Source organism: Danio rerio, chromosome 5 (assembly GCF_052040795.2).
Source record: "Danio rerio strain M-AB ecotype USA chromosome 5, GRCz13ab, whole genome shotgun sequence".
Classification (NCBI taxonomy): Eukaryota; Metazoa; Chordata; class Actinopteri; order Cypriniformes; family Danionidae; genus Danio; species Danio rerio.
In genome coordinates this window covers 61,407,807-61,479,895 of record NC_141025.1, presented here as the reverse complement: position 1 = coordinate 61,479,895, position 72,089 = coordinate 61,407,807, and the positions used below count along the sequence as shown (strand labels likewise).

General features: G+C 36.1%; 2 protein-coding genes across 30 annotated transcripts in view; one reads left to right on the top strand and one right to left on the bottom strand.

Annotated features, from left to right (window-relative positions):
- The first annotated feature begins 12,862 nt into the window (after positions 1-12,862).
- srek1 (splicing regulatory glutamine/lysine-rich protein 1) lies at positions 12,863-55,041 on the top strand. Of its 17 annotated transcripts, none has more exons than XM_087251700.1 (15): positions 12,863-13,128; positions 17,942-18,075; positions 18,215-18,356; positions 35,541-35,960; positions 38,498-38,628; positions 38,969-39,084; positions 41,001-41,165; positions 41,811-41,989; positions 42,635-42,765; positions 42,855-42,960; positions 45,777-45,887; positions 45,976-46,107; positions 48,908-48,961; positions 49,063-49,177; positions 53,611-55,041. In XM_087251700.1, exons 5-15 carry the CDS (start codon positions 38,598-38,600, stop codon positions 53,764-53,766), a joined length of 1,296 nt encoding a protein of 431 aa, XP_087107826.1. In that variant the 5' UTR covers positions 12,863-13,128; positions 17,942-18,075; positions 18,215-18,356; positions 35,541-35,960; positions 38,498-38,597; the 3' UTR covers positions 53,767-55,041. The 17 variants fall into 17 exon arrangements, with proteins under 17 accessions (XP_087107826.1, XP_087107820.1, XP_087107827.1 ...); XM_087251694.1 differs by having other exon boundaries at positions 48,908-48,982; XM_087251701.1 differs by having other exon boundaries at positions 35,541-35,990.
- A 6,317-nt stretch (positions 55,042-61,358) lies between these two features.
- LOC100535993 (uncharacterized) overlaps positions 61,359-72,089 on the bottom strand; it is a 56,126-nt gene continuing 45,395 nt past the window's right edge. For 8 of the 13 annotated variants that reach the window (XM_087254244.1, XM_087254243.1, XM_087254242.1 and 5 more), the window contains 4 exons: positions 68,301-68,444; positions 67,558-67,654; positions 67,388-67,469; positions 61,359-62,079 (listed from right to left, as the gene is read on the bottom strand). In XM_087254244.1, the coding sequence (XP_087110370.1) occupies positions 61,552-62,079; positions 67,388-67,469; positions 67,558-67,654; positions 68,301-68,444 (851 nt within the window). In that variant the 3' untranslated portion in view covers positions 61,359-61,551. The remainder of the gene's footprint in view (positions 62,080-67,387; positions 67,470-67,557; positions 67,655-68,300; positions 68,445-72,089) is intronic. The other 5 variants (XM_087254246.1, XM_087254247.1, XM_087254241.1 and 2 more) reach the window with 1 other exon arrangement.

The following is a 72,089-nucleotide window of genomic DNA, read 5'->3' as shown; positions in this document are numbered from 1 at the left end:
TGAAACCATACAGGTACTGACAAACAAAGACTCCGCATTGACTGGTGTGTGCAATGTGTATAAATAATCCAAACAATTGATGATGATATTTAGCTGTGTGTGATAAATGGTGACTGGTTTGTGCAAAGGCATGCTGGGATGTGTAGTACCTGAATGACATGTGTAGTATGCCAGCGATCTTTTAGGAACAGATTGTTGGTTATGTGACAGTAACAAGCCGGATCCCGGATCACATATATACATATATATCTAACTATAGTGCTGCCACCATCCCAGTTCTATCTCCAACAGGAGTGTTTCTTGAGCAAACCAACTCCGCTGCAGTCAATACCCCTCCCTTCCTTCTGCCCCCCTCCACCCTCCTCATCCAGCCGGAGTCCTCACCCCTCTTACCCTTCTTCCCCGACTCCAGCAGATTTTCACCGGCCCTATGGCTCCGACTCCCACATGAGTTATACCCCGAGCTTCAACTCCCACAGGAGTCTTCATTGCTCCTCCCTGACTCCCTCACACTCATATCAATCCAGATCAGTCTCCCACAGAAATCTGTGTCACCTTTTGCATCTCTTCTCTTTTCTTCCTTTCTCAACTACTATACACGGCAGCCAGATATAGCACCTCTTTATAGCCTTTTGGGGAAGTTCTTCAAGTTTTGGGTAGCTCTCGAGAACTACCTGATCTCGTATACTCTTACATGCTTATTGAGCAGGTGGGAGCCTTGGGCTCATCTATCTCCAAGCCTAGGGATCTCTCCCAGCCCACCATACCAAACCTGCTAACCCCATCAAGCACTAAGAGCAAACTCTAACTAAGAGCAAACTCTTCACAAACTAATTTCAAGAGGATCATGTGATGTGATTGATTGCAGCTGGATCCCTATCAACAATCTTGAGCTACCCACTCAGATTATTCCAAACTTAACAGAAATATCCAGCCTAACTTCACTTCCTATCTTTGTTTTGAAAAAAACAACATCCACCCTTTCTCCCTCCTCCTCTTTTGTAGTTTATTGAAAAAATAAATAAAAATAAAAACAATTCAGTGAATGGTAAACACTTTTTCACTCTGCTGTAAATAAAATAAATAATAAAATTTTTTACATGAATTCATCTTTTTTCTATAATGCTTTAACAATGTAGTTCCCCTTCGGATGGGGAACTCCAATGCTATGTGGAAAACCTTCCACTATGGGGTTTTCGTCAGAAACCAATCATTTGAAAGAGTATAAAATCGGGCCAATGAAATGCCAAATGAATTGATGGAGTCAGCTTGCACAGCTGGTGTCAATGACAATCAGTCAAGTATATAAGATGCGGCTAGTGCAATGCTTGACATCCTTTTCCCTTTCAGAGCCTTTTACGAGCTTCTGAGAGAGTCTTTGAGGGTTCTCCAACCTGTGTCTACAGAGAGAGATTGAGAAGCAGCTTCTCCCAGTCCAGAGCACGTATACGCAGTGGCTTACGAGCTGGGTTTTTCTCCCTTGCCTGGCATTCTTTGGGTCCGGTCCTCTAAGAGCGGTTTATATATAGAAAGAAGCTTTCCTAAAAGAGCATTTTTCAAGACGTCGCTTTGACCGCGTTTCTGAATGCGGTGGTTTCCTATCCCCAGATGATGGGCACGAGGACTGCGTTTCATGTCTGGGGGTCCAGCATGTTAATGCGATGCTCGGGGGCAGTGCATGCCGTCTCTTTGATGTCATGTCTGTTGTGCAGTTAAGATCGTGGCTAAAGAGCGACCCACCCCAGTTGTCCCCCGCACTGCGGTTGACACTCGGGCAGATCTGAGGATTACAGTGGGAGTAAATCCGCCGCCTTCAGGCTGCAGACCTCTTGCTCCTCCACGTGCTCCATCAAAGCTTCAGGTGAAGAGAATCGCTCCCTCTTCGGATGGTTGCTCTCTCACTTGATGACACAGAGGATCAGATGTTCATCGCTGCATCGAAGGATGGGCTGTCATTGTCTCATGAGGATGCGAACCCGCTTGCTCTCGCTCCCTCCCTCCGGGGTGGAGAGCACGGCGTTGGCATCTAAAAAGCAGACATGATGGCCGTGCTTTCCTGTGCTGCTTCGGCTGTGGGCCTGGTGATGGTTTATCCCCCAGCCCCGCGACCGGACCGACTAGATGTATGTTATGTGGAGGATTCAAAGCCTTCCATTCCCTTCTTCCCGGAAGTGCACAGTAAGCTCACGCAGTTTTGAGGGCATTTTTTTTCTGCCCGATCTGCATGCGCTTCCATCCTCTCCATCCTTGGAGGGTGGGCTGTCAATGTCTGATGAGGATTCGAGCCCGCTCCTCCCTCCGGGTTGATGAGCGCGGTTACAAATCTAGAAGCAGACTTTGTAGCTGTGCTTTCCCAGGCTGCTTCAGCCCGTGGCTCTGGAGATGGTTTATCCCCCAGCCTCGCAGCCGGACTGACTAGAGGGGTGTGAAAACCCTTCTTCCTGGATGCGCATAGAGGCTTTACGCAGTATGCTGCGTGTGCCTCCACCCTCACCTTGCATGCTACGGCCACCTACCAGCGCTACCAAGCGCAGGCGCTGACCCAGCTGTGTGAGGATGGTTCCGACCTAGGACTGGGCATGAGCTCCGAACCCTGGGAAGGACGATGGCCACATTAGTGGCCAGGAAAGACCTCAGGCTAAATCTGGTGATGTGCATGATGTTGACAAAGTTCGCTTTCTTAACTCACCCATATCCCAGGCTGGCCTGTTCGGCGACATCATCAATGAACTCGCCCAGAAGTTCACGCTGGTGATGGAGCAGTTGGAGGCGATGGGTTATAATCTATCGGCGGGAATCGTAAGACCGCTCCCTCCCACCGAGCCATCCACATCCACTGCTTTTCGCAGAGGGCGCTTGCCTGTAGCTTTTTGCTCCCCCGCCCCACCTGTGCCTCCGGCCAAGCGACTGCGCTGAGCATCTCGCAGGCAACCAGCGCCCCCCGCCCCAGGGTGCCGCTAAGTTCAGTAAATTCGGTTCTTCATTTAATGGCGTAAAAAAAAATAAATAAACGCCATCAAATCTTCAAAGAGCTTTTTTCCCCTTCCCTGGATGTGACAGCCCAAACACTGCCAGTTTGGTACGCTATGCTCTTTCCATTGATGTCCTCCTGGCGAAGGATGCAATCAAGCCAGCCCCTCCAGCCGAGTTTTATAGCCCGTACTTCATCATGCCCAAAAAGAGCGATGAGTTACGGCCAGTCCTAGATCTGCGCATTTTAAACCGCTGCCGTCACAGGCTGCACTTCGAAATGCTTATGACTGTGCCACTGTGTCGCGTACAATCTAATTAATTTTCATCAAATTAAGCTAATCAAAAGATAATATTTGGTTTATTGAACATTAGATCACTCTCCTCCAAAACTATAAAGATAGATTCACTCAACAGAAACCTGGCTAAAACCAGATAATTTGATGACCTTAAAAAATCTTTACCTGAAGAATATCATTATAAACACAAGCCTTATCTTAAAGGGAAAGGTGGAGGCATTGGCATAATATGTTGCAATATTTCAGTGTCACTTAGCCATCTGGTTTCAAATAAAATTACTTTAAAGTAATAGTCTTGTATATTTCAGTGTTCATTGTAAACAAAAAATCTCAATCTAAGTTTATATTGGTAACTGTATATGGGCCTCCAGGGCACCATATGGAAGAATTTGCTGATTTCTTATCTGAAATAGTTTTAACCACAGACAAAGTTTAATTGTTGTTGATTTTAAAATTCATATGGAAAATGAAAAATATTTTCCCAGTGTTGAGTTGAGGCTGGAATGCCATCTGCTACGTAAAACATGTGCTGGATAAGTTGGCAGTTCATTCCGCTGTGGCGACCCCTGATTAATAAAGGCACTAAGCCGAAAAGTAAACGAATGAATGAATGAATGAATGAATGAATGAAAAATTTGCATTAAGTCTGGCCTTCCTAGACATACTTACCTTTGGTGGAGAGGTTTTTTGTTTTGTCATGGATAGTATACTTAACTTTAAAAAAATGGTCTGCCATATCTGGTTATTTTATTAGAAGAAAACAAACACAATCCTTACAATTCACAACTCATTCACACACATTTTCTACGGGCAATTTTAGCTTACCAAATTCACCTGTACCGTATTTCTTTGGACTTGTGTTGCAAACACACGGAGGAAACCCACACAAACCTGGGGAGAACATGCATACTCCACACAGAAATGCCAAATGAGCCAGCCGAGGCTTGAACCAGCGACCTTCTTGCTGTGAGGCGACAGCACTACCTACAGCGCCACCGCGTTGCCCTCCTATATTTGTATGAATTCACAAACATTAACATTAACAAACTGTATAGCTGGTAGAACCAAGCTTGCAAGCAGAAGCACAGATAAAGAAACCTGGAGTCCTGGTGAAGTATGCAGCATGGAAAATCAGAGCAGAGAACCAGTAAGGAGCTGACCTCGATGGAGCAGACTACACAAATCATACCATAGTCTGAGCCTGAGTTCTGTGGTGCTAAAAACTACCACAGTGCAGCTAAAGACAACTTTTGTGATGCTGAGTACCATCAAGGTGAATTAATTAAATTGGCTCTGGAGTGGAGACATGCATTGGAAAAAGTACTGCATTGGAGTTACAGACTGGAACAAGATCTGGAAGGGAGTTATATATTAGCCGAGGAGACGAATGTCAGACTGGACCTGGCTCTGCAGTGTGATTAGCGTGCAGTGAGCAGCCTTGACGAACAGGAGGGTGATGGTGCCCATGATAACCTGAAAAAATTTAGAGAGACTATGGAATGGTGGTCATCTTGGGTGTTGACACTGGACTTCGAGCAATCTTGAGAGAAGGCTCTGGTTTGGGGGCCATGTTGGAAAGAGGCTCTGAGTTGGCAACCATCTTTGGAAAAGGAATCTGGGTTAGTGGCCATTTTGGGAAGAGAATTTTGACTGGCGACATTCTTGGGAGAAGGCTTTGAACTGAGTGCCGACTCTAAACTGGTGACTATCTTGGGTACTGGCACTGGGTTGCTGGGCATATTGGGGGCTGACACTGGGCTGCTGGGCATATTGTGAGCTGACTCTGGGCTGATGGGCATACTTGGAGCTGACACTGAGCTGCTGCGCATATTGGGAGCTGACACTGGGCTTCTGGGCATATTGGGAGCTGACACTGGGCAAGACTGAGAGAAGCAGTTGGCAGGAATACAGGAGAGGTAATCAGAGTATGTTGTGTTGTGGCTGCACTGCTCTCAGTATCCAATAAATATTTAGGGGTTCTTTCTCTACTTTTCTACTCTATGTATACTCAAAAAAGTCAACAAGCTACTTACTTGATTTGCAAAATATAAATATGTCTTAAAGAAAAGAATGAAATGAGTTCAGTTCTGCTAAATGATTCATTTTAGTTGTTTCAAACTAAATGAAGAAATAATCAAATTAATTAAATGAAAACTTGTTGATTGAATGCGATTTAAGCTCTTCATATGAACAGATCTCTATGGTGAGTTACTGTGTGCCTCCATAACAGTAGGTGGCAGTATACATTTAAAAGCTGGTTCGCACACCTACCAATAAAACTGCATCATAGATATATACACTAGATATCGCATAGGGACCCTAAGCATGCGTCAACAGCGCCGCCACATTTGTACAGTGCTCCCAGGAGAAGTGTCATTCAACCGCACTAGTCAAGACAGTGTTTCTACGTGAAGATGCTGGACTTTAGCGCTGTCTACAGGTGTAGTAATGAGCAAACTAAGAAAGCAAAGCACCAAATCAGGACATTTCATAGGTAACATTTAGTTTTTTACGTTTTTGTATGTTAGGAACTTTTGTGCTAAAAGTGCTGCATTTTTGATAATAACACAGTCGCTTACTGCATTCACCATAAGGCAAAGTAGCACCAACTCGCACTAAATACTCTGCTTATGCTAGTTTTGTTGAATAAAATCAGCAAACAATGCTAAAAGAAATATGACAACGAGATGCTGCGCTGCCACCCTAGTAGCAAAGAATTCTGGCCCAGATTTGGCAAAAAGCTGGCACAGCAGGCATTCATTCGGCACTGGCATACAGCATGTGGGCCAAACATGGCCCGGGTTTGGCAGAGGTGGCACCGTTTTTAAGGCGGCACACAAGATTTGGGCCAGATGAAAAACGTAGTATTTGGCCCAGATTTAAAAATTTGATAAGTGGGCCATGTGAGTTTGGCCAGTCTTGACCCGCATTTAAAATACACTAAAATCATTTTTGAGTAAAGAAAAAAAATTCTACCAATCAGGTCACTTTGAGAAAAAGCGTGCCCATAGTGTGCCTAAAGCGCATCACTCCATGGGTTTATCAATTTCATTGCAATCGTGACACACCAACCTATCTGGCCCAGTTCAGGCCCAGTTATGAGTTATTAACTTGGCTGAGACTTGGCCTAGATATGGTCTGTGTTTGGCCCTTGTCTGGAAGACAGATTTGGTCCAGTCATGTACCGTAATTCACTTTGGCATGTCGGCCAAGCAAAAACCTGATTGTGTGGGCCAGAGCTGGGCCAGAGAAATTTTGCTATGTGGGCAGAAACTTGTATTATTGACAGTGAAGGAGTCGTTCATAACGGAGATTCATTCACAAACGAATCGCTTCCTCCGTCAGAATGAGAAGGGAAAGCAGGAGAGCGGCTGTATTTCAGGACACGGATTAGGTCAAATTTAACAGGAAGAGAGGATAGTACATTTTCATTCACACAAACACTAGCTTTTTGTCAGTAATGCCTGTGCGATAAACGTAAAAAAGTTATGTAAAGTTATAAGTTTCGTATTTAAAAAAAAATGTGCATACTGACCACCGGGAAAACTCCCGATCATAGATATGTGTGTATACAGTATGTGTGTATATCTTTGGCTCTAGATGGCTACCCTGCTGGAAAATCCAGCTTAAACCAGCCTAGGCTGGTTGGCTGGTTTTAGCTGGTCAACCAGGCTGGTTTTAGAGGGGTTTTGGCCACTTCCAGGCTGGTTTCCAGCCATTTCCAGCCTGGTCTTAGCTGGTTAGGCTGGGAGATGACCAGCTAAATCCAGCTTGACCAGCCTAGCAGGCTGGTCAAGCTGGTTTTAGCTGGATTTAGCTGGTCATTTTCCAGCCAGGCCAGCTAAGATCAGGCTGGAAATGGCTGGAAACCAGCCTGGAAGTGGCCAAAACCCCTCTAAAACCAGCCTGGTCAACCAGCTAAAACCAGCCAACCAGCCTAGGCTGGTTTAAGCTGGATTTTTTAGCAGGGTACAGTCCTCCACTGCAGCTTGGTCCCGCATTCATTTTAATGGAGCGCTACCCTGTTCTAAAATGGCAGCTCTATTGATGCATTCCTTCTAATAGACAATAACAGGGTAGGAGACATCTAATGTATATATCTATGAAACTGCATAAGAAGTCACTATGCATGCTTACTAGACTGAACTTTTGGATTTCTGCAGTTGCGGTGTTCCACATACTGTATATATGGACAACTGATTCTTGGAACAAGTAACTTGGAGACAAAAACAAAAATGCACTTGGAGTTCCTTTTGCATGCTGATGATTTACTTTTTGCCCTGTTTCCATCAAACAAGCTACTGGGGCATGAACACTGGTCCATGAGCTTGAACAAGACTTATGTAGTGATTGAATGAAGAAGATACACATTTGTAGCTAGACAGAAGCTCTCCTAGACAGCAGTTATGACAATCTTCTGTTAGTGAGCTGCTGAATCGGCAGGTTAGCGCAGAAGCTCCATTGAATAAACTGGGGTAATATGCTCATATCATAAAGACATGGTGGGGAAAATGTTATTTAATGCAGTGCGTCTTGTACAATCTGAGACCCACTTTATATCGGATATCATTTAGCTAGTGTTGATTGCTGATTTTTCAAGAAAACAGCCCCTCAAACACGCCGGTTTTTGCATTGGCATAGAGTTCGCCGGAAACGCTTAACCCAGGTTAATGGCAAATTAAAAGTCCTATTAGCATGCTTTGGCATATACCCTATAGAGCTAAATTTGCTATTTTTGTAATTTGGTGAAATCACAGAAATTGGCTGCAAGTTATTTGAAGTAATAATTATAAAAAAAAATCATTTTTAGAAAGACCAAAATGGCAAATGACTGATTATACATGTTATTTTTCTGGTTGTCAGGCCAAGGTTTGTTGTTAAGACATGATAAAAGTCTTGGTTGCTTGGTTATCAGGTTTCTTAAGAGCCAAGCGTATCTTGGCAAGATGTTTTACACATTGCTACTTTATTGGAGACCCCAAAGTGAAGAATACAGCTAGAACTTTATGTTAATGTCTAAAAAAATATATAAATATTAAATTGTTTGCATGTTTTTTGTACTTTTTGTAGATTACTGAGCTTCAGTGCTACCAACAAATCTAATTGAAGCAATAAACTAGATTTTAATAGTCATACACGAACAAGACAGAAATTTGTTGATGTAACAAAGAAAAATCTTGTTGAGTTGAAGTGCTTTACTGACATTGAGTAGAAGAATAATTTTAATCAGATAAACACAACACAAACATTTTAATTTAATTAGCAGCCAATACGTTACATAGACCTATTAAAACCATGTTAAATATGCAAGTTTATATTGCGTCTATATAACACATTCAAAGTAGTTCAAGTTTACTTAATTTGTTTAGATGCACTATGGGTGCTACAATTAAATCGTGTGGATTCAACAAATTATTTTTAAATGTCCTTTTTAGAAATGATTGGACTTTAGTGCTGCCAATTAAAATGAAGTAACACAATTAATGGTAATATCCATACATAGACTACACAGAAAAGTGCTTATGTGACAAAGGAATAATCTTGAGTGTTCAGGGTCGGTCCAGGTCACCTTTATTAGGCTTGAGTTTCCACTGGCAAAAGTGTACCAATGGTGATTTTGGTGGGCATGGCATACGACAGAAGGTTCTGTCAACAATATGCGGAAATATGTTAAAACTGGGCTCACAGTTTATAAATCACTGTTTGATCAGCATCAAACTGATTATCACAATGGTGTTACAGCAGCTAAGAAGGAATTCTACTCAAGAGCTATTAGTAGTAATAGTTCTATTTCCAAAGTTTTATTCCAAACAGTTAACAGTTTGATCAGACCCTCTCATAACTCCCTCCCTCCCACTATAGAGTGATGTAATGAGTTTCTCAATTTTTTCACTGAAGAAATTCTGTGTTTCCTACATCTGAGTTCTCAACATTCCCCACCACTATTTTGAAGCAGTCTGTATCTGTCTTTGAACCCCACATCACTGCCATTGTTAGTGCATCCGTCAGTAATGGGATTGTTCCACTAGCATTGAAGATGGCTACTATAACACCTGTTCTTAAAATGCCTGGCAGCGACACTACACTGTTGTCAAACTATCGACCCATCTCAAATTTACCATTTGTGGCTAAAGTCCTGGAACGTGTGGTGGTGAGCCAACTCCATAATCATCTTCATGCAAACACTCAGTTTGAGAAATTTCAGTCTTGTTTCAAAGCTGGTCACAGTACTGAAACTGGCCTAGTTAGGGCCGTAAACAACCTTCTTCTAAGTGCAGATAGTGGGGCCTGTAACATTCTTGTCTTATTAGATCTCACGGCTGCTTTTGACACCATATGTTACAGTATACTGCTGGACAGGCTCAGGAAGTGGATTGGTTTGTCTGGTACAGTAATTAGCTGGTTTGACTCTTATCTCGCTGACTGTTCTCAGTTTGTCTGTTTGGGTGCTCATAGATCCCGCACTGTTCCATTGCATCAGGGTGTTCCTCAGGGGTCTGTCCTTGGTCCACTGCTGTTTAGTATGTATATGTTGCCTCTTGGCCAGATTATGAGTAAATATGGCTTGAGGTACCACTGCAACGCTGATGACACTCAAATCTATGTTAGTGCTCGCCCCGATCTTAACACTGCTACGTCAGTTTTATCTGCCCTTCTTTTAGAAATTAAATCTTGGATGAGTCAAAACTTCCTTAAATTAAACAGTTCCAAAATGAGGTCTTATTAATTGGCACCCCTACTAAGGTTAGCCAGCATAAGGATTTTACACTTTCAGTTGATAATGTTCAATTGTCTCCTTCTACCCAGGTGTGTAATCTTGGGGTGCTCTTTGATGCACAGCTCAGTTTTAATTCCCACTTTAAACACTTAACAAAAACTGCCTTCTTTCATCTCCGGAATATTGCACCGATCAGACCATTTCTCTCACGACCTGATGCAGAGAGGCTTATCCATGGCTTTATCACATTACCTCTTGATTTTTGTAATTTACTTTTTGGGGGTTTACCTGCAAGTTCTCTCAGAAGACTACAATATATACAAAATTCCGCTGCACGGGTTTTAACACACACATCATCACGCCACCATATTACTCCTGTGCTACAACACTGGCTTCCTGTTAAATCACGGATTGATTTTAAGACCTTGATTTTAACTTTTAAAGCAGTGCATGGTTTAGCACCCAGTTACATCTGCGACCTGGTGACCCTCGCCACCCCAGCCCACAGTCTTTGTTCTGCATCGGGACTTACATTGCATCAGCCACAGTGTAAACTCAAGACCATGGGTGGGAGGGCTTTTTCACACAGTGCGCCTAAGCTTTGAAATGAACTCCCCATCAGCATTAGGAATGCTGCCTCTCTTGACTGTTTTAAGAAACTTCTTAAGACTTACCTTTTTAGCATTGCTTTTAATTTAGGGTGATCATTTTGTTTAACTTTTTATTCCTATCTTATGGTTCATATTTTTATTGTTTTATTGCATCCTTTATTGTTGTGCTGTTTTGCTTGCATTGTGTTTTAGTGCTTTGCCTGTAGCGCTTTGAGTATAAGAAAAGTGCATTACAAATAAAATGTATTATTATTATTATTAATATAATTACAGAAAACCCACACATCATACATTTATAATTACAAAAAACCTACACACAGCATACATATTTGACTTAAAAAAAAAAAAAATGCAACAAATACCGTAGCCTACAGTCAGTGCAAACCACTTATCTGTATCTTTTATCTTTCACACCTGTGAATCGATTCATTTGTTCCGAAACAGGGATTAAAATTGTTACAATGTTGCTTTTTGTTCTTTGTGCAGTTCGCTTTCACACGGCAAAGTTTAAATGGACCAAAATAGCTAAAACAAGTCACATTCTAGTAAACTGTCCTCACATTGGTCAGAGTTTCAGGATTTAATTAGCATTAGCTCAGCTGTCATGCGTCCTTATTTTAAATTATGAGGATGAGGGATAAAGACATCATTAACTAAAAGCTACACTTTCGTTTTGAATGGTGACACTCATAGACATCGTCACCGAGTATAAATCAGAGGTACACTGAAAAAAATTATTCAAAGATGATTTCTTGAATTGCTAAAATATTTTAAGTTAAGTGGTTGTAAACAATTTGTTTGGGCTGGATTTAAACAAATTAAGTTAAACATTACTAAATGTAATTTGTTTGCTTAAATTCAACACAAATAAATTGTTTGCAACAATGTTGCAGACAATTTTTTTTCAGTGTAAGACTTCCTCATACATAGCAGTTGGCTTATGCATTATAGGCTTTTACATTTTACATTTACCGATAGGAATGACCTCGCGCCCTACTCATAATTCTCTCTTCATATAGCCATATATATGCCTATGACATATCCATGATACACTGTGATATAGCCGGGCTCGGATCGTATCGCTTTCTTACTACAGTCGATACAATTCCAAGTTTGTTTCTATCGAGCCGAGACCGCCTCATTCATGCATTCTCGGACCTGTTGATTTGGAGCAGATTCGAGCGCGATTGCTGGATTTACATATGCCACATAAACCGCACTAACATGGCAAACGAGACAGGTTCCGAAACAAAAGTCTAGGTGTGAAAGCACCCTTACTCTTCATCAGCACATGTAACTATTGTTAGAAAGTTCATAATAGTTGAAAAGGTGATGTTGATAACAGTTAAACATGGCAGTTTTAGGTTGCTGAAATAATCATTTGCTCCTTTGTTGTTTTCCGGCTTCTTTTTATTTTTTTCACGCTTCACTCACGCATTTGTCTGTTTGTGAAATTGATGTCACGAAGCACTTTAATAATCATGCGTGCATTAAGATCACCAGCTTAAGAAGTTTGTTTTTTAAAATATAGATTTGCAGCAGGTTCTCTGGAGAAATTGAAACCGCTCGCGTAAAACAAAAACAGGGCACTGCAGATTTTGTCCTTGGCTTTGTGGCTGTTCATCAAAAAGACGTTTTTTGTTTGCTTTTGAAAGGGTACCCAAAAAGTGGTATGGTACAGTACGGTTCGCTTTTTGGTACCTTTTGACAGCGGAAATGGTCATAAAAGCATACTGAACCATACCCAACCACTCAGTGGAAACAGGCTATTACTGACATTAAGTATATGAACAAAATCAATCAGATAAACACAACACAAACTTTTTAATTCAATTACAGTAGCTGCAAGAAGTTACAAAAACCTATTAAACCATGTTGAAATTACAAGTTTATATTGTGTTCAATATAAAGCAGTTCAAGTTTATTTGATTCGTTTAAATGCATAATGGGTGCTACGATTAAATCATGTTGATTCAACAAATTATTTTTTGAATATCTGAAATTAATGGCAAAGTAGAATTTTGCTCTCCATATCCATTTTTAATCTATAAAATATAGGCTACTTGTATTCTCATGGTGTCGATTTGTCCTTTAAACATTTTACAAATAGGTGGGCTACACATAGGTCAATGGCTACTTTCCAGCTTTTTTTTCAAAATACTTTCTTTAAGAGAAGAAAAAACCTATTAATGTTTAAAATAAGCAATAGGTGATTAAATGAATGTTGCACGTCTACATTATGTACCTCCAGACCCGCTGGTGGCGCTGTTCAGTAAGCAGAGCTCATTCCATGCTGTTTGCAGCTCTCCTTGCTATCGAGTATTTTCTGCAGGTCAGTGCCGAATGTTGGCCATTTGATGCATTATTGCATTTTACAGTATTGAACCTCAGTTTAGTGTGAAATGAGCGGTATGCCCGGAACCAACGTGATCCAAATAACTAATTTGTCGGCGGCGGTAAGCAGCGATCAGATGAGAACTCTATTCGGCTTCCTTGGGGACATCGATGAGCTGCGACTCTACCCGCCTGAGTGAGTCACAACAACAACACTAAACACACATCACACATACGTATTAAACCAAAACAGACATACACCCACGCCCGCCTGAGAGAGATACAACGTATCATACGCTCATCATGCATATCGGATACACACACACACATCCCAAACAGACACTTTATAATGATGACAACACACCATCAGCACCACACTGTCACAAACATACTAACTTGACGTTACATACATAAACATTACATCATTTGGAACACACGACATCTGCACACGTTAACACACATGCCCTACAAATAACATCAAAATGGTATGAAACAGCCAAATGCACACGGACAAACACATCCCAAACAAACCCATTACGTTATAGTGATGACAACAAACCATCACACAAATACTACAACATACATAATCATCAGATAGGTACACACGAGATCCATACAAATGTAAACACACCTGCCTGACCATAACATCAAACACTATAAACAGCCAATAACACACAAAGGGTTGGCATTGATGTCATGACCTGAGTGAACCTTCATTTCTATTTCAGTTTTGCAATTTCATGCTCTATGTATCATTTAATGGAATTTATTTTGATGCCATGTGACATTGCAGTTTCTCCGCTACTCTTGCAAAAATTTTAATATTTCACGAGACTAAGATTTTAAATATGTAGTCATACCGGTCTATTTTGTTTTAATACAATTCAACATATAGTCTCCATATAACAGTTAGTGGAACTGATTTAATAATAATAATAATAATATTAACAATAATTCCTTACATTTATATAGCGCTCAAAGCACTTTACACATTTTTAGGGGGAATCTCCTCATCCACCTGGATGACAAGACAACAGCCATATTGCGCCAAACTATTATTATTTGTTTTATTGAAATCAACATTTTAAATAATTGTTGTTCAGCAGCGGAATGTCTTTCTGTCTGTCTATCTATATATATACAAAATATATTGACAATAATATGTAAATATATATATATATATATATATATATATATATATATATATATATATATATATATATATATATATATATATATATATATATATATATATATATATATATATATATATATATATATATATATATATATATATATATATATATATACATATATATATATATATATATATCAGAGGTCGCGTTAGACTTTCTTAATGTCCGTCATTTTGACGGAAAGGGTTTTAAATATTCCGTCATAACCTTTTATTGACTGTCATTTAATTTGCATATTTTCTTATCGCTTTTTTCATTTAGATTTTAATAATGAACTTGCACAACGAGCATATAGGCTAAATTATTAATTTATATATTTAACAAATGAACAAAAGCTCTCATCTGCCTTAACTCATATCTTCCTCCTGCGTCAACTTGAACTATTAAGTGTATCAAATGAGACTGATGCAGATGCAGATGCAATTGTCATTAAATTCTGTGTCTTTGCCTCGGAAAGTCGACTTCTCCTAACAGTTTTAATTTTGTACTGGCGGCAAGCCGCGTTCTGCTGCCACACTGGAGACCGGATGTACCAGAGAGCCACCTCAGCCAGCATTTATAGTTAGGAAACATTTCTCCTAAGAAAGTGATCAGAAGTTGGCTGGATTATCTGAATGTGGGATTTACCGATCCTGCAAGCACTCGTTTCACCGTGAAAAAATACTGCAGCACGCGCTCCTTTACTTGCGTTCGGTAGTGCTCACTGCTGAGCTCACAACGCACTCCAAAGCACATGACCTTCTTGCTGCCACTTGGTTGGCCGGTAACAGCTGTCGGCGAATGAGGATTTCTGTCTGTTTGTTCTTCATCGTCCACTGCATCACTTTCTTTTTTTCACCTTTATTATTAATATAACAACTATTTGGCCATATAAAGAAACTTCTCACACTCAGCTGCTGTGACATTTTTGCAATTACGCAACAGTGAAAAGATGAGACAAAACAAAAACAATCACCATCAGCTGGACAGGAGTAAGAATTATAGTTAGCTACAAATTACAATAGATCACCCTCAGCATAATCCGTCAAAATGAAAGATATTCAGTTATATATTCGATTAACGCAACCTCTGATTGATATATATATATATATATATATATATATATATATATATATATATATATATACATACATATATATATATATATATATATATATATATATATATATATATATATATATACATATACATACATACATACATACACACACACACACACACACACACACACACACACACACACACACACACACACACACACACACACAGAAGTCAGAATTATTAGCCCCCCTTTAATTTTTTTCCTTTTTTAAATATTTCCCAAATGATGCTTAACAGAGCAAGAAAATTTTCACAGTATGACAGATAATATTTTTTACTCTGGAGAAAGTCTTATTTGTGTTTGTTTTTTTTCAGCTAAAATAAAAGCTGTTTTTAATTTTTAAACACCATTTCAAGATCAAAATTATTAGCCCCTTTAATCTATATATTTTTTGATAGTCTACAGTAGTGGTTCTCAACTGGTTTGGCTATGGGACCTACATTTTTACATGGTCATAATGCTGCGACACAAATTTTTAGGAAATATAATATAATTTTAGGAATTATAATTCATTTGTATTTATTTGTTAATAGACACAAATAGTGACCTATAAATCTAAATGGATCAAATTATAGTAATATTACAGAGTAATAACATCAAAAACTGTGAACAGTGGTTTGGGTAAGGAAAAGTTCAGTTACCAGTAACTAAACTGAACTGTTCATAAAACATTAACACATGATCCTGTTGAACAGAACAAACCAGCGAATTAAAGTAAAATGATTAAAATAATCATAACCATCTTTATAATAATCACCAGTTATTTGCTCATCTGCTATTGTGTGTGCTAAATTGGCCTTTGCTAAATGGTGAGCTACAAAGTGCGATGCGTGGAGTTCCTGTACTTGTTTTGAACATAAAGATGTTAAGCACTTTTTTGATGCCCTCAGCTTTTGGAGTCGTCTTTGAAAATAGTCCACAGGTTTGTCCTTGCAACTGGGATGTTTGGTTTGTAAATGTCGTTTTTATTCAGAAGGTTTCATGCTCTCTTGTGAGAGCACCTCACTAAATATGATACACTGAGGTTTTAAACCTTTTTTGTCGTCAATATATGTAAATCCATACTTTACATATTCGAGGTCATACTTGCGCTTTGACATATTTGTTGCTATAATTAAAGGAAATTTCACATGTCAAACTGTACGGTTGTCGCACGTGCATTTCAAAATAAAATACCGATATAAGAAGAATGAGTTAAAAATTTAACTTTTGTTGTTGTTGTTTTTTTATCACACACTCCACGACCCACTGAAAATGTTTCGCGACCCACCAGTTGAGAAACACTGGTCTACAGAACAAACCATAATTTTACAATGACTTGCCTAATTACCCTAACTTGTTTAATTAACCTAATTAACTGAATTATGCTTTTAAATGCCACTTTAAGCTGTATAGAAGTGTCTTGAAAAATATATAGTAAAATATTATTTTCTGTCATTATGGCAAAGATAAAATAAATCGAATAATAAAATAAATAGTTATTAGAGATGAGTTATTAAAACTATTATGTTTAGAAATGTGTTAAAAAAAATGTTCTATCTTTGAAAATGGGGAAAAATAAACATAGTAATCCTAATTATTCAGGCTAATAATTCAGGGGGGCTAATAATTCTGACTTCAACTGTATGTGTAAGTGTGTGTGTGTGTGTGTGTGTGTGTGTGTGTATATATATATATATATATATATATATATATATAAACTTCAGCATGTTGGTTTAATTTATGATTTGGTTGAATGGTTGAAGCATTTAAGCAATGGCTTAAAAGACCCATATGAAGGAGAAAAAATGTAAACGAAGAGTTTCTATAACTCTAATTTATAGAAGTTTCTTTAAGTTTCTGTACTTAAGCAGTGAATGTTGTAGTTACAATTAGGAGTGTCCAAGTCTTTTCCTGTGGCACCACTGCCAGTTAAAAATATAATTAAGGAAATGAATAAAAGTTGTTTAAGGGAATAACTGGGTGGTTCAAATGTTTAATCTCTCACTATTATTCTTAATATATAAGAATATATTAATATATATATATATATATATATATATATATATATATATATATATATATATATATATATATATATATATATATATATATATATAAGGGATATTTCACCAACAATAAAAAATATGTTACTATTTACTCCAAAACTTCCACTTCTGCAAAGAGTTTCTTTATTCTATTGAACAAAAAAATGATATATTTTGAAGAAGGAAGGAAGCCTTTAACGATTGATTTGCACAGTGGGAAAAACTAATAGTATGGAAGCCAATAGTTACAGGTTTCCAACTTTCTTTAAAACATTTTGTTTTTGTTTAGCAGAAAAAAAAAAAAACTGGTTTGAATAATGGAGGAGGAGTAAATGATAACTGAATTTTCATTTTTGTGTGAACTATTTTTTAAAAGCCCCCCTCTCCTGTTAGGATAGCTTCAAATAGGAATAAGCAGTGTCCTAGTGAGCACACACACAAAAAAAATCTTTGAGGTTTATTAGGTTTTTTTGTCAGCATCTGTACCACTTTTATAAAGCAAAACATATTACTCCACTATTTTGAAAATGATTGCAATATCACCAAAGATTCACCTTACATGCACAAAACGGGTTTTAAAAATCTTATTTATGACTTTAAAATGTGTATCTTTTAAGAAAAGAAGCAATTACATGTAACATATTACATCAAAAAGCATAATAAATTGTTTCTCTTCTCTTTCAGCAATGCACCCCTTTCCTTCTCATCAAAAGTTTGTTACATAAAGTATCGGGAGCCTTCGAGTGTTGGTGTGGCACAACATTTAACCAACACTGTTTTTATTGACAGAGCTTTGATTGTTGTGCCCTGCGCTGAAGGTTAGTACATTTGCATGTGTGTTGCATTTGTGTGCCTGTTTAAAGAAAGACGCTAGTTATCTTCCTGCAAATCAAATTTTTTAGAAGAGCAAACCATAATAGGCTTCCTGACATTATTTTGTGTGTTTTTGTGTCCCAGATGTGTATGATAACCATGAGTCTGTGTGCTGAGCTATCACTGCTATCAGCTTTGTTTTATTTTGTGAGTTCAGTGAAGGCGGGTGGAGTGACACCAGCTCTCTTGTTTATCAGTTGAGCTGGAGGATGTGGAAATGATGGAGGTGATTAAGGTCATACTTTTGTTTTATGTAAGCGCGCCAGGACTGTGTGAACATGCTTTCAGTGTTTTGATAAACTCAAGGGATTTTTGCTAGCTACACAGTCCTTAATTTGTATTCATAAATGCTTTTTTGCCTTTTGATTATGGGTTTAACAATGAGATGATGCATTTCTAGAAAATGAAAAAAGCAGGGTGAATGAATGCCTACACATAATTACTGATAATTATTAATTGTTTATAGGACCTTGAGTGATACATAAAAAACAATAATACATGTTTTCCTAAAAAAAATATATTTGTCAGTTTACAAATAAGGGATTAAAGGGAAAATATGAAGCAAAGTCAAGTTTACAATATTTTGTAAATTCATTTCCACTTTAATGGAAATATATTAAACATTCATTCATTCATTTTCTTGTTGGCTTAGACCCTTTATTAATCTGGGGTCGCCACAGCGGAACGAACCGCAAACTTATCCAGCGTGTTTTTACGCAGCGGATATATATTAAACAAACTCGATTAATGCATTTAGCAGAAAACAGCATGTTTTACTATAGTTTTTAGAGCTGGGGTGCTGCCATCTTGGAATGTCACTGTGATTGACGTCACAGGGTTGGTTCTGTTCCTTCAGCTGAACAGGTGCAGTGGAAGTAATGGGCCGAACACGGAGACTGCAAAGCCAATGCGTGAAGTTGTGGGTGTAGAGCTGGCGCAAATACAAGAAGCAGATGTGTATCTAATATACAGGGTTCATACATTCATGGAAAACTTTGAAAAGTCATTGAATTTTGACGTGGCATTTTCCAAGCCTGGAAAAGTTTTGAAAAAACAGGAAAACCCACAAAGTTTTGGAAAAGTCATGAAAATTAGTTTAACAAATATCTGTATACTTGAATTTGGGCTGCACGATATTGGAAAAAATCATTACTATATTTTGTATTTCTGTGATATCTATTGCGATGTAAATACAATATCACCAGATGATTTAAGGTTTATTTGGATTGATTAGGGGGATTTAGTAGGGGACTGAATTTCAAATAATATATAATAATAAAATTACAAGCATAGATAAATAAAATATAGTTTATACAAAAGTGAATTATAGTTTTCAGGTATTTACTATTCTGGTACCGATATTGAATAATCAACACTGCATAGTCTGCACTGTATTTTATTTAATTTTTATTAAAGTTATAAAAAATTACTTGTGGCCGGATGTTTTAAAATCTGAAATATTGAAATGCTCACACAGTCACAGGCCTTAACGGGACAGTTCACTCAAAGATTAAAATGTACTCACTAGGCTTGGGCGGTATCGAAATTTTGATACCGTCAAAACGCCTCCATATTTTACCCCCGGTATCCGGTATTACCGGCGTAATAAAAAAAAATCTGACGTAAGGCTCAGACAGCGTCACCAAACTGTTGGCTTGAGCCTAAACCATTCAGAAACTGAATAACTTCTATGCGACCTTAGGCTCGCAGTCAGAAAGGGAGAGAGAGAGAGAGAGAGAGAGCGCCAAGCGACGCACAGCTCTCTCTCTCTCTCTCTCGCTCTCTCTCTTACACAAACACACACACACACACCTCTCCCGCGATTTATTCAGTAATTTACTCCCATACCGTAAGAAATCTGGCCGGCTCTCGCGGAACAGCAGCGGGAATGCAGAGAGCTGTATTTGGGCCATAAAAATTAGGCACGATAGGTCCCGAGTCCGACAAGTACATTTTGATTGACAGCTTTGTAAAGCCCTAACCCGTTTACAGCCCGACATTATTCAAATGCTCTCACAGCTCTAATGCATTTTTTAAAGAATGAGTCATTTATATGTTTTAAAGAGCCCATATTATACATGAAATAGGGTCATATCTTGGTTGTAAGGGTCTCCAACAACAGTTTAATATGTATGCAAGGTCAAAAAACACTTTCGTGGTCTTATAATCTGCATTTATTTTTACCTAATTATCCCAGCGACTCTTGTATGAATCGTCCAGTGATTCATTTGTTCCTAAACCCCTCCTTAGCGCGAAGCTAATCTGCGCTGGTTGGACCAATGACAGTCTGTTGCGATTGGTCGACTGCCTTCAGTCAGAGAGTGAAATGCCAAACAGCTAATCAGCAATATAAAAGTAATCACAGTTCATACACGCTCGATAGTGTAGGCGTGGATTTTAGCTGCCAGTGGGTCAATGTAAATACAGACTATGGACTTGAAAATTCAGACGACTAACTATTTTATTGGGCAAAAACTCCAAAAACAGTTGAGGAGATCTCCTAGCTTCTCACTCTGCTCTTTTCACAGACACATACACACACGCACTTAACCCTGCTCCGGACGACAACGCGCGCACGCACACACACACACACACACACACACACACACACACACACACACACACACACACACACACACACACACACACACACACACACACACCTCCGGACGACAGCGTGCACACACAGACACACACACTACTCCTCGTCCACGGAGCTCCGTTTACAAAGCAGCTGTGTGTGTGTGTCTGTGTGTGTGTCTGGGTTTCTGCGTCAGAGGGCGGGGCCTCAGGTTTGAAAACTCCCGGGTTTGCGCGTGCACGTGAATAACTTGGTTTCGTTCGTACGTCATGGCGAAACACCTAATGAATCGGTATCAAGGCGACTCGTTTGAAGCACTATGAGTCGACTCTTTTATAGATGAATCAACAGTTTTAAACACTGTACACTAACAGATTTAAGCCTTAGCTGGATACTTCACTTCACTTAGAGCTGTGTTACACACTACATGGAGGGGAATTTTCAAAAACCCATAATATGGGCTCTTTAACATCATTTATTCGTAGCAAACGTAGACTATAGGCCACTTGGAAGTTGGAACAAAGAAATAAAATAAGTCCTCTGTAACATCGTAACATCTCAGCGCTCTGGTCTAGGTACATGCACCTTTAAATTGGCCAACACACAAATGAAAAGAAATCTTGCTTAACAAATCAAATTAAAATAAACTCTAAATGATGACGGGTATTTTGGCAATAAAGGAATTAAGATAAAGGCTCTGCAATATTTATTTCTCCACTTCTCTTCAAAATCTGGCATTAGGGCGTCGGTGAAGCTGAATATTAAAATAATAATGCCACCATTAGTCTGTATACTCTGTCTACATTATGATTATATGGTTTAATTAATATTTATTTATAATTTAAAAACCCTTTACTCACCAAGATTAGGCTACGTGTGTTTGTGGAGGAACATTATTAAATCCACTGGCTTTAGCGCAGTCTTGCACTCATGGTGCATCCAGCAGCTGAACACCCTTTCCTGCGGCTACAGGTCGAGATGCAGAGTTCTGATCTGGCAGATTTTGCAAGTTTTGGGTAGGATTGTTTGTTCATCTTCTACCAGTCAGAAACATCCATTTAATTTTCCATGACAGTAGTTTCATTGTAGCAAGAGGCCTCGTCATTTTACCTGTCAGCTTGCGGTTTAGGGCTCTACCGTAATACGCAGTGTATGAGCGACCGCCGAAATACCTGGCTGGAATAACCGCTCCTTCTGAGCTATTGACTGGCTTGACTGCCGTCAAAATTAGCTCTTTTTACTACTTCGTCATAGTTTGTTTCACCTTTGCAAGGATGGATTTTATTGCAGGGATTTGGATTTTTTTGGGTCTCGCCGGGTTCGGGCAAAGATCTACAGCTCTAATGCAGACCTCTCGTTCATATTAACCACGTCTCCCTTCTGTTCAGTCGAAACTGCCAAACTGCAGGACTATGGCGCTCCTCCAAGCTCTTTAACCTGACGCTGCAACGTGCACTCGTCTCACCGAACGTCTCACTGAACGTCTCACTGACGTCTTAAAAAATATTTTTTTTTGCTATTAAATCCATGCAATTTAAGACGCAGACGTGACGTAGACGTGACGTTGACGTCACGTAGACGTCACGTAAATCACGTGTGGCAGTGAAGTGTCAAGCCAGACGTTACGCGTGATTCACGTGTAGCAGTGAAGTTATTAGGTGCTATGATATATGAAGCTAAGCTGCAGCCGGTGATCAACGAGATTAGCCGAGCGCAGGCGGGGCGGAGTTGAAAACGGAGCCATCAAGACGGACAGCTGGACACTTCGGGACTCAAAGTTGCTGCAGTCATGATGACCGATCACATGGCGTCATCATATTTTTGTGTTATTTTTATTTATAACTATAAAACATTTACAAATAAAACAGAATACAGTCTCTTCAAACTGTTTGCTTTTTAAACAATATAAGAGAATTATGAGTAAAATATATAACAAATGCATGAGAGAAATAAGAGGAAATGAGAGGTTAATATAAACATAAAAACAAACAGGTGTATTAAATACAAAGTAATAAGCATAAATTCTAGGAGTTAAACATCACTCTTTTAGGCTAATACTTCTTGTTTAAATCTGCTAAAAAAGGGTGTACATATGTGTACATTTATAGATATAAAAATTTCCAATGTAAAAAGCAAAACAAGGTGTTTTGATTAGGTCTTAATAAATGACATTATTTTGGATAATGAATGAATTTTCAAAAAAGCATTTTAATCCAAAAAGATCGTGTTGAAAACAGGTAAAATAAGTGAGCTATGTAGAAGTTTCCCAGAAAGAGCAGGTAGCCTTTAAACTGCTAGACAGGAAATAAAATATATATTTATATTATAATAATAAAACCATTTTATAATTAGCTATTTATTAAAATAGTTCTTTAACTTATTTGTTAAGAGAGCTTTAGGGTGGCAGGATCAATGATGATGATTATTTTATTTCAAGTCTGTAAGACTTATTTGAGTTCATATTTAGGTTATTCACTAAAATATACACTAAAATATATCATTTAAATCGTTCATGGAGATGAATGCAGTAAATAGTCTGTATAAAAAAGTTGAAAATAAACCTGTGCAAATAACCTTCATAACCAGATTATTTAACAAAAGATGATTACTGCAGTAAAATATTTGTAGTCTTTTAATAAGCAAGATGTGTGCAGGATAGAGAGGGTGTGAAAAGTGAATTGTTTGTTTCGAAACTTTGGATTTGGAATTTGTCCAATTATAAACCCGAAATACACGTGTTTGTTGTCATGTGGTGAACTCGGCCAGTCGTGTAATATCGGTGTCGTCATCAAAGCTCCTGCAGTCGCTCTTCAGAAGCTGCACGGTCTGAGTCTGCCGTCTGATCTCGGAGCGCTGTCGCGGTACTTTGATGCCACTTGTGACAGTCACGTGGTATCGGCGCAGCATCAATCCGGACAAGATTTCTAACCAGAATGCACCGCTTTAAGACAGATTTCGATCGATCTGCACAGCGCTGCATGAAGTCGAACGCACCTATTTATTTATTTTTTTGCTAACACGTATCATAACACGCTGCTCACACGGCTCAGTGCAGTGTGTGAGGCAGTGTACAATTTTCTTGCCCTTCATACATTCCTCTCAATGGACGTGACATCAACGTCTGACTTGTTACATGACGTCTGCGTCTACCTTTTTTTTTTAAATAGATATATTTGAGCAGTTTTTAGTGCGTCTGTCTGCTTTTTGCCGGCTAACTTATACAATTTACAATAATTATGTGCAAATTACATATAAATATGTTAATATATAATGATATTTGTTTTCAAGATAGCATTAAAACGTATAAAAAATGTATAACAAAAATAACAAATGTTTCCGGAGGTAAAGTTTAGGTTGTTTATTAATATATTCATGTCGTTTAGTTTTGTAAAATCCTTTTTTAATTTGTTTTACATTTGAGTCTTATTGTGTTTTTATTTTTTTACATGTTTAATGTAGCCTACGGCATATCAGTGATGACCAACTCATCGATCACTATCGCCTGTTAGATATATACTTTTGCTGTAAAATATTAGAAAAATAGAAAATTACATTAACCATTATTGTGTTGTTTTTAAAGCACCTTTCTTCTTTATTTTACGTTTAAAACATAATATTAGGATTCTTTGACAAATAAAAAAAGCATAACATATTTTATTTTTCATTTGTTTCCTTTCTTTTTTTAAAGAAAAATGTATATTTTTATTCAGCAATAATGTTACATTAATATTACATTTATATTTTGAATAATAATTTGCCAGGATTCAATCAATCAATCCTGTAAAAATATCACAGAAAAACATTTAACAGCACAATTTGACAATACACTGAAGGATCATGCGACATAATAGTGTAAAAATTTTTTTACTTTGCATCACATAAATAAATAAGTATATTAAAATTGAAAAGCATTATTTTAAATTGTAATATTATTTCCTAATATTACCCAAACCCTGAACCACTCATAATAATAACCAAAACAGTGATGTTTAATCCTAAAACGTTGAATAGCATAATGTTATTTGAAATTAATAAAAATAATTAAAATTGGTTTAAATGTTACATCTAAACTAAAAACTAAAATCGCCAGTAGGTGGCAGATTGTCACTATTACAGTTTTTCCCAATTGTTTACACACAATTACTTGTACTTCAGACACAATGACTACAACATGTAACTGATGCACCAATACCCTGAACCAATGCAGCTAAACTACAAGCACAATTCCTGCTTTACTCTCAAATTGCAGGTTTAAAACACACTTTTTTCAAAACACTACACACAATTCTCTGCATTTTGCATGCAGAAAATCTCTTGTTTTAACAAGGAACACACTGTCATTCACAATTGTAAAGTCAGTTGTCCTACTTTGCATACTAACTCATCACATAAGTAAACACCTTTCACACAGAATTGCAATTTAGAAATCAGAGCTCATCTGGTTTATAACTGGTAAACTGTCCACCCATGTTTTTTAGTTTTTTATCTCCTTCCATATTCTCCATTCCTTAATCATATTGAAGATTTTTTTCCTGCTTGGGGATGGAAAATGTATGCCGAAATCCACACTTTATTTTTCGTTTTTTACTAACAGTATTCTGTAAATCCTTCTGTTAATGGCCAATGAAGACCACATTATGTGCACCTTTGTGTTGGTTGGGATGAACACTCTGTAAACTGAAAATACAGTAAAATATATTTGGTATTTGTGTGTTTTGTATAAAAACAATATTCTGAAGTATTTTACAATGCACTTCTGTAGGCCTATGTACTGTCTGTAGTAACTGTAACACTAAACGAAAAAGGCTGACAGTAAGTCATTATGATGAATGGAGAAGAAGTGGTCATAGTGTTTTACATTCAGCACATCAGTGTTCAACTGCTTATAAATGTTGATGTGATGGTTTGTGTGTGTCATTTGAAAACAAAATACCATGTTGAGAAGAAATTACATTGTGTTGATTGTGTTTCATTTTGCAGGAGAATTGAAGGGTTTCACCCTAGAGTTCTGACAATATGAGGCATAGTGGCATACTTTCAGAAAATGTGTGTAAACAGTTGGGAAAACTGTAAATTGTGTGGATTTCAGTCATACACACTTTCCATCCCCAAGCAGAAAAAAAAAATCTTTAATAGGATTAAGCAATGAATGGAGATAAACAACTAAAAAACATGTGTGGGCAGTGAACCAGTTATGAACCAGATGAGCTCTGATTTCTAAATTGCAATTCTGTGTGAAAGGTGTTTACTTATGTGATGAGTTAGTATGCTAAGTAGGACAACTGACTTTACAATTGTGAATGACAGTGTGTTCCTTGTTAGAACAAGAGATTTTCTGCATGAAAATTGTGCCAAATGCAGAGAATTGTGTGTAGTGTTTTGAAAAAAGTGTGTTTTACACCTGCAATTTGAGAGTAAAGCAGGAATTGTGCTTGTAGTTTAGCTGCATTGGTTCAGGGGGTTGGTGCATCAGTTACATGTTGCAGTCATTGTGTCTGAAGTACAAGTAATTGTGTGTAAAAAACTAAGTGAGTCATTGTTCATTTACAGTTTTTTTTTTTTTTTTTGATTGCTCAAGCACAATTTTGAAATGAGGGCTCATTTTGTCAAAACACTACACACAATTTCCACATCCACACACACAAACAGCAGAACACATCAGAACTTTTGCAAAATGAAACACTTCATCCAAAACTTTACAACACTATAACAAAACACAATTTTAACACCGTACAGAACACACATGCCTCATTCAAGATAAATCTGTTTGCTTCATTTACACACTGCTGATCTCAATCTTAAACACTCATATAATTTCTACCTGACTAATACTGATATAATCTGGGTTTGATTTGTTGTTTCAGAGGTATTGCTATAAAGTACATGAACATACTGTATTCACCAAACAGTGATAGACTGAAAGCTAAATATTGCCCTATCCTAATAAAAACCATACAAAAATTGTAAAGTGTTTTATTCAGCTTTCTGGTGATGTGTACATTTCAATATATAAAAAAAATCCCATGCCCTGTCTCCTGTTTACCAATCTTCCTCCCTTCTTTACTTCCTCGTCCATACTGCAACATTGCCTTCCATATTTATTGAAGATTATTTATTTATAGCTCCTGTTTAACATATTTATTGAAGACTTATATTTACAGCTATACTACTGTTAACATATGTATTGTAGATAAATATAATAGTTTTTATCTAATACCCTGTTACAGTTTTTCATGATTGCTAACACACTAAAATTAAATTTTTCTCTACAATTAGCAAAACCGTACACTCATAGAGCAAAACACAAGGCTAGATCTGCACAACTGTAAGCACATTGTCAGCTTCACACTTTTTGCAAAACATTACACACAGTCATTTGCAAATCACTAAACACACTTGGATGCGTTTGACACAGAAATTTTTTCATAATGGAATTTCCTTGCAATTTCAAAGCAAAGGCTTTCATATGAGCACACACATGAACTATAGGTCAAACACAGCCATCAGGTGTGCACACACACTGCTGCAAACTGTAGACACACACACCAATCAGCTGTAACCACAATAAAAGAAGCAATATAGGAATAACCATATATGGCATACCAAAATGTTTATATCATTTGTATAAATAATACCGTTTGGAATAAAAAGCTATAAATAAGAAAGGTAAAAAGCACTTATTTGCAAATGAAACATAACTGTGGATAAGTGAAAACACTGATAGAGAATGAATAGGTATAATAAAGCAGAAATAAGAGCAATGTGCTGCAAACCCTTGAAGCAGACGCAGACGTGACGCAGACGTCACGTTAAAGCAGCGGAACAGTAATGTGGCAGACGCAGACGACACGTTCGGCAGACGCAGACGTCACGTTCGGCAGACGAAGACGTCACGTTCGGCAGACGCAGACGTCACGTTCAGTGAGACGAGTGCACGTTGCAGCTTCATCTTATTGACCCATTCCGGACGCCATACACGACTGTCTCCTTCGTTCGGTTATCCGTGGCACGATCCACTCGCCATAGAGAAGTGGCACGATCCACTCGCCATACCATTCCGGACACCATACAGGACACTTTGAAGCGCGACTCGTCACGTCACCTCTCCCTCTCTCCCCCTCCCTCTCCCTCTCTCCTCCACACTGTCCCGTGATGACAATCACACATACGTTTTTGTAGGCATTAAATAAAGGATATTTAATATTTTATGACGGTATAACGGTATTGAAACTGACACCGTTGCTATTTTTAGATCCCGCGGTATACCATATTACCGTATTACCGCCCAAGCCTAGTACTCACTTATTTACTCACACTTCGCTTGTTTCAATACTATAAGAGTTATTAAATTGTCTACTTTTTATGTTTTATTTTTAAAAAAGAATGTTTGAAACAAGTGAAGGGTGTAATGAAAATGGTAATTTTGGCGTGATCTCTTTAAAAATGCATGCAGATGATAAACTTTTCCTCCATTATAAATAAACTCTATAATAATCTATAACCCCATATTAGCTTTGCATATTCTGCGACGTGACTATTACGGATGCACACATTGCAGTATCGATGCTGAAATGATATATTGTGCAGTCCTAACTTAAATATAGGTTAGTTGTCTTAACTTCTATTCTGTCCGTGGCCACAAACATGCTTTCACATTTTTAGTGCTGTTTAAGCATCATCAAAATCAATTTTACATAGGTATAAAAAGTAATTTAAACAAAATAGATTGTTGTGTGTTTTATGATATGCGGTAATAAATTTGAACGTCCATTGTTTTTTTATTAGTATACATAGACATTACATGAATCAGTAGGTCATGAAAATTGGAAAAGTCATGGAATATAAAAATGTGCTTGAACCCTGAATATATATAAAAATGTTACATTTTACATATACATATATATATATATAATTTTTTTTTTTTTTTTTTTTTTTTTTCCCACTCCCTGTGTTATGCTGCCTGTCTGGGCTTCAACAAGATCCGGTGCTGACGTAAAAGGGGCGGGTACTTTTTACTACTACAGCCCTCATCTCATTTCGTGTTCAACACTAACTAAGATTGGCGTGGTTTTTCACATGTCAGGTTTTTATGTCCTTCATACATGTTGAGAGATCGAGTTGATCAACTTGATAAGGATATATGTCTTGATATAATCCACAAAGACGTGATATAGTAAAGCAGGAAGTCTTGTGCTTTAATCGTTGCATTAGTCAATGTAAATCCCCTCGTCAGGCAGGAATAGAATAGAATAATAGAATAAGAAAAATAGAATAAATATATATTTTTATATTAGACACACATCTGATGCTTGAGATAGATTAGGTTTTGCAGTCTCCATGTTCAGACCTTTACTTTAAAACTGTATCTTTTTAGCGGAGGGAACAGAACCAACCCCGTGATGTCAGACACAGTGACATTCCAAGATGTCAGTGCCCCAGCTCTAAAAACTTTTGTAAAACATGCAGTTTTCTGCTAAATGGTTACATTATTTGAGTTTGTTTAATATATTTTCATTAAAGTGGAATCCAGTGTAGAAAATAATGTAAACTTGACTGAGTGTTTTATTTCCCTATTAAGCGTAATCAAGTGTTTGGTTTTGATTATGCTTTACTGACCAAGGTTGCATTTATTGCATTTATATATACTAAAAAACAGTAATATTGTGCAACGTTGCTAACAGTTAAATAACTGTTTAATACTTTTTAAAATGTCATTTAAAATATCCATTTTACATAAAACAAAACAATAAAAAGTCACTTAAATTTAATTGGAAAGATGTTTCATTGCTACCATGAAACAAACAAACAAACAAACTAAACAAAACAAAACTTATGAAACATTCACCATGAACAACAAAAAAACCCCAAAAACAAACAAAAAACAAATCACTCAAGCTTTGGCCGAATTACGGTTACCCATAAAGCATTTAAAAAGATTTATTATTTTTTTTATATAATTTTTTTCTTTTTTTTTATTACGTTATGGCCCATTTTACATCTGGTATTGGGATGCATTTTGGTTGATCAGTTCACAAATAGGCAAGGGTGACACACTTCCATTTAAATTGTTAGATTGCATCTTTTTTTGTACACTTCACTTTTCTGATGATGGAAGATGAGAACTGTAAATGCGCACTTTCAATCCACACTGTTTTCATTTGTTGTGATTCACAAGTCATTTACAGCTGTGAATTGTATTGTGGGACATCGATCTCTGCTCTGTTAACTTTTGGATAAAAAGTTAATGAAAATCACTTTAAGGTTAAAAGTCATTGCAAGAAAGATTAAGGTCCCAAAATGCAATTTAAAAGCAGAAATAAGCTGCAGTCATACTGTTGATTAAGAAAAGCTTTAATTACTATGCACTACTTTTATACAATAAAAAAATACTAAATCAACCAAACAATTTCAAACACCTTATAGATTGAGTAATATAAATTAAAAATAGAATGTTTATTTAATTTACTGCTGACAATTACTGTTATCAGCAGCAAAGTCTTCCTTAACAGCTGTTTAAACTAATTCAACCACTTGCACGTCTACAATTTAACTACAGTGCAATCAAATGCATTTTAAACCAAGTAGGGCTGGGTGATGTCAACATATTTATCACTAATTGCCTTAAAAATATCTTGATATCCAATTATAACATCTCTGCCCCCACATCTGTTGTGAGATTGCGCCCATTTAACCCATCACTGCTGGCCTGTGTACACGCATTTACGTATGTGTTAAATGTGAAAGAACAAGCAAGCACGATTGCTGAAGAAACCTATTTAGAAAAGAAAAAAAACAATGGTTTTTAGTCAGGGAAAATAGTGAGGGAGATGAACCTCATCCTCCAAAAAGAACACTTTCATTTGCCCCTAAAATTGCACACAAGTAAGTTTCCTAAATATTATAGAGGCAATATTGATACTGTATAGTCTTCGTGGAAAAAAGATAATTGTGTTTGCTGACCCTGCATCTCATGATTTCTATTTATCTTTCACTCATTCATTTTCAAACCACATATCAGGATAAAAAGTTATGTCAATGTCATAGGCACACAACCTTTTGTTTAGATGACTGAATTTTTTTTTTTTTATGGCAGATAAAATAAGGCAAATTTAGTTTAGAATTACATTGGTGATTTCTTATTAATATGTACAAATAATTTTAAACTACTTCTACAATTTAATAATACCTGAAATCACACTTCATCTTGCCGTCTTGACTAATTAAATATTAATTTGCCTATAGTTGCACGTACACCATGTTATCATATTTATGTTTCCCCAATGATGTTGATTATTGCCAGATAATTCAATGTCATTTTTGACATCACCATACTCGTTGACATTGTTGATATATATCATCTTATCAACCAGCCTGACTTCTGAGCTTGCTAATAGACACGGTCAACATTTCTCTACCCATTTTTGCCTGTATTTAGTGTTGTCAACTTGTGACTGAATTGACCAAGATGCATAATAATATCAATTATAAATAGAACCTAAATTGTATTCCTAGTTTTTCAGTGATTAGTACAATTTTTCATTGCAAAATGCTAAAAAACGGTTTTACTGTTTTTATTGTAAAATTCTCAACAAACAAAAGTAGTTTTGAAGATCTGCTGAAAATCGAATTATTTGGAGTGGAATAATGCTATGCACTTGTAGTTGTTTGTTGCTATTGCTTATCGTGGCTGGTTTATATAGCTTTGAATTTTGACTTTCAGTTGCTGGCTGTATTGTGAATTGCGAGAGGTTTTGTTTACTAAAACATTAGATGCTTCTGCTTTCAGGAAATACAAGAATAGCCTGCAGTTCACAGTAACTGCAAACAGAGTAGCAGTAACAGCTTGCCACGCTGGTATTTTTAATTCATTTAACAGATTGGTGATTTATGACTTTTACAAATGCATAATGAAACAAATTCTACATTCTTCTGAATGAGCTTTATTACATATTAGGGATGTTATGATACACTCTGAACTGATTTAAATTTATGAAAGTATGTAATGATTCTAGATGGTTGAGGCGTTAAAGGCATAGTCATACAGAGTATAAACTGCAGGTGGAGCTTAAGCTATATTAAGTTTCACTTGTATTGAGTTTCACACAATTCCTTCATGTTGTCACTACACAAATCGATTAAAGGTGCTGTATGTAAGTTCTTGACTCTTTTAAAGCATAAAAAATATCATAATATGTTTGCAGATATTTAAGAAACATGCTAAGTGAACACACTTGTTTATCTGAAAAACAATGCTGAAGTCAGATATTCTGCTTTGAAAATGTGCATTACGTGCCGGAACGTCTGTCTTAGTTTTGATCCCTTTAACCAGCCAAATACCAGTTTAGCCAATTGTATTTCAGCCCTTCGGTTTGCCTTTGTGGAAAACAGCATATTTCGTTTATTCAGACAGGAAGGCTCTCAAAGTGCGTTCGTGACCGAAATGCAACCTCCAGTGGACAGTAGCAAACTTTCAAATGAGATGCAAATTCAGAGTTCCACGAGGTGGTTATTAATTACCGAAAAATTTAAATTTTACAAACAGAAGCACAGAATAGTGCACTTACTGCATTCCAATCAAATGGTAAGGTTTATAATATAATTAATACATATTAAATCTCTTTAAGATTATTAAATGTAGATGCTAAATTACTGATACGTGCTGGCTTGCACTGAGTTACAGTTGTAAAGTTCAATTTCTAATGGTTTATTTTATTTTCAAGATGTAAGAGGTAAACTATCTGCTGCTGCTTTCAGTAATGTCAATATACATCTTGTAAATTGACATTTAAACTTACAGTAAAAGCATTTGACACTAAATAAAGCATGAGGTGTACCTGAAGTGATTATTGTCAGTTTATCCTGTTATTCAGCTACAAAAAAATATAAACCGTTTTTAAAATATACATTTCAGACGTTGGTTAGAACAACAACTTCTTTAAGAATGGAAAATATTGTCTCTATTGTGTGCCGTTGCTTTTATTTAGAGCACGATTTAAATCAGCCTCTAGGCTTTACAGTCAGGTACACTGCTGTTGGTGTTGTCAATCTGGCAACCTGCAATTGCGTAGAGTCAACAGAGGAGGGGCCGAGTTAAAATGTGTTTTAAACTAGGAGGAACGCGGTGTCAAGCTTACATACTGCACCTTTAAAGTAATCTTAATCATTTTTAACTACAAGTGAATTTACCATAAAACAACCATGCCCCCCCCCCCCCCCCCACACACACACATAAAAAAAATGAATTAAATAAGTAGTTAAACATAAATTAAATAAGTAATTTTTCACGTAGTGCCTAGTTTGAGCAATACAACAGTACAGTATACTATTGGCCTGTTTCCATAAGTTCTACGGTTTGGTATAGTTACGTTTGGTACGCTTTTATGGCCGTTTCTACTGTCAAAAGGCATACTGAACCGAACCGTACCGTACCACTTTTTCAGCACCCTTTCAAAAGGGTACCAAACACGAGAAAGGAAACCAAAAGGCAGAGCTAGACGTGTAGCTGAACGCTATTGGTTTACAGAGATACGTCATTCGCTTACGCAACAAGCCAGAATGAAAACAAAAAAACTGCCTTGTTTGAAATACACAGCGAAAGATTACAGCGGAATTATACATATAATAATGAGCCATGGTCGATCCGGGCTCAAACAAACCTTGTCGTCATCTTGATGGACAACCATAAAGCCATGGAGTAGAGCAGAATCTACCCTGTGCCTCGTAGTTTTTTACGAGCCAGTCTGAAGCGCGAGCAGTTTCGCTTTCTTCCTTGCGCACGCCGCATGTCTATATCTGACATACACAAACGTCTTAAGCTGATGATAATAATGTGTGCTTGATTATTGACGTACTTTTAAAACGCGATCCTGTCAGACACTGAAAAACGCGAGAGTGAAGAGCGAAAAAAGGAGAAGCCGGGAAAAAAAGGGCACGTTATTTCTTCAGCAAACATGAACAAACTGCCTTTTTTTAATTTGTATCGTCACCTTTTGGACTAATATAAACTCGGAATAATGGAATGACTCTCTAACAGAGGCTGCACGTGCTGCTGAAAATTACAGTTACAGTTAAGAGGTTTTCATTTTTTTTTAAATTTGTGTTGTTTTGAACCTAAATAAGAACAAAATGTATGCTGTGTGTAGTTTTTCTTTAGTTGGTAACATATCGGAGACTAAGGGGCTGTATGTGTTTATATATGTTCATTTATTTATTTATTTTATATAATTACAGACGTTACAGTAGGCTATTTCGCGAAAGAAAGCTGTATATGGGCTGTTCACATATCTTCATTCCCCTGGCTTGTCGCAGACACAAATGATGATTCTTTGTAAACCAATAGTGTCTAGCAGCGAGTCTAGCTCTATCATTTTGTTATGATGTGCACATTTATGAAAGGGTCCCAAAAAAGAGGTACACTATGGTTCCAAATTTTGGTACTCCTGACTGTGGAAACGAACTGTAGTGCTCAGTGAAAACAAGCTATTAGTTGGTCTGTTAAACAGTAGCAAACCTATCTGCAACACATTTATTAAAAAATGATGTGGATATGAGTAATATAGCAATATATGGATATATTAGAAAATGCACATGACGTTTATGCTGTGTATAATATGCAAAAAAGGAAGTCGCTATCAATATGAAAAGTAGAAATCACTTTTGAATACGCTCTGCTTTTGCTTTCGATTCGTAGTCACATGAACTTATAATGCTTGTCAATGAAGGTCAGGGTCTGTTGCAGATCAAAATTATATGTTGTTCACAAATCCAGTGAAAATTTCACAAATTCAGTGAAAGCAGCCTTCTGTAAAGGACAAAGTAGACACTTTCAGTTTATAAACTTAATAATACTAAACTTTTATATAAAAAATGACTTTAGTGATTAAAACACTATAATACTGCAATAAGTATGAAAGTGAACGATCTCAGCATTTTCTGAAGTGGTGAATTTTCTGAACAAAAAGCATAGGCAATGCTTTACATTCAGAGGTGCCCAAACTTGGTCCTGGAGGACTGGTGTTCTGCAGAGTTTGATTCCAGTTTGCTTCAAGTATACCTATTAATGGCTTAATTACCCTGTTTGGATGTGTTTAATTAGGGTTAAAGCTAAACACTGCATCAAACCGGCCCTCCAGGACCAAGTTTGGGCACCTTGGTTTATATGAAGAGATCTATATTTTTGTCCTTTGTTTGATTTGCCACTCTTTTTGTAATTTTTAATGTAATTTTGTTATTTGTTATGTAACAAATTTCAGTTTCTCAAGTGAATCACTACATCCCTAAAGAATGTAATGTAATGTGTATTTATATAGCGCTTTTATGTGTGGATGGCCATACACCCAACATGCTTTACAATCACTAGGGGTGGGGTGTCTTAACACATTAATGTCTGTACACAAAATAACACCAATCAAAACTTAAAACTGCAATCAGACATCTGCCACAAGCATATATAAAACTGTCAGGAAAATGATCAATAAACATCATATGACTTTATTTTATAAGTAATGGCAAGCAATATTTTAATACCCAAGATTTTTATGCAAATTTAAGAAAACGAAACTGGCCGTCTTAAGCAGGCTATGAGGTGAAAGGGTGAGGTCTTCGCAAGTCTAGAGAGCAACTACTGGCTAACCACTTGTTTCTTTTACAGTAAACATCCATATTCATTTAAAAAACAACACCAACAACAACAAAAAAACATATCAAATAGAGTAGAGCCTCCCTCTTGCCTGAAATGCTTGTCCTCGTGACTTGGTTCTGGATGGCTTACTACGTTGATTAATTTGGTTTCTGTATGTTTTTTCTGTGTTGATTATGTGTGCATATCAGATGACTAGAGTGACCCAGGCTACACTACTACACTAGCCTGACTCAAGGCTTTGTTTTCCAAGCCACTATACCCGCCGGGGCCCACGCTGCCTTCAAAGGGGGAATGTGACCAGGAGCATAGCCGCTGAACCTTCCGAGATGGACACCTTGTCTCTTTTTATTTTCTTTAATTTTTATTTTCATTTTCTTTTTTATTTTGTTGTTGATTTTCTTTTGTTCTTTCATTTATTTCTCTCACATGTTGTCTTTTTTTGCCTCTTAGAAGAGTTGCATATTCATTGTGTTTTTTTTTTTTTTTTTTTTTTGCTGTTTACCTGTCCCCTTGTCCCTCGTCCCCAATCCCACAGTTGCACACCTTTGCCTGTCTTTCAAAGCTGTCCAGGTTGACTTGGCGCCCAGTTTTGGAGGGAAGTTTGAACGGTACAAGGGCAGCTGTTTCAGATGTCTAATGTATTAAGATCTCCTCTCTCTCTCTTTCTCTCGCTCCTCTCCACTGATCTGCTCCAAGTTTCAATTTGAAAAATTACACATTCATTTTCTTTTTTATTTAACATTATTGCACAGTACCTTGCAAAAGTATTCAGACCTTTCATCAGGTAATTTTGCTGAATAACATTTACTGATATTCAGTTATTCTTGTTCATATTTTGGAACCACACAATAAATGTAAGCATTTTTTTAAAAATATTTCCTTAAATGTTTTTTTTTTCTTTCCTTAAAAGTCCATGTGAACCGGTTGCTGAGACTTTTATTTAAGTATGTTGATGTACTTCCAACTGTAACAGAAAATTGAGTAAGGGGTGGGGGTTTCTTTTGAGCATCATTCTCCTTTGGCAAACTAACAGTGAGAGGGGCATGGTTAAGAATATTGCTATGAATGCCATTAAGTGGACACCAACTTGCTCCAAATGCAGAAGCAAATGGAAAGACTTGATTGAAGCAAACATTTTTTTCAGCCGATTAATTAATTTTTCACCTTAGGAAAAACAGTGCAAAAAATATTTTACGACTTTAATGTTATAAACATTTAAGTAGCAATAAATTAAATTAAATAAATTCTTTTTAAGTTACAGTAATATTTATTCAAACACGGATAAATAGCATATGAGCAATTCCAGCGTTATGGATGTGACATTTGCAGTAAAAACTCAAAACATAAATTCACATGGTTAATAGTATGTTAACATTATATATTATATATTAAACAATTGTTGTATATACTGAAACATCTGTTTAATATACAATTGTCTATTTAAATTTTTCAAAACATCTGGCCACAGAGTTAAGGGACCAGAAAAATGTAATCTCTAAACGTGTTTATTTGTAAACATGCGTTATTATTTTACGTACAGTTGAAGTCTGAATTATTAGCCCCCTTGTTTATTTTTTCCCCAATTTCTGTTTAACAGTAATAAGATTTTTTTCTAACACATTTCTAAACATAATAGTTTTAATTACTCATCTCGAATAACTGATTTCTTTTATCTTTTTACTATAATGACAGTAAATAATATTTTATTAGATGTTTTTTCAAGACACTTCTATAAAGCTTAAAGTGACATTTAAAGGCTTAACTAGGTTATTTAGGTTAACAAGGCAGGTTAAGGTTATTAGGCAAGTTATTGTTTAATGATGATTTGTTCTATAGAGTATCAAAAAAATATATAGCTTAAAGGGGCTAATAATTTTGACCTTAAAATGATTTTAAAAAATGTAAAACTGCTTTTATTTTAACTGAAATAAAACAAATTAGACTTTCTCCTGAAGAAAAAATATTATCAAACATACTGTAAAATTTTCCTTGCTCTGTTAAACATCATTTGGGAAAAAGATTAAAAATAAAATCAAAGAGGGGCTAATAATTCTGACTTTAACTGAATGCAAGATTGCAGTATACAACATACTTTGTAGAAATTCTGTAAATTAAACTGCACAACCCAAAATAAATAATAATAATCAAAAGGGAAAAAATGGCTTTTTATAGAACAAAAATTATTAACTTTATAATAATAATAAGTTTGAAAACATTGACACATACATTTTTGAGTATTTTTAAAGTACTGCTTACACACACACACACACACACACACAAAAAAAACGGTTTCTGTATTTTGGTGAAAAATCTTTATAGTTGATTCATGTTCTAAATTGATTTTTGAAATGATACCATCATTAGAGTTTGTTCAGCAGCCTCTAAAATATTAATGTGTTTTGACCTTGTATTTTCTTGCATTCTTTTCTATGCACATTTTATAGGGCAGCATGTTTCATTGTTGTAACAATTAGCAAAGATTTATTAATCATGTAAAAAAAGACATAATAATAAATGTATTAATTAATTACATGTGCTATTCACATGGCAGAATGTTGAATTTTGTCGGCGCAATAACCTAGTGGTTAGCGCACCAACATATAGTGTAGTAGCATGTCAGGGCGTCCCAAGTTTGAATCCCGGCTCGAAGACATTTCCCAACCAAAAAATGTTGAATGTTTTATAATATATAGACTGTGTAGGATCTGTAATTCAGTAAAAAACAGAATTTTTTAAATTGTTTATTTTTGCAAGGCACTCTGTTTAACCTATTGTAATGACAAGATCAGTAGATCAGATCAATACAGCTGACACCATTGCATTTTGAACTTCATTGCATGGTTTTGGGGAACATTGTTATTACTAATGAAGTAGTTAAAAATCAAGGTTGAGGTTTAATTTAGTCGTTCACTCATTAAGGAGCACAACAGTCTGTTCACCCATTAGTACTGTAGTCACTGTAAGCACAGAGCATGCGTATCTACTGATTGTTGTACCAACCTTGGCTGAAACGTATTTGGCAAATTGACATTTGTTAACTTTATTGTAAAGGCAACACTTTTCAGGGCTGACTGCTTAAGGGGGGCTTCTCAAAGACACCTAAAATGTTCTTCTTTTCTGTATCTGATGTTCTATGTGCTATTAGTGTGATGCAGCCAACATGAACGGTTGTCTTGTGTTGCACACCCTTTCCAACACTGCGACACGATCGCCCCAGGGAGAAAAGCGCCCATGCTTGATATCGTATGGTTCATGACCAATATGTTTCCAGTACAGGTGACCCATACCACAAAGTGTTAACTCATTCTCTACATGTTCTGTTCTGTTATTTTATTGTTATTATTTTTCTTTAAAGAGAAAAGGACACATCACAATGTTCTTTTCTCTGTTTTTGTGCAAAAGTCATCCTGTTTTCAATATGTCTTGTGATGATAGTAAAAGGAGAGTAGCAAAGCTAGTTCAGTTTATTTGATTGTTGATGGTCGGGGATGGAGATGCTTAGGGTGGGTGTTAGAGCACTAGGCTGTTGAAACACTCTCCTTAATCTTGGGTCTTAGCAGAAGCAGCTGAAGACCTCTCCATTGGCCTCTCTAATCCTGGTGCTCTTGTTCCTTAGGAAAAATCCCAGAAGAGGCAAAGGCACTCTCGCTTTTGGCTCCTGCAACACCTGTGGCCAGCCTGATGAGTGGAGGAGGACTTCTGCCAATTCCTAGCCCTTCTACACTACAGAATGTAAAAAAAATCACACTAGTAGTAGTATATGGCTAGAATACACAACGTGCTTTTTTTTTTTTTTTTTTGCCTTCATCAATTTCTGGAACACCACATCTACTGAGAAGCTCTCGATTTAAAGAACAATTTATAAACGCTTTATTTAAAAAAAAATAATAATAATAAAATAAATAAATATTTACATTTTGACTTTAGTTCTGGCAATACCGGGTATCTTTGTATGTCTCATTTATGTTATTATACTGCACTACTAAAATATGCTTGGAAAAAATGGTGCTTTTACTCTAGTTAACTCGATTTAACTAAATGTATAGGACCTCAAAATCTAGGAAACTTAAGGTTCTTTCTTATTTTTTTTACTTTTTTGTACACCTGGGGTCCGTTCTTCGTACCTCGCTTAAATGATCTAAGATGATTTGACTGATCCTGGATCTTTTAATCTTGATAACTGATCTCTCGCTAATTTGGTTCTTCAAACAAGTTCGCGAATCAGATTAGAATGTCTGGATGAACTGATCTGAGAACGCTGCGTGTGTTGTGAAGGACAGATCTATCGATCCTCGAAATCATGATCAGCTATGCAGCGATTGGCTGACGGCACAGCAGCGTAATGACATCATCTGATTAATATTCAATTATACATGTGAGCAAAATTACATCAAATTAGCAGAAACGGTTTGTTAAATATGACACGCAATAACCTTCCACATTTGTTGTGAGCTGCAGGCTTTACACTTTCTTGTGTCAAGAGTTATCATCATGTATTTCAGTGCATATCAGTGTATTTAGTTCTAAATTTAGAAAATATTGTCTATATTATTGTAGCCATTTTTTAATCGGCGTAAAGAATAACTGGTTGTTTACAAAAGCATTTTGATATTGGTAAAGGCGTCTGCAACTTTTGTGAAGCTTCAAATCACTATTAACTATCAAAAAATGTTTATGACATCATAAATGTATTATTGCTTTAAAATAAGTCACATATTCTGCATTTCTATTATACACAATTTGTACTAAAGCGATCTAAAAAGTTCATATCAATAAGTTTTCTCTTTGCACCACAAGGTGACAGTCTGTACTTTCATTTCGATGGTACAGATTGCATAAGTTTTATTAATATGTATAACTTTATTTATTTTATGAATGACTATAATTTTATATATATATATATATATATATAGTTAAAAAAATATGTACCATTTTCCCAAGTGTATATAACTACTACTGTAAAAAAATATTAGAATTCAGAACATACTTTCTGTATTATCTTTGCTTGAACTGAGCCGATCTAATCCTGCTTATATGAATTGAACCTGCTCCCGATCAGGTTTGACCTAGCAGAACTGTTGCTATGACAACAACTCTCGGATCAGCTTTGAAGAACGAAACGATCCTGGATCGTGTCAAATCGTCAATACCCAAATCCAGCTAACTGAGTAATCCACGTACGAAGAACGGACCCCTGATATAAGGAAATTGCAAAGTAAAGATAATAACATGTATTATAAACAGTATTTTTTTGCTGAATGAGATGTGACTTGAGTCATAATGACTTACAGAATAATATTGGTTTTATTAAATGTCTCCGGCTCTTGTACCTGCATAAGTTTGTTGTGTTTGAGATGATTTGGAAGTCTGGTTGTAGATGCATACAATGTGTAGTCTTTAGTCACTTAATGCCCAGATCTTCTTAAATTTTTTTATTGTTATTATTATTATTATTATTTATTCATTTATTTTATTTTATTTTTTTTACAAATTTGGTAAGCATATAATGACAAATGTTTTACTGTCTGTTTAGGGTTTAATGTTTATGTTTAAAAGATCCGTAGTGTATTCCAGCAAAAAATATTATATGCATCATTAACTGCTTGCCAGATAGATTTTTAATTGTGTGTTGTATTTGTTTGGGGCAGCGGAGCCTCCCTTTAGCTAACCTGGGGGTCCTGAAGTCTAGTTTGGACACTTCTGTGGCGACTCTAAGTGCAGTCTCTGCTCAGCCTCCTCTCATGGGAAATGTTGATCCCTCTAAAGTGGATGAGATCAGAAGGACGGTGTATGTTGGCAATTTGAATTCACAGGTATGTAAAAATAAATCTATTAATAGTCTAGTTACATTTTATAAATAGTGTTATTTTGACAAACAGTGTAAGATTCTACTTCAGTGTATTGTAGAGTACTGTAAAACAGTTTACAGTATTGCCATATTCAGCATTTATTTAGCTCATAAATAGACACAATCATTAACATAATATTAACATATGATATTCTATAAGTAGAATTTGTCAACAAGTCTACGTGCATGTTTGTTTGTTTTTTCATTTGCAGTAGAAGTGGTTTATGCATTTGTTTGAGTTCATTAAAAATGTACACCTGAAAAAAATATATTTTATATCTGATATCTTTTGTCCTATTATAAGGGAGAGAAAAGGGTTTGAATGAAACACATTTTTTTTATACATAAAACTACACTATATTGCATAGATGTTTTGCTTTGACTACAGTTATGTTACAGTTGTCATTATATCTTGCAGTTCATTGACATACATTGCAGTGTCTGGAATCAGACTATGATCCACTATCTGCATCCAACATAAAACCTAACAAGTTGAAAATTGTACAGTAACTAGATGTGATTAAATTGTGGTTTAATTGTGTTTTTTTTTTTTTTTTTTTAATGATACATTGTTTTTATTCATCTTTCAAGTTTTGTCCTTGTTTTTTAGAGCACTACGGCAGATCAGCTCCTCAAGTTCTTTAAGCAGGTGGGAGATGTGAAGTTTGTCCGAATGGCAGGAGATGAAACCCAACCTACACGTTTTGCTTTTGTGGAGTTTGCTGATCAGGATTCAGTGGCACGAGCACTCACTTATAATGGAGTAATGTTTGGTGACAGACCACTGAAGTGAGTGCTTTCATATTGTGAAGACAACTCTTCTGAATGAAACATACTTTTTAGCAAATAAATTCACCTAATGTTTAATATGTAGAGTTGAGTTTTACCATTTTTTTAATAAGTTTAGCTGATCTCTTGGTCTGATCTCTGGGTCTAGGTCTTATCCGTTTAGCTGATCTCTGGGTTTGCTAATCTCTTGAAACAATTAGCAAAGATTTATTTATCATTTAAAAAAAAAAAAGAGAAAAAAATTAAATGTATTACGCTACACTAAAAGTGCTTCAGCCAGACCCAGAGACATCCTGAATGGATTCATAAATGGTAAAACACAACTGTTTAACTTTAGGTGACTTGTAAACTGTGCGTATTGAAAAAAATTAATTAATTGTTTCTGATTGGCCACTGTTATTTAGAGTTTAGCACCAATCTGAATTAAATACTTTAGCTAACTAAACAAAACTCTTAAAGAAAGTCTGAGTAAGTTTGCTAGAACTAAAAATCTGTGTAACGTAGGCCTTCTAGAATCAAGATTGGACATCCCTTCCTGGTCCCTGCTTTTAATAACAAATAAAAAAAACAAATATTTTTTTTTGAAAAGTTTTAGTGCATCCTATTTTTATAAGTGATTGATCAGCCTGACTTCATCTTATTCAGGATTAACCACTCCAATAATGCCATAGTGAAGCCTCCAGAGCTTACACCCCAAGCTGCAGCCAAAGAGCTAGAGGACGTCATGAAGAAAGTCAGAGAGGCTCAGTCAACCATTGCTGCTGCTATCGAGCCAGGTTGGTCTTCTTAAAACCCTGACTCTCTCATAGTGATGCTTTCATGTTTATCTTTTTTATTTTATGGCAATTTTATTTGTTTCTTGCAGAAAATGAACTCCCTTCATCCAGTAGATCCAGGCATTCCAGAAGGTCCAGATCTCACTCTTGTTCTCCATCTAACTCAAGAAGAAAGCGATCCAGGTCTAGACACAGGTGATTTACACGCAACCTTAGTAGTTTGTGAAGCCAATAGCTACTCACTATATGAAGCAGTTAAAATACTATGAAGCTACTCATTTATTGAGCTACACAAGTTATGCTGACTACATTAACAAAAAATAATCTTACTGACCATGTAGATATATTAGGGGTATTAGTATTATATTTACATGGTAAAAGTGCAAAGATTTATTATCCCTTTGTAATTGTATAACTGTTCAAATCAAATCTAATCCATTTAAAAGGAACTTTAATGGACTAAAGAAAGATTTAAACAAATAATCAGTAATGTACCATGTAGTGCTCTTTGAAAATTTATGGTGACTAATCATATATAAAATAAATGTTTTTATGTACATGTATGTAGTAGTGTATATGTAGATGTACACATAAACATATTTACATATATATCCATGTTTATATATTATTTATTTTAAATATTTTATATATAAACACACATTTTCTTTGCATGTATATACAGTTGCAATCAGAATGATTAAATCCCCTTTGATTATTTTTTTTATATTTTCCAAATGATGTTTAACAGAGCTTTATGAAAGGAAACTTTCACATTATGTCTGCTTATATATTTTTTTCCTCTGGAGAAAGTCGTATGTGTTTTATGTTGGCTAGAATAAAAGCAGTATTTAATTTTTTTTTTTTTTATATTTTAAGGTCAAAATTATAAGCCCCTTTAAGCTATATATTTTTCGATAGTCCACAGAACAGACCATCGTTATACAATAACTTGTCTTATTACCTTAACCAGCTTAGTTAACCTATTTAACCTAGTTAAACCTTTAAAAGTCACTTTAAGCTGTATAGAAGTGTCTTGAAAAAATCTAGTAAAATATTATTTACTGTCATCATAGCAAAGATAAAATAAATCAGTTATTAGAAATGAGTTATTAAAGCTAACATGTTTAGAAGTCTTTTCTCTGTCAAACAGAAATCGCAGAAAAATAAATAGGGGGCTAATAATTCAGGAGGGTTAATAATTCTAATGGCAACTGTACATATATGCATTATAAATATGCACAGTACAAAGAAAATCATTTTTGCAAATGCTAAATTTATGTTGTATGCAGTTAGTTTCGATTAATCATTAAACCACATTCTCTGTAAGAATGTTAAATACGAAAGTGAAAGCATGCTGAACTATTAACGAGAGCTCTTTATCCATTAGGAACATTGACCGAACTGCCGTCTAGCCAGAGCTCTGAGCTCTATGAGAAAGTCTTACCTCTGATTTATATCTGTGACAATGTCTGTGGGTGTCACCATTCAAATTTAAAGCGCAGCTTTCCGCTTATAGCAGGCGTGTCCAAACTACGGCCCGCGGGCCATCTGCGGCCCTCAATCAGTTTTGTGGCGGCCCGCGAGGCTTTTTATAAATATCAATAGAATCTGGCCCGCTATACAAAAATGAACGTAATTCAATAAATAACCACCGGGTGTCGCTATTACATGCATTCAATTAAGCAGCAGTTCTTGTTATGATCCATCTGTCTGTCTGTCTGTCTGTCTGTCTGTCTGTCTGTCTGTCTATCTATCTATCTATCTATCTATCTATCTACACACAGTTGAAGTCTGAATTATTAGCCCCTCTTTGATTTATTTCTTATTTTTTTTAATATTTCCCAAATGATGCAAGGACATTTTTACAGTATGTCTGATAATATTTTTTCTTTTGGAGAAAGACTTTTGTTTTATTTCGGCTAGAATAAAAAGCGGTTTAATTTTTTTTATGAACCATTTTAAGGTCAAAATTATTAGCCCCTAAGTCTTCAGAACAAACCATTGTTATAAAATAGCTTGCCTAATTACCTTAACTTGACTAGTTAACTTGATTAACCTAGTTAAGCCTTTAAATGTCACTTTAAGCTGTATAGAAGTGTCTTAAAAATATCTAGTCAAATATTATTTAATGTCATCATGGCAGAGATAAAATAAATCAGTTATTAGAAATGAGTTACTGAAACTAATATGTTTAGAAATGTGTGGAAAAAAAACCTTCTCTCCGTTAAACAGAAATTGGGGAAAAAATAAACGGGGGCTAATAATTTAGGGGGGCTAACAATTCTGACTTCAACTGTATTTATATATATATATATATATATGCGTGTCTGTGTGATGTATGTAAAATTTGGCCCGCGACAACGTTTGTTTTTTTGCATCTGGCCCTCGGCCCAAAAAGTTTGGACACCCCTGGCTTATAGTGTCCTATTGCTCATTATCATAAATTAAAATAAGGGTGACAATTGAGCAGGACTCTGCAAAATAAACTGTGAAACTCTGACCAATGTAAGGAGAGTTCATTTGCACGTGACTTGTTTTAGCTCTTTTGGTCCATTTATAAACTTTGCCTTGTGAAAGCAAACTGCACCGAGAACAAAAAGCAACACTGTAACAATTTTAATCCCTGTTTCGGAACAAATGAATCAAATCACAGGTGTGAAAGCCCCCTTAAAATGTGTTTAGTTTAATCCAGTTTTTAGGGCCATAAACATATCTTGTTTTATATGAAATGGCTGTTAGTTAGCATCATAAGAGGTCTTAAATTTGAAAAAAAAATCATGATGAAGCCTAATTTATTATTATTATTATTATTATTATTATTATTAAAATATGTAAATGCAACACTGTGCCTATACATTTGTAAATTAAATCAATAATTAAAAATAAGGAAACCTGTGCATTTATTAATGCAATCAATGCAATGTGCATGCTTAAAATCTGTGTAATCCATAAATATGTTTCACTGAAGCAGTGTTAAATAACTTGTTGATATTACATTATTGTTTTTATAGAGGGCATCCATCAAAGAGATCACGGCAGAGATTTAATGACTCATGTGGGTCCCATAGGAGACATTCTCGTTCCAGAGAAAGGAGACGCAGCCAGAGTCGATCTCATTCCAGGTTAAACGGCACCTCCACACTGGCCTCTTTCCACTTACAGTCTGTTCCCGCAAAGTACATTTATGACCAGTGTTGTCTCCCAACACAGGGGCCGAAGGAAGGACAAAGACAGTAAAGGAAGGAAGGACGATGACTGGGATGAAAAGAGGCTGCGGGACAAAACAGGAAGATCGCCTCCAAAATGCTATGTTGGTTCCAGACGGTCCCGCAGTACAAGCAGGTTAGAAGAAAATGTCCTTTTTTGCTAGAGCCCCATTTAGGATCGGGGACTGGCTGCATTATAGCCCTTAAGTTTTTTGACATATGGGTAAGGGATATTTTACTAAGGTTTCATTGTAGTATTTGACAACCTTGTACAATGAGTATTAGACAGTAAAGAGAACATAATGAAACTCAAAGTCATTATTTTCTTAAATCACAGTTATATCAATATTTTTGATACAAACATCACAGAAAACAAATAATAAGCAATCAATAAAAAAAAAAACATTTTGACAGAGAATGAAAGGCTATTCTTTCAGATGAATGCACAAAAAGATAAAAAAAACTCAATTGATATATATATATATATATATATATATATATATATATATATATATATACACACATACACACACACACACAGTCCACCAGTAAGAGCAGAGTGTAAAGGTTTAATTAGCAGAGTAATAGCTCAGTTTTGCTTAAAATATTGCAATGCACACTACATTATGTGTGACAAATCAGAGTTCAAAAAAGGACAAACTGGGCAGCTATAGCCAAACTTTTGATCACTTATGACCATGTTATATACAACAGTTCTATCTGGTTCTCGAATCTGATTGGCTGATAGCCGTGATATATTTAAGTAATATCAGCACCCGTACAGCCTCTTTACCCTTTGTGTATTACTCCGCCCACATACAACCAGCAAAAAGCAGACACTACAGATCTAAAGTTTAAAAGATGCTTGCTCAGCTGTTTACCTGTCAGCTTATGATTTAAATCCGGAAGAAAGTAGTTCCTTATACAAAAGGGTTTTTGAGACTCTCCAAGTTTGATTTTGTTTTTATATAAACAATTATGCTGTCAAACTGTTGTATAAATGCAATATCACTCTCGTAGCAGTGCGATATAGCAGGCACTTGTGGGGGCACTAAGTATATACAAGTATATACTAAGAAGAAAAATTATATATATATATATATATATATATATATATATATATATATATATATATATATATATATATATATATATATATATATATATATATATATATATATTTATTTATCAGACACTTTGATTCAAGCAACTTAAAAACGAGGATAAAAGAAGCATTTCAAATTACAAGAGAGTAGCAATATATAAATGCTAAATCTAATATGTTTTTCTCGGTCTTAGCTTTAAATAGCAATAAGCCGAATTGGCCAATCAAGATTAATGCTGACTATGCAACCACTGTCAAGCTTCACTCTTAAAACATTTTTATTATAATGCGAAATTTTAAGAGCCATTGGACAAGAGCTTTATACTGTGAGCAAGAATTAAAAATGATCATATGTTGCACTGAAAAATCATATCCAATGTTTTAGTGTAAAATATTGATGAAAGTTACCAGACTTTATCTTTGTTAATCTTGCCATGCAATTTCCATAAGTTGCTGATGTAACAATAAATAAAAAAAATCTAAACAAAATCCTCTCAGCATACAGAAAGGAAGGTGGTTTGTCATGCCCACTCATCTATGTGGAGCACATTCTGACTAATGTAATCTAATCAGGGGGGATGACCTGTTTGCATATGAATTTGTACTTTGTTTTTTTCAGAATAAGCAAGTGTTGCCTTTTACTGATAAATGTATTTATACTTTGTGTGTGTGTGTGTGTGTGTGTGTGTGTGTGTGTGTGTGTGTGTGTGTGTGTGTGTGTGTGTGTGTGTGTGTGTGTGTGTGTGTGTGTGTGTGTGTGTGTATCTACTGTATGTATGTGAAGATATGATCTTCACACCTGGGAACGGCAGAGCTGGTGCATACACACGCACATACAGTACATACGCATACACTTACCTCACTCATTCTTGCATAACCATAGCTAGCAGATTAATGGGTGCACACACATCGGAACGGAATGTTGGTAATCTGAAAAAAAACATTTGTGTTGTCCTGCAGGGATGTCACTGTCTGTCTATCTTGAAAAAGGTAGATTTGTGTTTGTAAATTTTAGTGTGATGATGATGTTTTTGTGTTTGTTGGATTTAATGAAGATTGGCAAGCATATTGAATTGTGAGACGCAAATGTTTTTTGTATAATATGAAACCTACCCATTAATGGTGTGGCCTATAAAAGATGAGGCCAAGATAAAAGCAAAGGTAACTGATACCTGAACTCTGATATCTCCAGGTGTGAGATAGAGCGATGCTAGAACAAAATAATAGAAGAAGATCCTGATTACGTAACAGTACAGCAGGTGGTAATGTGCACAAATAATGCAGAAGAAAAACATTGCTTGTTTAGTCAACAAGTTGCTGCTGTACCATGAGCAATTCATTATTTGTATATAGTGGATATGTTATTTTTGATACTTTTTGGACACATTGTATGTATATATGTATACACACTACGGTATATATATATTGTTGCAGCTGGAAGGGCATCAATTTGTGCAAAAAAACGTGCTGGATAAGTTGGCGTTTATTCTGCTGTGGCGACCCCAGATTAATAAAGGAACTAAGCCGAAAAGAAAATGAATGATTAAATAGTAACACAATCAAATGTTGCCCTCACATTTTTCATTTTTTTACATTAATAAAAATTCATTTGGTTTACAATAAATTATACATTTATTCATTCCAGTTTAAGGAAAATAAATGGAAAATGGGCCAAAGTGTAATTTTCTTTTTTTTATTACTTTCTTACAGAACAGATAGATTTACTAGTAAAAGCAACACATGCTCAAATTTTTCCAGACTGAATAGTCAGCTACTACATAGTGAAGAGGATATTTATATTCAATTATTTCTTTCCACCTTCATCTCACAGAGGACATAAGAAAAGAAGCAGATCTCCATCCAGGTCACCAAGGCAGAGAGCCAGGTCACCAACACCAACAAAAAGGTTCACGGAGAGTGACAATATGTGTCTGACGCTAATGTATAACTAAAGTCATTTGTAAAATCTTAATATTCTATTTTCAGAGGCAAGAGAGAAAAAAAGAGGGAGAAAGGATGGGACAGTAGCAGGGAAAGAGCTGAGAGCTCAGCATTCAGAAGAAAAAGCAGGGATTCTGAATATAAAGCAAAACCCTCCCAGGTGAGTCCAGTTTACATTTCAAGCAAACAGCTTCAGATACACACATGGAGCAACAAAAATAAATGGAGCATAAGATATTTACTGGGGAATTGTCAGTTTTTTACTGATTTAACTGGATCAGTTTTTTAATCTATTGGCAATTATTGAAGTGCTGAAAACTGAAGTATTTATTGCTCAGCATGCACTTCAAAGACCTCCGTTGCAGATTCAAATAAACTGCACAGTATGTAGCTCAGCTACATCTCGGTGTGCTGCTCTAGTTTTTTTTTTAGATAAGAAACAGGTTATCATTGCTGATCCTGTTAAAGATTGAATTTTACAATCAAGCCTGTCTGCCTACGATACACATCATTATTACAGTTTTAACCGTAAAGCTCTTGTACTTCCCCCAATTGTGACATCTTATTGACAAAGTGTGAACTTTGTACATTTCATTTTGATATCTGATGAAAACGTACAGAGTTCATCAAAACGGCAAACATCAAAAATCCAAATTAGTGATAATTACAACCTCAATTCAAGAGAGTTTTATATGTGCATGCAAAAGTAAAGGCTGATCATGGTTTATCATTTGTGACAAAAGTCGAGAGGGAATTGTCAAACAAATCAAACATCACATTTCTCACTGCAATATTGCAAACAGTTTAGGTTTTCATCAACTAACGTAAAAACATTTTTTTTTTTAATAATTAAAGGATTAAATTTTTATTATTATTAGAAGTCAGAAATCCTCTCCAGAATGTAGATGACATTCAGCCCTTAGATGACCTAATAAAAAACTGTAATGCTGTGCTTTCAAATAAAGCCACATGCTCAGAAGAACATCAAAAAAACTCTGTCATCTGAAACATAAAAAATTATTTGTTTACCAAGGTGAAAGTTGTATATCAGTTTTTGTAGTGATGCTGTTGTTTCTCAGCTCAGTGGGATCTACATTTTAATTTGTAAGTTTTAAGATTAAACAGAGACATATTCCTTCATCAATATTACATCGTTTATAAGTAAGTCTACAGATATTACATTGTCACTTTCTGCATGGGCTACAACATCATGGTTTCAAAGATAAAGGGCTCTGTTTTAACGATCTAGGCGCAAAGTCTAAAGAACAGGGCGCAAAAACATTAAGGTCATGCCTGAATCAGCTTTTGCTATTTTAGGGACGGAAAAATATGGTATGTGCCACGGCACATGGTCTAGCAAGATTGTGCTTATTCTTATGGGTGTGATTTGAGCATAATGCGCATTAAACTAATCAGAGTCTCCTCTCTCATCCCTTTTATAAGTCAGTTGCGTTGTGCCATGGTGCATTTGCTATTTACATGGCGGACTTTATAAGTGGAAAAACTGAATGCTTTACAATGAGAAAATCGTTAAACGTAGCATCTGCAGCACGAGAATAAAGAATAAGCCTCCTACATTCGGCCTCTTTACTTTTCTCTTTATTTTACTCCTTTTTCTTTTGTAAAATATGAAAAAAAACATTGTTGTACGCACTCCACTGAAGACATCAATTGGCATCAATTTTGTTTCTCAAGCGCAAAGATTTGTTTTTAAACTATTTCTAAATTTAGTTTTAATTTCTAGCAAATGAGCAATAATAATGAAGTGTGGTCAAAAAAACTGAGTTATATTCAAACGTCCTATTCTTCTGCCCCATGTGGTCTAAAACCCGACAGGTGGACAAATCTAAACTGGTTTTTATTAAAACAAATATAAACATGCATATCTTAAATAAAACTGCTAATAATAATAACATTATACAAATGCAAATTGTCATGAATAAACTGGAAAAAGCCCCCCGAGATGAAGAAGGCATGGAGGTAGTGGTTTTTATGTTTATGTGGAAAATAATAATTTTTGTAACATTTTAATCCTTTAATTCTTTTTTTATTTGTAAAGATAAACAGGATGTACATCAATACACAAATGTTTTAAGCAATTTGTACAACTAACGCGCTCAGCACTAGACTTAAGACCTGCTTTCAGCTGGTCGGTTGCGCAGTCTATTTTAGTGCCTCGAAATAGCAACGCGCCAACAATGTGACTTAACACACTTTCTTTCTAGACCGAAACACCTATGAGTCCACAAAGCAAAGCAAATGGATTTGTTATTTAAACAACGTGGTGCAACATAGGGAAAATTTGGGTTGTGCTGGTCTGAAAATAGCAACACATCAAGCCAAACACATCTTGCGCCTTATTGTGCCATGTGTATGATAGGGCCCATAGACTGAATGTGCTTGACTAGCACGACTGCAGTCTGCAGTATGTTGAAAATAATGTATAGGTAATTTTGTATATTGTTAGATTTGGGAAAAATTGCTTGTAAAACTCACTTTATTGGTATCTTAAATTTCCAGATAATTTAACATTGTAATTAGAAGTAAAGTTGATGGGATGCTATCTTAAACATGCACTCTCCCAACTATTTTGGAGTGTATTGCAGCCAAAATCAAATCGAAATCAAAGTATTATCTGTACACCAAGGTACACAGGGTCTCGAGAGGATTATGTTGATAGTAGACATAAAATAGCTAACATGAAATTAAATAGAAAGGTATGCGTTAAATATATAAAATACCAAGAGCGTTGTACAAACACAAATAGTGACAAAAATGCTGTTCCATGAATGTGTAGGTTAATTTATAGACATGTTTGTCTATCAATAATAGAGAAAAATCCTTTTAATGGGAAGCATGTCTCTCTCAATCTTTCTATGGTTATTTTCTAAGCATTTGGGGCAAACTCAAATTTTTACAGCTATAAGCCTTTATATATCATGTCACAGTTACCAGAGGCTTGCTCTGAGTTGAGGTATTAGGGTGAGGAGTAAAGGGAGCTGTGTATATTTAGTAAATAATACAAATAATTGTGTTGATCTGTCTCATAAGGAGTCCATTATGTTTTTCATATGGTTCTCTACTTCCCTCAAAAGCAGAGCACCGTTATAACAAGACTGGCCCAAATCCATGTTTCACTTTGGGCATGGTGTTCTTCTGCTCATAAACCTTTCTTCTTCTTTTTTAACCTCAAGGGCATACACCTGATTCATAAAGCTTTAGTCGCATAATTCCATAAAACACATCCAGAACCTCACAGGTTTTTCTAAATGAACTGTAACATATTCAAGTAAGCCTCTGATGTTCTTCTTGGCATCCTGGCCAAAACTGCCCACTGGCCTTTGTCCATCATGGCCTCCTAACCCTCACCATATCATAATTGGCTTCATCACCCTCACGTCTCCTCTCCACCATTTAGCTGGTGTGTGGTGTGAGGCCTGGTGCAAAATGGCTGCCGTCGCGTCATCCAGGTGGATGCTGCACACTGGTGGTGGATGAGGAGATTCCCCTCATTGTGTAAAGCGCTTTGAGTGCCCAGAAAAGCGATATATAAATGTGAGCAATTATTATTATTATTATTATTCTTTTTCAAAAGTGTTGTTCCTGACTCGAAGGCTGCACTTGTCAAGTCTTCCTATCGCTGTGCTTTCTATACATTTCTTTCATCAAGTTGTTGGTAGTTAAGGGGTATTTAACTTAGCTGACAATAATACAAGTTTCTAGCATCACAGCATCTTGATGTCATATTTTATTTACATTGTTTGCTCATTTTATTCAACCAAATTAGCATAAGTCTAGTATTTAGTGTGAGTTGGTGCTACTTTGCCTTATGATCAGTACCCTAAGTGACTGTTATCATCAATATTTGTTTAGCACAAAATTTTGTGACACGCAAAAACATAAAAACTAAATCTTACCTATGAAGCGCTCTGCCTTTGTGCTTTGTTTTCTTTGTTTACTCGTTACTACACCCCGTACACAGTGTTAAGGTTCAGCATCTTCACATTTGTCTTGACTAGTGAGGTTGAATGACATTTGTCCTGGGGGCACTGAACAAATGTGGTGGCACTATTGACACATACTCAGGGTGTGTATGCGATATCTAGTGTATATATCTACAGTATCTATATATCTACCAGGTGGGCGTGTCGAGCGACATGACAAAGTTGAGAATCCTTCAACATTATGCAAATGAAGAATGACTTTCTTCAGTGAAAGCCAACAAGAGCACCGGTAGAGCTCTCGTGATCCATTCTCTGTGCTGTAGACCTACCCAAACCTGTGTTTGCAGCAGGAAACTACAAAGTCGCTGTTAGTGTGAATGAGGCATATGTTTCAAACATGCCTGAAGGAGTCAATTAGTTGGATCAGGTGTGTTTAATTAGGGTTGGAACTAAACAGCCCACCCGGAACACCCTCCAGGAGTTTGACACCTGTGCCCTATGTCAAACAAATCATGCCACCATTGGGAAAAATCAAGTAATCTGAATGGGGCTGATTGAATATTGTTTAAATGAAACGTCCATTCAGTCAGTTTTACTAAGTGGACAGTATTGTTGGGCTTTTTTTGAGTTTTTCTCTCTGATTTTGCAGAGAGAAAGGGTCTATGAACAGATGGAACACGAGTATGACAGTGAAATGGACGGCTCGGGCTCAATGGTTAGCGATGACAGATCTCCTCCAGCTCATCTCAATGGCAGCTACAGGAGTTCTTACGCCGAGGAGGACAATCTCTTTGCAGCTGAGTGATCACCGTCTACCAGTAATGCCAAGAACTGTGTATCATACTGTAACAACTGACACTCCTTTTAAAGTGCTTCTTCTGTGTTCGTTGTGTGATTGTAGGTTTCTTAAAACGTTTTCTGCTGCTGTGAATATGCTCCTGTCATATGATATTCATATGGATGAAAATGTAAAGATCTTTTTTTGTCAGAAAGAAGTGGTTTATTGAACAACTTTTTAAAACTCATTAAGCGTTTGTTTTCTTTTGCATGTAAAGTTGTTTATATTCTAGTGGTTTTGAGTCCTTTTTTTGGTCAATTTTACTAAAATAAAGCCTTTTTATTAGTGCTATTCTCAAGGCAAGTTATGTTTTACTCTAAAGTCAAACAATATATTTTGCATTAAACTATTAGGCTTTTTTATTTTAATTTGACATTTTATGGCATTTCTTTTTCCTCATTTTTATGTGCTATAATGTAAACAACATTAAATCGGCGTTGTTTTTTTCCCGTTTAAAAGGTTTGCCTAAAGATTCATCTGCTCTACCTGGTCTTTCCATCAATTAAAGTAAAGAGAAACTATAAAGCATTTAGTATGTGCGTACTGTGGAGTAACACTATGAGTGAACTGTGTAGAAGCACAGTGCATGTTAAAAGTGCCTAGACAAAGATTGTGTGGCAACAATATTTAACAATGTGAATGAAGTAACTGAATCTTATCTTATAAGATCTTATCTAGCATCATAGTTAAGCTTGTGTAAAATGCATAGTTTTATTTTTAACAGTATTTTGTTTGAACAGTGTATACAGAGACTTAAAATAAGCTCTTCGGTCAAGTATTGTGGTGTGGCATATATCCAGTTTTCCAAGAAGCCTTTTCTGGTCGCTGAGCACAGTAAAGTTATTAGCGGCGACTGTTGTCCCATTTGGAATAACTGCAATTTAAAGCTTTAAGCTTTTGAATATTATTTATTTTTTATATCGGGTGTTTTTGTTTTGTTCAGTCTCATTTTGTAATTAGGTATGTATCAATATATACAGTACTTGTTAGCAGAACAACTAATATGAATAAGAATTGAGTAACTTTTTGATTTGTGAGCACTGATTCTCTGTTTTGATATACATGTATAAAAGACTTTCCCTATCATAACATTTATATTAAAGAGGTTATACTGTACTTCCAATTCATCTGTTCCACAGTGTTTTCTAAAGAAAATGTGAGTGTTGTCTCCACATGTGAAGCTCACTTTTTTGTTTATTAGAATATCATATTTTCCCCTAAATAAATATATTTTAAATGTAATGTATTCTTGCCTTTTACTGCTGAATTCTCAGCATTATTATTCAGGGTCACACATTCCTTCAGAAATCATTCTAATATGATGATTTGATGCTCTTTATATTGTGCTTTTTTGATAAAGTAGCAAGTTTACCTTACAAAAAAAACTTTTAATAATCAAGAACGCATTTAATTAATTAAAATTGATATTCTAAATTGCATACATGAGTTAAATTAAAATTTTATAATCCATAATATGAAATCATACAATACAAAAACATGGAGCAAAAGTAAATAACTGCATCATTGATAACTTTTATTTAACAACTGAACTCCATAAATAATCATAACAGAAAAGGAAATCAGCGTAAAATAATTTCTGAGAGACTGTGTAACTGAATGTGTACTTATGTTTAAGTCACAGGAATACATTACATTTGACTATATATGCATATAGAAATAGATATTTTAAATTATAATCACATTTTACAATGTTACATTTTGTCTTGTGCTTTTGATCTTCAAAGTTTCCATACTTTACACTTAAAATATAACAAATTTAAATAATTCTATATTTATGGTTACAGATTACATTTTTAATGACATTTCATGTTCAAGAATGGTTGAAAATGTAGTACATAAAAAAATTACAGCCTTGCTTTAATATTTTTCAAATAGTTGTTGGTCATGAAAAATCCTTACAGTATGAGTGACAAAAATGACCCAAAGAAAAGTACATTTTGTCATATAAATGTCATATAATAATACCACATATGTGGTCCATGACTTGTACGCTGTATTGCAAATCAACAGCTCTGCGGGTTGGGGGGACATTTAATTAAAGAGGATTTTATCTAAATTATTTGATTAATCAAACTTAGAACAGCCATTCATTCATTCATTTATTCATTCACAGACTGACTGTAATTTCGAAATTGCACTACTCTATCTCCTGCTCAAATATCTCTTGTATTTTTTCATTTGTTTAATGAAACTCTTTTTATACACTCCACTTCTAGCTTGAAAGCTTGAACCTAGTTTCCAATCATTTTATTTTATTTTTTTGATAAACACTGATTACACTCTGGTGTAGGTCACGGTCCCATTACGTGACTCTAATCACTTAATGTTTTTATTTATTTATTTTTATTTATTTTTTTTTATTACAAGATATTTTAATGCTTCCAAGTATTCAGATTGATATACATCAACAAGGTCAAATGTTTAAATGCATACAAAAGGAAATGATAGTTGAGAGTTTGGAGCATTAAATATTTGTCATAAGCAAATGTTTTGTATGCCAGTCATGGTTTTAGAACACTTGCGAACAGTGACATTGGTATTTTATTAGGCATTTTGCCATTTTCATTGTATGGTAATTTTAAACATTCTTCAAATAGTCTTGTATTGTGTTCTGCAAATGTTACACAGGTTTGTGACAACATAAGCTGAATAAATTATAAATGTTGAATTTAACGTGGATTGTCAATTTAAAGTGGTCAATTAATGCAAAATGTTTATTTACACATTGTCAGTGGTAGATATACACTCGCTGATGATAGCATCATGCAGTTGCTGCAGATTTGTCAGCTGCACATCCATGATGCAAATCTCCCATTCCTCCACATCCCAAAGGTGCTCTATTTTATTGGTTCTGGTGACTGTGGACACCATTTGACTGCAGTGAACTCATTGTCATGTCCAAGAAACCAGTTTGAGATGATTCACGCTTTATGACATGGTGCATTATCCTGATGAAAGTAGGGATACTCAGGTAGGCTGTGGCATTGACACGAGGCTTAATTGGTACTAGTGGGCCCAAAGAGTGCCAAGAAAATATCTATTACATCACTACCACCACCAGCCTAAATTACCGTCCAAATGTCGCAGCTGAAATTGAGTCTAATCAGACCAGGCAACATTTTTCCAATCTTATATTGTCCAATTTTAGTGAGCCTGTGCGAATTGTAGCCTCAGTTTCCTGTTCTTGGATGACAGGAGTGACACCCAGTGTGGTCTTCTGATGCTGTAGCCCATCTGATTCAAGGTTGGAAAGTGTTGTGCTTCCAGAGATGCTCTTCTGCATACCTTGGTTGTAACGAGTGCTTATTTGTCTTACTGTTGCCTTTCTATCAGTCTGACCTCTGGCATCAACAAGGCATTTGCGCCCACAAAACTGTTGCTCACTGGAGATTTTCTTTTTTTTTGGACCATATTCTGTAAACCCTAGAGATGGTTCTGCATTAAAACCCCTGTAGATCAGCCTGTTTGGCCCCTACAACCATGCCACGTTCAGTCATTTAAATCACCTTTCTTCCCTTTTCTGATGCTCTGTTTGAACTGCAACAGATCGTCTAGATCACAGGTGTCAAACTCCGTTCCAAAAGGGCCGTAGCTCTGCACAGTTTAGTTCCAACCCTAATTAAACACACCTTATCAAACTAATTGAGTCTGTCAGGCTTGTTTGAAACCTACAGGTAAGTGTGTTGGAGCAGGGTTGGAACTAAACTGTGCAGGGCTTCGGCCCTCCAGGAATTGGGTTTGACACTCCTGGTCTAGATCATGTCTACATGCCTAAATGCGTGGAGTTGCTGCCGTGTGATTGGCTCATTAGAAATTTTTGTTAACAAATTGTTGGACAGGTATGCCTAAAAAAATAGCCAGTTACTCTGAAATTGCTGTCTATTAATAATTATTAAATAACAATGTGTGGTTTGTAACATAGATTTTATGTTTTAAGTAATGTACTCTACCTAAACATTTGATTACTATTAGATGAGTCTTGGCCTTAAATGTTTCATATCATATTCATTTAATTTAAAAAAAAAAAAAAAAAAGAAAATTGTGAAAATATATCATTTATTTTTGTTATTCAGTATCCTCTGTGTAGTTGACATTAGGACTTATTTGTTTAAAAAAATTAAAAGCATAAATAGACATGAACAAGCAAAAACATTTGTTTTTATAAAGGACAACATTTGTTAGGTTTCAGGATTTTTTATACATATCCTATGTGTAAAATGCTTGAGGAAGTTACCAGTGCAATGTAGGTTAAATCAGCTATGCATTGCGAATGTTAATTGATTTTTTTTTCAACTTATTCTTAACATAATAGTTTATATAACTAATTTCTAATAACTGATTTATTTTATCGTTGCCATGATGACAGTAAATAATATTTTACTAGATATTTTTCAAGACACTTCTATACAGCTTATAGTGACTGAATATTTTTTTTATAGTTATTATATATATATAGTTATAGTTATATATATATATATATATATATATATATATATGGTCAAACTATTTGTTTAAATATTTTAAATGTTAAATAAATTAGGAGTCTCCTGGAAATATTTAATATTATTATGTAATGTTTAGTTCTTTGATCACATGACATATATTTGTGGATGTACAGTAGTCAGGACTATATATGTCCTTGTGCTAATACAGTGGCAAAGTATATCAGCACTGGTGAGAGGCGTGCATTGGCTGAGAGCTTTAGTGCCCCCAACCAGTGACGATTTACAGTCATATTGCACTGCTACAAGTGTGATATTGCATTTATACACCAGTTCGACATATAATCGAGAATATAAAAATGAAAAACAAACACGTAGAGTCTAAAAATAATCCTTTTGTACGAGGAATTAGTTTCTTCCGCCACTCCTTCATTGGACATTGGCGCTACTTCACCAATGTCACTTTACAGCTAGTATTTTAATGATTTTCTAGAATAATGTATTAATTGATGATTAAGCAAGTTAATTTGCTGACATGTTAAGATCATAAGACTGAACGGCATGAAATGCCAACAGTCTACAGACATTTACCAGTATTTCTCTGTTGCAATCAGGATATCACAAAAAAAAAAAAAAAAAAAAAAGCCAAAGCAATGCAAGCACTACCAGATTACTGTTGTGTTTGTGATGAGGAAAAACACTATACATATGCGGGTATTACTTCTTACTTTTTATTGAACTAGTCTGCAGTATGAAAAAGAGAGTTCATATAGAAACAAACAGATGGTCAACACAAACAGATGCCGATGTGCTGTATCTCAAAAATTATACATATTTAAATTATCCTTATAAATAAACTGCATAATTGCAATCTAAATAATTACTGTCTAGCCTAAAAAAGCCTCAAAAGTACATGTTGTTATCCAATAGCTGCAATATTTGTCAAACTGTAGTGAGTTTATTGATCTGCTGTCACTCTATGTGGGTAGAGTAATACACAAGAGTGGGGAGACTGTACAAGTTCTGATATTGCAGAATAACGTACTGCTATCAGCCAATCAGATTCGAGAACCAGACAAAACTGTTTTATATATATATATGTATATATTAGGGATGTGCGGAGCAGCCGGTATTTGTATTTGTATTTGTTGAGGGGGGAAAAGTATTTGTATTTGTATTTGTATTTGTATTCGAGTTAAAATTCAAAATGGCGCAAAAATATATATTTTTTCTATTACACTTCTAATTTACGTTATAGTTAAAGTATTGTTTAATTATACCTATTATATAAATTATAGATATGCAATATTGGTTGTTGTTTTTGAACATGTGACAAGAAATGTCATTGAAAAGAAAATTACATAGAAGCCATTATCTCATCCATGGCTAAACCAACAACTAATAAAATACCATTGTGAATATTATGAACCCCACCACCACGGTTCTTGACACTGAATAGACAGAATAAAAACAAATAATACTTAAAAAAACTGTTCTTCTTCTGAAAGAACTTCTTTCCAATGCACAGAATTCCAAAAACTAAAATTAACTAAATAAATCTAAATAAAACCCTGCCTGGGAGATCTGGCAGAACAAAAGTATTCTATATAATACTAAAAGTTTGTTTGTTTGTTTTTTTACTTTTTTTTATGTTTGAAACTGACTTGCTGGGGCAGAATGTGGCTGTGTTGATGGTTTGGTGCTTGTGGATGATTTAGCAGAACATAGCTGTGCTGATTGAGGGGGTTGATGCTTGTGGGGGGTTCACAGACAGTATCAGGAGAGGATGCTTTTAGTGCATGTGATAATACATTACATAGAAGGTTGCGCAGTGGCACAGTGAGTAGCACTGTCGCCTCACAGCAAGAAGGTTGCTGGTTCGAGCCTCGACTGGGTTCTCCCCATGTTGGCGTGGGTTTCCTCCGGGTGCTCCGGTTTCCCCCACAGTCCAAACACATGCAATACAGGTGAACTGGGTAAGCTAAATAGTCCCTATTGTATGTGTGTGAAAGAGAGTGTATGGATGTTTCCCAGTGCTAGATAGCAACTGGAAGGGCAGCCACTGCGTAAAACATATGCTGGATAAATTGGTGGTTCATTCCACTGTGGCAACCCCAGATTGATAAAGGGACTAAGCCGAAAAGAAATGAATGATTATGCACAGAAGATGTTGACAGATGTTTAATATCTCTCTCTGCTGATTTCACTTTTGCACACATTACATACAGTATCACTTTGTTTTATCTGCAGCACCACTGACTGTAAAATGCTTCCAGACAGAACCTGAAGATTTTTTTTTTTTTTTTTTTTTGGTGGAGGACCAAGAAATGGCTCAGCAGCAGTCTCACTCTTTTTCACTCTTTTTCTGGGTGCCCAAATGTATTTGAGGAGTTTCAAGTTAATAAAAAGTGATGGGAAGCTATGCTACGGTTAACTAGCCTATAGCATATATCTTGCTGTCTGCAAAAGACAGTAATTTAGACGTACCATATAACTCTCATAAGTGCATACTATTCGACACAACTGCAAAAGCATCGTTTTAACCTTTATAAACGAACGTTAACGTTACTCTGTCAACAGTCTATTGTCTAAATTACCGAGTTAACAGAGCTAACGTTGCGTAAACAGAGAGCACCCGATTGCAGACGTAAAAAATGCAGCGTAATGGAATATCCCGATCAAACTCCGCTTTAACTACGCCACAAGTTTATAAACTGCATCTGGAACCCAATTAAGGTACAAAAATCTGTTTAACAAAAATAGTGATGCAGAGAAGTATTTTTTTCGCTCAGCCGAGCCTTCTCTGTTGCTGTGGAGAAGCTTGTGCCAGACACATTTTACCTCCTTTTAGTTTGGTTAAAATAAAAACAGATTTAATAATGTATTACAATTTAAGCCTTATATTATTAGGCCCCTGAACATTTTGCCCCTGATTTTCTACAGAAGAAACTACTGTCGTTCAATAAATTGCCTTAACCTAACTTAACTAGTTAACCTACTTTAGTATTTAAAATGAACTTTAAGTTGAATAATGACATGTTTCAAAACATTTCAATCACAAAAAAAAAAAAAAAAAAAAAAAACAGAAGTCAGTACTAACACTTGTGAACAAATGAGAACATTTAATATATCCATTGTGGGAGATGTTGAGTAGTCACTAAAGTTCAGTTGTAACAGGAAAATGAATGCTTATAAATGACCCCAGAGGGATTGTCAAATAATCACTGTGGCTGAAGCTGTATTAAAACTTTAGTTCTGTTACATCAATCATGTTTACTAGACTGTTTACTTATTGCAATACAGACTGTCGAATGTAATCCTGTCCCGGATGTCCAGCAACAAAACTTGGTTTTACTGTTTGAATAGATGGACTCTGAATTCCATTCATGGTGACCTGCTTGAAGATCTCCATGGTGGTGTAATCGCTCATGAAAACCACAGCAGGCGTTTTGGAAGTTGCTGGAGTGAAGACTGAACCTGTAATAGTCTCTCCAGAGTCTTTGCTTTCTAAACTCATGACTTCATTATTAACAGAATTGCTGAAAGTGCAGTCTGTTTTTCTGAAGTCCAGCGGGAAGGTCTCTGTAGAAACAGATTCTCTGGTGGGGACTTGTGTTGGGGTATCTGGGGGGTTGATCTCACTCATACTGGAAAGGCTGTCCTCATCTTCACTGAGATGAAGCTTCACACCGGCTTGAGAAGGGGAAGGACTGCTGAATGAAAATGCATAACTCTTGTTCTCAATGAAGCACACTGTACTGGAATCACAACCCTCACTTTCCTCTAACTTTTGTCTGGTCAGTGGCTCCAGGAGACTCTAGAGACAAAAAAAAAAGAAAAATGGCAGAAACTTTCCAAAGGATTCACAGAGAAAATTCCCTCAGCTCCCACTTGGTTTAAACCAGCGGTGTCCAAACTCGGTCCTGGAGGGCCGGTGTCCTGCATATTTTTGTTACAGCCCCAATTAAACACACCTGAACCAGCTAATCAAGTTCTTTCTGGGTATACAAGACTTCCAGGCAAGTGTGTTGGAGGAAGTTGGAGCTAAACTATGCTCATATATATATATATATATGAGCAATATCACACGAGTAGAAGTGCGATATGGCTATATATTGGCACCGGTGGGAGGCATACGTTGGCACGAGGTCGTAGGCCGAGTGCCTTAGTGCCACCTCCAGTGCCGATATACAGCCATATCGCACTGCTACTCGTGTGATATTGCATTTATTCAACAGTTTGACGGCATAATTGTGTATATAAAAACAAAATCAAACATTGAGAGTCTCAAAAACCCTTTTGTATGAGGAACTACTTTCTACCGGATTCAAATCATAAGCTGACAGTTAAACAGTTGAGCAAACATCTTTTAAATTTAAGATCTGTAGTGTCTGCTTTTTGCTGGCTGTATGTGGGCGGAGTAAAACACAAAGCGTAAAGAGGCTGTACAGGTGCTGATATTACTTAAATATATCACGGCTATCAGCCAATCAGATTTGAGAACCAGACAAAACTGTTATATATATATATATATATATATATATATATATATATATATATATATATATATATATATATATATATATATATATATATTCATTTTCTTGTCGGCTCAGTCCCTTTATTAATTTGGGGTATAGTGAGATGGACTGGGCTGATGCATTGGCGCTGTGGGGTCGAGGATAGCGCACCAAAAGTTTGCTCCATGAAGGAGGTGAGTGCGTTGATTCGCATCCCTGCCACACCAATCGTCGCCCCCGATCGTGACGGGCTATACCGGATACCTGTGAGTATGAAAGGGTGTACATATCAAGCTTTGGTGGATTCGGGGTGTAACCAAACCTCCATCCACCAAAGCCTGCTTCAAGACCCAACATTGGATGCAAGCTGCACGGTAAGGGTGAGGTGTGTCCCCGGGGATGTAGTTCACTACCCGTTAACGGCGATAGACATTCAATTCCAGGGTAAAAAGCATAGCGTTAAGGTAGCAGTTAACCCGCACCTCAAACACCCGCTCATTCTGGGAACCAATTGGCCTGGATTTAATAGATTATTAGGGGTCTTATGTGCGGGTGTTTCTTGGAAGAAGAAATCGCTGGATAGGGGGAGTGTCGCTCAGCTGGGGGAATCCCAAATCGTGATGTCACACGGTGGTCACTCAGGGGAAGGGCTGGGAATTTCCCGGTGTAAAGACTTTCCCCTGGAGCAGTAACGTGATGACACGTTGAGACATGAACTCGAAAGAGTGCCAGTCATTGATGGGCAAAACCTTCAGCCTGATCAGCCCCTCTCCTATCCGTATTTTGCGATCAATAATGACAGGGTGTATCGTGACCCAAGACACTCAGACAAAAGAAGATAAAACCCAATTATTAGTACCAAAGAGCCATCAGGAAATGCTTTTCCAGGTGGCTCATTCTAATCCTATGGCCGGACATTTAGGTCAGGCGGCCACACTAAATCGCCTCATAACCGGATTCTTTTGGCCAGGCATTCATGGTCATGTGAGTAGATGGTGCACTGTATGCCGCGAATTTCAGCTGGTGAATTCACTGGCCACCCCAAAAGCGCCATTGCACCCCTTACTAATTATGGAGATCTCCTTCGAGATAATTGGTATGGATCTCATCGGGCCATTAGAGCGATCCGCACGCGGGCATCGGTATGCATTAGTCCTAGTGGATTATGCAACCTGATACCCGGAAGCAATAGCACTCCGTAACATCTCAGCAAAGAGTGCTGCGGAAGCTCTATTTCGTATACTCTCCCGAGTGGGAATCCCCAACGAGATTCTTATATATCAAGGCACCTCGTTCATGTCATGCACCATGTGCGAACTTTTCGGATTATTGGGTGTTAAATCTATTCACACAAGCGTCTATCACCCACAAACTGATGGGCTGGTGGAAAGGTTTAATCGCACGCTTAAATCAATGATCCGTAAATTCCTTCACGAGGACGCAAAAAATTTGGATAAGTGGTTGGAGCCCTTATTATGCACTGTGCAGGAGGTTCCCCAAGCCTCCTCTGGGTTTTCCTCCTTCGAACTTCTCTACTTCAGACAGCCATGTGGGGTTTTGGATGCTGTTAAAGAGGCTTGGGAGGATGAACCTTCGCAGAGTAAAATGAAATTCAATATATCCTGGACCTAAGAGCAAAACTCCACACACTGGGGTGGCTCTCTTCAGAGAATTTTCTCAATGCCCAGGATGACCAACGCTGGTGTTATGATAAGGGCACTAAACTATGTACATTTTCACAGGGAGATAAAGCCCTTGTACTACTACCCACTTCCAGCTCCAAATTACTTACTACACCAAGTGCCGTTTGTGGTGACATGACGAGTCAATGATCTGGATTATGAGGTGATATGTTTGGACAGGGCTGATTCACGTCAGGTATATCACGTTAATCTGCTGAAGCTGTGGAGGGAGCCAGAGAAGGTGGCGCTGGCTACGCTTGTTACTAATGAGGATGAGCTGGGGCCAGAGAGCACCGACTTGAAACAGCCAAGCACTCTGGTCACTGGGGGCGATCATCTCTCAGCAAGCCAGCTACTCGACATCCGGAACTACATTACTGAGCTAGAGTAATATCTTAAAATTGGGTGTAGTAGAAGAATCCCACAGCGACTGGGACAGCCCGGTGTCGAAATTCGATGCATATCCAATGCCGCGTATTGAGGAGTTGCCCAACCGGTTAGGTGCTGCTCGATATTACTCGACATTGGATTTAACAAAGGGTTATTGGCAGATCCCCCTAACTCCAATATCCTGCGAAAAAACAGCCTTCACAATGCCGTTTGGATTGCACCAATTTGTGACGCTTCCATTCGGGCTGTTCGGGGCACCAACATATCAGCGCCTGATGGAAAAAATACTCATCCCTCACTCAGCATATGCCGCTGCTTATTTGGATGACATAATCATTTTCAGTAATGATTGGCAGCGGCATATGCAACATCTGGGGGCAGTATTGTCGGCGCTAAGACGGGCCCACACAACAACTATGTCAGGGTTCTTGTAAATTCTTGTTTTGGTGGCAGAGTCCAGACACTAGCTCTGTTTTGTCCTGTCCTGTTGTGCTCGGCTCGAGTTTTCTTGGGTCGAGCACTTGTTTTGTCATTATGTGTGTCTCTGGGTGTGCATTGTCGTAGGTGTGCGCAGGCTGTGGGGTTTGTGCGTCCTTGGGACACATGCTCTTGTACTTGTGTTTGTGTTTGTTCTGTTTCATTCTCAGCGTATGTCTAGTTGGTTTCGGTTTTGGTTGGTGCTGAGATGAAACATGTGCGTTGCATAAGTCTGAGCGCACGGTAAGGTGTTCATCTATCATGTGCTCCTGTCTTGCGTCTGTTGTCAAAGCACGAGGCATGTGTTTACATTGTGGCCGCATGCTTTTGTTGTGTGCTTCAGTGTTGTGTTTGTCTTGTCATACGAACATGCGGTTAATGAGTTCTCTCATTGGCTGCGTGTTCTAGTCTTGTTTTATATGAGCGCATGGCTTGTGTGGTCTCTTTGTGTCATGTGCTCTCCCATCTATTGTCTAGTCCCACCCTTTTTATTAACCCATTATTAGTTTCTCATGTTCACCTATTTGTGTCAATTTATTTCTGCTTATAATCCCCTTATGTCTGCTGTCCTGTGCCAGTTCATTATCATATGTCGTTGTTTGTAGTCTTGTCCTGTCTGTCCAGCCCTGATCCCTACCAGCCTGCCCAGTGAAGTTTCTTTGTGTGTTTTGTCAATGTTTTCCCCCTCAAGGTTGTTTATTTAGCCTTTTATTTTATTTTATTATAAATAAATACTTATTTACCCTGCACTTGGGTCCTCGCCCCTTTTCCCCCAACCTCAATCGTAAACACTATGAATTATCTACTAAGAATTAGCAAATAGTTCATTATTTGTTAAGCATTATCTCTACATTAACAGACTTTCATAAATTCACCTACAAATCTTTATTCTTGACAAGCACCTTTGTGCTTAATAATTGCTTTTTCATACTTTGTTACTTATTAATTGTTCATTACTAAATTCAGTTTTGCATTAATTACAAACCATTTGTATTTAAGAGTAGTTGGGGGCTTTTTGAATAATTCAGAATAAGTAAACAGTTTATAAACTATTGAAATCAACATTTATGGATCTTATTATTCAGTCATATAATAAAGGTTACTTTGAATGTTAATAAATGCTTTATTAACCTTAACTTCATGCAGTTTTGAAAATTGAAAATTACTGTAAACTTTAAACATTGCTGAATAACAGGAGTGTCAAAATTCAATTAGAAATAAATACAATCAAATAATATTGGATAAAACAACAACAATATATTAATTTAACAATATATTGTGATACAACATTTCAATGTAATTTAGCAATGTTTAAACTGCACAATAATTTTATTTTACATAGGATTGCAAATATTTGTTTTTCATTTGATACAGTTTCATTTGTGTATCTTGAAATTAATAGAAATGAATAAAGTTATTTATTCCTGTTTAGAATATAACCGAGCCTTTATTTGCCATTTATTTGGATTTCTTTTTTGATATATAAAGCATACAAAGTCCTTACTTTAGGTCACAAGGCTGGATGAAATTGACTTAATAAAGCATTTATTAACATAAAAATGAACTATTACTATGTGCCTGAATAATAAGATATACAAATGTTTATTTGAATAGGTTATTAATAATTTATTTATGCATTCTGAATGATCCTAAAATAGCACTAACTCTTCTTAAATAACTAGTTTGTAAATAATGCAATACTTAATTAGGTACTGAAAAAATAATCATTAACAAAGTATGAGAATACAATTATTAAACACATTATAATTTTTTTATTAGTTATAAATTACATTATACTTTTTATATTATTATATTCATTTTTTATAATAGACGTTTACTGACGTCTATTAACGTAGAGCTAATACTTAACACATAATAACTATTTGCTAATGCTTAATAAATGATTCATAGTGTGTAGTTATAAAGTGTTCCAAATATTTGTAGATATACATACACAATTACATGTATTTGATCAAAGCCACTTTTTGCAAATAGTGTTTTATGACAATAAAATATCGGAAAGTATTACTTTGTCATTGCATTGCTCTGTGCTTACCAGTTCATAGGTGATTACAATTTTTTGAACAGCATTGCTCTTCTCTGGATCTGGTATACTAGGCCAGAGCAGTTTCTTGGCTCTGTAAAAAAAAATCACATTAATAATAACTTCTGCTGAAGTGATTGATATTGTTGTATAATTTGAAAAGGTTGAATGCATGTCCATACCGGTGCAAAATCCGACAGCTGACATGAACTGCTATTAGAAGAATTATTATTCCCACAAGGATCGCAGCTATAATGCCATTCAAAGCTGTGAACTCTGCTGGAAGGAAGCATGTAGTCAATACATATTTAACTCTTTCAATCTATGCAGCTAGAAAACTATATCTCCTGATACAGCCACATTCTCTCACACTTGTATTTACTACAGTATGTACAGTTGTTGTTAGAATTATTAACCCCCCCGTTTCTGATTAATGGAAAGAAAATTTTCATATCAAAACATGATAGATTTAATAAGTCATTTTTAATAATTGATTTATTTTATCTTTGCCATGATCATGATAACTTAATAGACATTTTTTTAAGACACTTCCATACAGCTTAAAGTGACATTTACAGGCTGAATTCGGTTAACTAGGCAGCATAGGATAATTAGGCAAGTTATTGTATAACAATGGTTTGTTTTGTAGACTATCGAAACAAAATATAGCTTAGGAGGCTAATAATTCTGACCTAAACATTAAAAACTGCTTTTATTCTAGCCAAAATAAAACAAATAAGACTTTCTCCAGAAGAAACAATATTGTCTGACATACTGTGAAAAATGTCATTGCTTTGTTAAGCATTATTTGGAAAATACTTAAGAAAAAAATGCAAAAGGGTGGCTAATAGTTCAGACTTCAACCCTGTACTGAACTGTAAGGCAAATAGCTAAATGATGATGTATTAATTTTTCATAAGTTTACCAGGCTGATCCGTGACGAAGTGCTTAACATCACTGCGTTCTCCTTCTCCTGCCACTGTAAATGCACACAGCTGCACACTATATGCACTGCTGCTTTGCAGATTCAGCAGCTCATAACTGTTTATGCTGGGATCCACTTTGATGGCTGTAAAAGTTTAAAATGGAAAAAACAAAAAGGTAAAAAATTCCATTCCATGTGTCATTGATTACTAAAAACTGCATAGAAACATGATTTTTTTTTTTTTTTGTTCACCCAGAATTTATAATAATAAAATCATACTTTTGTGTTTTTGTGTTCCAGTTGTCATTAAACATAACACATTCATAACATAATAATAGCAAATGCCATTTAATGGTTTCAGAAATGTTAGACAATAACAAATAAATAGATAACGTATTTAATGAAAGTTTATAAAATGTTTGCCATTTAATTAAAGACAAAATATGTATAATTATGTAAAAGTTCATTCATTTTCTTGTCGTCTTAGTCCCTTTATTAATCCGGGGTCGCCACAGCAGAATGAACCGCCAACTTATCCAGCACATTTTTATGCAGCGGATGCCCTTCCAGCCGCAACCCATCTCTGGGAAACATCTACACTCACATTCAGACACACATTCAGACACACACTCATACACTACGGACAATTTAGCTTACCCAATTCACCTGTACCACATGTCTTTGGACTGTGAGGGAAACCAGAGCAACCGGAGGAAACCCACACGAACGCAGGGAGAACATGCAAACTCCACACAGAAACACCAACTGAGCTGAGGATCAAACCAGCAACCCAGCGACCTTCTTTCTGTGAGGCGACAGCACTACCTACTGCGCCACTGCCTCGCCCTATGTAAAGTTCTTTATAGATTAATCTACCATTTTATAGTTCAACTATTGATTGTCATATTTCATTCAAAATGAACGCCTGACTAAAATGGAATACATCGTTACTAGCTGTAGTATCTTATAAACTTCTAATAAGCTATATACCATTTGATATATATATATATATATATATATATATATATATATATATATATATATATATATATATATATATATATATATATATATATATATATACTCAAAAGTTCTTTTTGGTTCTTTAATCTGTTTGGCTGAGCCATGAAATATTCTAGTGATAACAGCTCAGTCCCAGCCTCATTACGTGTTTTACTCCATCCACAGTTTGAGTGCCAGTAACTCACTGTAGTTTGACAAGTTCTGTAGCTGTTAGATTACATACAGTAAATGTATTTTTGAAACTATTTTTAAGCAAGACATTTTTCATGCATTTTCATTGCTCATGTTCCCACCAAAAGCAGTTTTTTGACCTATACATTTACTCTGGAACATGAATGGTTAAACATGCAGTTTAATTCATTTTGAGTATATCTTAAGGCAATATTTGTTGTGAGTCAAACAGATTTGACTGCACTGTTAGTTTAAAAAAAAAAAAAATTTATATCAGAAAACTCAGCCATTGTTCTTTTGACTGATTTACATAGCATGTTTATATTGTTGATTGTGAATGTTATTCCCCAGAAAATTTTATTTAATTTAAATGGCATGCAGAAAATGTACTTTGTATTGTAAAATAGTGCATGTTTGTATTGATTGGCAGTTCATATTACATTGTTCTGCCTTTAGATGCAGATTAAGAATGTTTAATGATCAGTCAAAGGCTTTAAGGGAGCAACCATGGACATTCCCCACAAGAAACATCGCTTTCTTCCCAAAACTTTAAAATTTAGGACACTCTATGATTTGATTGCCTATAAACTCCCAATTTCTGTCAGGACAAGCTGTGGACTTTGATTGAACTATTGCAACAGCTTTATTCTTTTGGTTTGCAGCTCTTCTATTGTAGATTTGCTGGTGTTACTAAGATTACTGTCACATTGTATGACCTAACTTTGGCAAAGCTTTAGCTTCAGACGTATGGCCTCAAAATCTTAGGTTTCTAATATATTTTGGCTCTAAAATACCTTGGAAAATGAAAAAGTTCTTGTCAACTCAATGACTGTGTAGTGTGCAGCTTCTGTGGCTACAAAACAAGCCCAACATTATCACCCCTCCAGAAGCATCCTTGACCTTTGGTATGAGATGTCTGTGGTTCAGTTTTTGCTTTTTTTTTTCCTTTTAACAAATGTAGCACTGTGCTATAAAGCAAAACATCTCAACTTTGGTCTTGTCTGTTCAAAGTACATACTCTAAAACATTTCTGTTTGTTTAGATGCATCTTTGCAAACCTAAACCATACTACTACTTTTTTTTTAAAACAGCTATAGCTGTTCTTACTAAATTAACATGTTAACTTGTCTGCTATTTCTTGATCTTGGGTTGAATTTGCTTGGATGTCAACTCCTGGGGATTATGTTTAGGATTTATTGCTGTCTCATAGAAATGTCTTCCTTTTGTGAGTAAACCTCCTTAATTTGGAAAGAATGTAACCTATTATCCATCCCAGATGAATGAAAGCAACAGTCTCTTCTCCAATCTCATTGCTGATGTTGTGCTAAGACACACCTAATGACTCAAATAAATAGACAAACCTCTAGCTTTCTTAGAAACTTACACTTACTGATGATCAGTTACTTAAAGGCATTTAATAGACTGCAACATCCCCTCTCAATTATTATGTTAACACTTTGGGTGTCCAAAGTTTGTCGCTCATGACTTTTCCATTTTGGCTTTATTTCTGTTAAATAAATAATGGCACAGTGCAATATGTCACGTGTTGCTGATCCAATGTTTTATTTTTCACATATTAAGACCCACCATAGTCCAGATTTTTTATATTATTATGTTGTAATATGGAAAACCATGGAACTAATTTTTTTCAAATGACTGTACACATGCTGTCACTGACTATGTTTCAATCTAAAGAAGCTGATTAGAGTCTTGAGAACAAAATCGTCACTTTTTGTAAAGTTGACGCCAAATACCAAAAAAAAAGCATAGATTAAGCTATGTTGGAGAAGCCATTGGAGCAGCACGGAGGCTCAGTGGTTAGCACTATCGCCTCACAGCAACAAGGTCGCTGGTTCGGGTTGTAAAAGGTTCAGTTAACATTTCTGTTTGGAGTTTGCATGTTCTCTCTGTGTTCGCGTGCATTTCCTCTGGGTGCTCCGGTTGCCCCACAAATCAAAAGACATGAGCTTTAGGTGAATTTGGTAAGCTAAATTGTCTGTAATGTATGTATGTCCTGGTCCTCCAGGTTGGAGGTTGAGCAATGGGCTAACAACCCACCTTGTAAAAATAAGATGTTACGAAACAACAACATGGTGCGGCTAAATATCAACTTTAACTTACCGATGTTTAAACCGCACAATAATTTTATTTTACATAAAATTGCAAATATTTATTTTTCATTTGATACAGTTTCATTTGTGTATCTAGAAATTAATAAAGTCATTTTTTTTTTCCAGTTTAAACTTACAGTTTTTTTTTCATCCTTAAATATCAATATCAACTTCAACAACTTATCAGCTAAATATAAACAGCCCTGGAAGTAAGTAAGGAGAAGCCACTCTGAGCCTTTTTTAAACCTAAAAAATGACTTGCGATTTAGAAGATAAAGACGAAATGCAATGAACGCACAGTGTTTATTGGAATATGAGACTGAGGCCACACATTGAGAATGCAGCAGCTAAAACAATGTTGGGAAATAATAATACTGAACCACTTTGATGATGGCTTTTCCTTTTAAAATGACCACATTTCGGATGATTTACAATGTTGTGAGTCTGGAAGTTTGTTCATGTTGTCCCATCGCACTCATTTTAA

Bases quoted from the DNA above. Each gene is read 5' to 3' on its own strand.
- srek1 (NM_001003613.2), top strand. From the start codon at position 13,001: ATGAGCGGTATGCCCGGAACCAACGTGATCCAAATAACTAATTTGTCG. The intron at 41,990-42,634 runs GTGAGTGCTTTC...CATCTTATTCAG, and splicing joins TTTGGTGACAGACCACTGAA to GATTAACCACTCCAATAATG. The intron at 42,766-42,854 runs GTTGGTCTTCTT...TGTTTCTTGCAG, and splicing joins TGCTGCTGCTATCGAGCCAG to AAAATGAACTCCCTTCATCC.